We start from the raw sequence: 72089 nt of genomic DNA, 5'->3' as shown, positions 1-72089 counted from the left end.
ATCAGTCACCAAAAGTGGAAAGTACTCATTATGCAGAATGTACCATTTCACAAGTTTTAAAATGTATAAAAACCTTTCGTAAATAGCAGATCTACAAGTTCACAATGCGTCACATCGAGCTTGTAGAGTGGCTATTTTCAAATGGACAAAATGTATATTGGGCTGAAGGGGGTAATGTATGTTTTGTGATAATAATAATAATAATAAAAATCTACAAAGTAACTAGTAACTAAAGTTTTCAAATAATTGTAGTGGAGTAAAAGTAAAAGTACAGCAAATTGAAAATACTCCAGTAAAGTACAAAAAAATACCTCTAAATTGTACTTAACTACAGTACTTGAGTAAATGTACTTAGTTACTTTACACCACTGAAGGTAAGGCTACCGGGTAGACTACCCACTGCCTGTGGAAGCATGTATTGTTAGTTTAACTGAGAGTGTACGAATGGAGCCATGTGGACACTACACTCAGAGTTGCAAATGGACACTGAGGATGTTACCAAGTATTATCCCAAAACACTCTTGTGATCACAGTTCAACGAGGGGAGTAGCAGTGAAGAAGAGTGTGATGAAGATGATGTTGAGGCAGCATTGAAAAAGGAAGTGGCTCAGCTGAAGGCATCCAAAGGGAAACAACAGAGGCGTTTCCAGGCGTTGGACAGTGGTGCAAACAATGTCATCTTCATCAGGACTCAAAATCTGGGTACGTGATGTTATGAATGTGCAAGATGGAGGTGCTTACTTTTGGCTAAAAAAGGATCTGGGTCACAAACCTTACAGTTCAGTAGGTGCCCTCACTGCCCTCATATGACATGAAGCAATTTGCCATGGAAAAGGGCAACAGTTGGCACTTATTGAGTTTATTAGGATCCCCATTATTAGATGGTGCATTTCAACAGCTAATCTTCCACACATAACATAAAAACATGGCATTCAACAAGACATTACAGGACAATGACAAAAAATGGAGTACATTTTCCTTCTAACAGTGACTTTCATATCATCCATCATATGCAACTTATTCTCTGATTCCCCATTTCCTTGGAAAGAGAAAAAATATATATATAAATTAGATTACAAATGCCTACCTTCGATTCTATTAAAGGTAGGGTAAGTGATTTGCTTTGGTTAAAATAAGTATTAAATAGCTCTATATTCTGATAGTACTCATTGCTATAGAGTATTTGTTCAGTAACAGGAGTCTCCTTGTCTCTCCACCTCTTTATTAAACAGAAAATGCATTTTCGTTTCAGTTTCATTTCCAATTGTATCCAACCAGGACAGAGAACTCAATCAGGATACAGATTAAACAAGTGAAATTGGAAGTGATGACACTAAGAAATGAGCAGACAAAATTGGAACTGGAACACTATACAAATGAAGCTTAAAAATGGGTACTTTCTCCTGATTGGCTGAGATTTTGACACCTACCGGAAAATGTATTTTCTGTTTATTAAAGAGCTGGAGAGACGGGGAGACTCCTGTTACTGAACAAACACTCTATAGCAATGATTACTATCAGAATATAGTGCTTTAACCTTTTAACAAAATACTTTTTGTTTTAACCAAAGAATATCACTTACCCTACCTTCAAAGTAAAAACAAACACAAACTAGAAAATGTGCTCCTCGGAGCACAAGTCTCCGCCAGAAGACCTGTGCTATTTTAATCAAATGAAATCACTTACCCTATCTTTAACCATAGTTTTCTGGGAATGTTCTAATTCTTACTTAAAATAGAACATCTTACTATACCATAGCAATTATATTATCATAGCAATAACTAATTAGATACAGTAGGGTAAAATATATATCTTTTAGCTAAACAAAAAGTTTAGGGATTCTTTGTCTCTGTTTAGTGTTCTTTGTCTCTGTTTCTTAGCTTTGGCCTTCTGCGCCTTTGCTTCTTCATCAGGTTTCAGACGATGATTTGCTGCTTCTTCAGTTTGCGTAATGGGAGTTAGTTTCATTGTGTGATCTCAGCTGTGATCTCTGTTTGTACTGGAAAGTACTGTTCCTGTCTAAGCTATTTATATATTTATATTACATATTGTGATGTCACGTGAAACTTGACCAATGTTAGGTGTTCTCAGAGGGACACACACACGCACGGACGGGTGATTTGTACTGGAAGGTACTGTTCCAATCAAGACTGATTGATCCTGTCTTACCTCACTTCAAAAACAAATCACCTTTTGAAGTGACACACCTATTTATAGGATTTTATTTCGTCATGCGTCCCTCTAGCCAATCAAAAGCGTTGGTGTCAGCATATTGTCACGTGGAGCTTGACCAATGTTAGCTTGGCTAGGGGGGACACACACACAGCGGGACAGAACGAAAACATACTCTCCACCTCTAACTGTGAAAGTGTTTGTGTGAGTGTGTGCCATGTTCCTGCATGTTTGAATGCACTTGCCTGTATAAGTGTGTGTGCACCTGTGCTCCTACTGTGTTATTACCATATAACCTCTCTGCAGATTGTACTTCATTATGGAAATCCAGATTGTCACATTTATTTGGTTCGCTCTTGGCCCCCCATACCTGCAAAACATGACATGTTGGCTATATTAAATTGTTGGAGAGAAAAGTGAAGAGACTGCTCTATTTTTCCTTCTAGAACCTGACAAGTTGGTGCATCATATCCTGTCTGACCTACACACCACCAAGAAGAAGAAGTCCCGTGTTATCCTCAGGATGCTTCCAGTAAGAGGCTGAAATGAATGATAACAAACTCAACTTTGTTAATATGACACAACACTGTGCCGTTAAGATTTTTGCTGTTTCAATATTGCCTGATGTGGAAATTGATTGTCGCAGAATATTTCTTGGATGACTAAAGTGGACAACTTTGACATGTTGCTTTCAATGGCATTCAATATCTCACTGTCATTTCTCTTTCATTGACCATCTCCAGGTGAGCGGAACATGCAAGGCCTTCCAGGAAGACATGGAGAAATACCTTGTTACTTTCCTCGAGCCCTGGTTCAAAAGCCCCAGCCACGCCACCTACCAGATTGCCTTCAAGGCCAGAAACAGCAGCCACAACAACAGAGAGGAGATCATCAAATCAATAGCAGGTACACTGCGTAGGGAACACACCTCAGTATCTCCCAAGTGTTTTATGTCCAATGCTTTTTGGAAAAGTACACCACTTCTCAGGGGTCTTGGAAGTGATCAACAATGGTCCTGAAATGCTCTATTTGAGCACAACATCCGATTCTTATATAGAGCTTTCATTTTTATTAATTATATAATTGAAGTTGTGAGAACGGGCTCACAAACTAGAGCCAGAACAGGCTCTTGCCAGTACAGTATCAATGTTTTGATTACTCTAGCGTGCCCAACCCGTTTTAAGCACTTACATTTGTCAATTGGAATAGAAAAAAGAAAAGCGCTGTTTTTTTAAATTGTCTTCACATTGGGGCACTTTAAAATTCATTTTTTAAATGGACTCCTCATGCAGGTCTGGTGGGGAAGCTCAACCCAAAGAATAAGGTTGACCTGACCAACCCAGAGCTCACTATCATTGTGGAGGTCATCAAGACAGTGTGCTGTGTCAGTGTGGCACACGACTACACATTGTATAGGAAGTACAATGTCCAAGAAGTGTTGAAAGAGGAGGTATCCAAACCTGATGTAGCCACCGTGAAAAAGGACGTGGACACGACCGACCAGGATGAGAAAAACGAAGCAGTGGTGCCAGAGCAACTAGAGAAGATGAAGGCAAGTGAAGAAGTCAATGTGCCAAAGACTGACCAAGAAGCAAAGGATGGTAAAGAAGAAGAGGAACAATAGGTCTGTCGGGTCCAACAGAATAGCATAATGTCATAATATCAGTTTGATTTTAACCGCTTAAGCCCTATGTACTTCGTTGTATGTCAAATAGCGAAAATAGCCGATTTACAAGCTTGCAGCGCGCTGTGAGCTTGTAGACCAGCTATTTTTGTCACGTTCAACCGTTTTTGTTGAATGTTCACCTATTATGACATGCCCAGAATAGGGAAGCTAAGTTCATGTGGTTAAACCCTTTGGACTAGATGCTTCATTTAATCATTCAAAAGAAATCCTGAGATGTAATATTTTGGCCTTTGTTAACTCCTAAGGACATGAAATAAACTTAACTAAGTCAGCATTTTCTATTAAACAATACATGCGCCATCATTTTCTTGTGTAGCTATGCTGCCAACTGACAACGTTTTTTAAAATAATTTCTTTTGAGTTTTAGATTTTACTGTTTCATTTTAGGATTGTCAGTTTTATTTCCAATTTTTGATGAGCTTAGGTTGGATGAACTGTTGTATTTGTTGTGATATTCTCCAAATCAAACGGACAAACTGTTTTGTGTTTGTTATTTTGTTTTTTGTAGAAAAGTGTTTTTCATAATTACAGCGTAATTAAAGTTACCCGTGTGTTTTGACCATCTTTGTTGCTCATTTTTGTCTAATGGACAGTACAGCAGAATGTAACCCCTATGAGTCAGGAAAGGGAGAGAGATAGCATTATGTTTATATGTCCAGACAGATGCAAATGCACGTTGTCCAGTGCATAGTAAGTACACATTAAAAATGTGTTAATTTAACCCAGAGAGTGTAAAAATGGACCTTCTCAACATGATGCCCCAACTTAATTGTATATACAAAGAGTGTCATACTACTATGAATGTGGTGCCTAAACCACAGTCAAGATTGAGCCAATGATTGAAATTGATTGAAATTTTTATTAGGCAAAAAGAATGTAAAACACAGTTACATTTATAATACTTTTGTCTAAAAGGTCTGACCAAAAAAGTCCTTGCAGACTTGTTTCCGTTGGGGTCCTTGAATTAATTTCATAGACATATATAGTAGCAACCAAACAGGCCTATGGTTCCCCTGCACAAGATGGGCTTAAGCCTTAGGTCTTATTGTAGAGAAATGACAGACATTTAGACAGACATAATGGAATGCTGGTGCAAAGAAAGGTCTCTCTCAAACCATACACAGGACACATTCTACATAAGTGATTTATTCTTCAGTGCTCATTAGTCTCAATTATCAGGGCTCCACTAAATCATTATCTGCTATGCTCCTATAAAACTCACAAATTAGATTGCCACTCCATCTCATGTGCCCCAATCAATGTGACCTACTGTCAGAATTGTACCTTCAGCATAAGGGGAATGAGATGAGCATTTTAGATAGCCAGGGTATTATTATAGCAGAACCAATTAAGCTATGTGAGTAGCTAACCTCCATAATGACTCCTTTAAATCCATAATAATGATGTAATAGTGGCATGGTAATAATGATATAGCACTGAGCTATGACAATTGACAACCATTTATTGCTTATAGGTGGGGGGAACAAACTGCTGACAAACTGCTTTTTTTCCCTGCTTTTTTTTTCCTGTTCACGGTAATGTGCTTTTGCATGGTTTCCATAAGCCCATAAAATGTACTGAATACATAAAGGATTCTGAACATCCTCAATTCAGGTGATATCATAAAATAAATCCAGTAACAAAGCTGATCTTTCAGATCATGGCTTTTTTCTAATCTATGGCATTTTTCTAGCTAAATCTAATGTTTGGCATAGATTGAAATGACACTACTTATTTATGTTTGTAGAATGGCAAAATTAAGAATATTTGAATAGTTGCTAGCTACCTTTTAAAAGATAAGAAAAATACTCTATTCATTTATGATTTAGTCACCCACTGGACATGTCTAATTGAATCTCTGTGGGTACACCAAAGTCCCTTGCTTCCATCACACACACACACACACACACACACACACACACACACACACACACACACACACACTGTACACTCATTCAGTTCAGGTCTTAAATGTCACAGGCCTGTGAAACAATGACATCCACAGGCACACAGTCCCAGGGGTCAGAATTAGCATCCATTGCTTTAGCTCCATATCTGACCTTTATGAATGGTTAAGTAGTGCTCTCCAGGGTCTCATTTGTCTCCCCTCTTACCAAAATGCTGGCTTCAGCCTGCATCTGAAGAATTCACACTCACTTTAGAATGACAACTAGCCTGGGGTCAGAATACCAAGGCTTTTATTTGAGCCCCAGACCATAACTGGATGCCAGGGGTTGCGTTTCATTCAGATAGGCTTTAGTAATCACAGTAGGATTATCGCTCAGTCTTCTCCCACAAGAATGTGTTATCAGCATCATCACTGCAGGGGAAGGAGTTTATTGTGACCTTCTGTACCTCTAATGCCTATACTGTAGCATCAATTTATATGCCGTTTCTATATGGGCCCAAGAGACTGTTTGCCCAGGAGATAGACCCAGAGAACTGGACTCGGTCTCTGACATACCGTAGAATAAATTGTTAAATGCTATTTCTTATATATATATATATATATATATATATATATACTACATACAGTATGTGACTTGAATACAATAATTTAAGTACACCACCATTTTGAGGGACAATCTCCTCCCACAACTAAAACAAACACCAGTTTGTGCATCACTAAATGATGGTAAGGATTTATACCTACAAGCGCCAAGCCCAGCACAAATGAGCCATTGTGTCACTGACATTTAACTTGAATCCTGTCATTCTATTGATTTGTTTTTGTGAATGGCGTGTGCGTGTGAGCGCCCGTGTGTGAGTGCGCGCGCTTGCGTGCGTGTGTGTGTGCGTGCGTGCGTGCGTGCGTGCGTGTGTGTATATAGGATTCAGTAATAAGAAATGCAAAATGCTTATCAACTCTCTACAGCCTGTCAGCTTGCCACTATTAGCTGCGACCCAGACAAATCCACAGGTAGACATAAATTGCTCATATAGATTGCAAACATTCCTATTTGTTCCTGCAGAATGGGAAGAATCCTCTGACGGATTTGGTTGATTGGGATGGGAAGAGATTTACTGGAACTATGGAGATGTTGTAATTAGTTTTCTTAATATACCTGGTAAAAGGTGGATGTTAGAATGTAAATTATTGTTTATGTTTAGTTTGGAATATGGATTGGAGAAGGCAGGAAAAATAAGGAGAGAATGAGAGGCTTGTTTTAGAAAGCAAAACAATAAAAAAATACATTTTGAAAGATAGATTCATGAGCAGCAAGATGGAAAGGGGCTGCACACAACATTTCCAAAAGCAGTTACTCACAGAAATTCACTCATTCATTGGAATCGCTTGTATAAACCTAGCTGTGCCTGCAGTACGTGGGTACTTTCCATATCAATGGAGATTGTATGGCTTTGGCACAGCGAGAAACATTTTAGCATAATGCGATCAAGAACCTTGACAATTAGGCAGATAGGAGAGGAAATGTGAGGGCCGAAGAGCCAGAAGGATAGTATTTGGGGAAGTTGAACAGAAGAACAGGAAAGAGGTTATAGAGAGAAGAGGTTATAAGATAGGTGGAACTGGGGCACCAGCCGTCTCTTATAAGCTTTAATTAATTTTCTTTCTGTGTCCCTTTAATGAACTAGTGTTTCAGAAGGGGAAGTTGATTAAAGACACTGACACTATTGAGACTATTGAGAAAGTAATAGAAATCTATTGAATGACCTCACTATGGGACACTCCTATTATGATAGCATCCATTTAATTATTCACATAGGAAACATCAGCAGTCTTTGACCTAATATCTAAAATATATACATTTGAACAGCAAGACTGGCATGAGAGGGAACAATTATATGTGTTTGTGACAGTGGAGACCAGTTCCATGCATGTTCATGTATTTGAGGTGCACTGTGGGAGACTTGTTGAAAGTAACAAAATCAGTCATTAATTATACTCTAGTCTTCATTCTATTCCAATATTTCAGAATCCTACTCAATTAGAATTAATATTAGTATATTCCACTAATATTGTTCTGGCGGTAGAGTCAGCTGTCATAGCAGACTGTGAACCTGATTGTGACACTTAGTAATTGTCAGATGTATGAAACACAGACTGGCTACACAAAAGGATATACAACATTAACAGGATTGGGGATGGTAGAGACCAGCTGTCTGAAGTACCAGAGAAGAAAAGTGGAGTGAACATGAGTCAGAGCAAAATAAGAGAGGGATGCGGCAGAAACTTCACTGAAGGAGACAAGATGATTGGATCTTATTTTATCCAGGCAAGTTCACACAGGATACTTTCTTATTTACAGCAATGGCCTATAAATTTGCCTAAACACAGCGGTTAAATGCAACATCAAACACTCCAGGCACAGCAGGGGGCTTCTGGTCTCCAGCTTGGAGATGGGTGGTGTGTGGGTGTGCGTTTGCGTGTATAGTTTTTGTAGCGCTAATAATCCAACCATTTGTACTGAGAACAGTGGATGGGGGGGCACTTTTCATGTCCCATATTTATTCAATTTTCATATGCACACATAGACGGGCACACACTCCTCAACAGAGGTTCCTTTGATGCTTGTCGATACCGCTGCGTGATGATGTCATACGACAGAGAGCAAGGCAGGGAGGGATGATCAAAGGGTAGAGGGAGGGATGAAGAGGAGGGAGGAGAGGATATCCAAGACAACAACGGGACAAAGATGGCGACCGCTTCCACTATGGGACGTCCACCAGTGTCCAGACCGCTGCGTCATCAGGATGAACCCTGTCTGCGCTCCAGCCACGTTTGCCGTACCTGCTTTCTCAGGATGACCATCACCTTGACACACTGGAGCCACCAAGCCACCATCAGCCACCTCTGCCACCGGGCTAGCACGGTAAGACCTCCGTCTACCTCCACCTCTTCTCCGCTGCCGCTAAAACCGTGAACCTCCTACGCCCCCGTTGTCTGTTTTTTATCATTTCGTCCCAAGCATTTATCATGTTTTGCCATTCACACTAATAACACATTTTCTCCCTCTTTTTTCCCTTTCTTTTACTCCATCCTTTCATCATGGTCCTTTTGGCTTTTAAGGCCTCTCTTGGCCATCAAAGGCAGCACATCAATTGCTTTGACTCCCAAGTGTGTGTGTGTGTGTGTGTGTGTGTGTGTGTGTGTGTGTGTGTGTGTGTGTGTGTGTGTGTGTGTGTGTGTGTGTGTGTGTGTGTGTGTGTGTGTGTGAGAGAGCGAGAGAGAAGGGTGATAAAGAGAAAAAGAAAACACATCGTATCAAAGATCAAGACACGCTTTCATGCCTGATTTTGGCCTTGCTTGAGTTTTTCCTTGCATCCTCCATCCACCTTTCTTTTCTCCTTGTTTGAGGCTACAGATCGCCTCAGAACCCATCGACATTTTCTCCCAACCCTCTCTACGGTCCAAATTCCACGTTCACTGAAAATTTTAATCGGGCGGCTTTTGTGGGGAAATGGATGCAAAGACATTTTCTTTTTTCTCTCTCTCTTTGAGAATATTCTCCAGCTTGCTGGCTACAGGGCCAGAGCTCTCTCCTATGATGACAATACGTGAAACAATATTTGAATAAGCAGCAGGAGGGCAGCCAGCTAATCCACTGTGGCTAATCCAGTATTGGTAGAGGCCATATTGCTAGCTGGTGTATTCAACCCCATCACAATACACATCAGCAGGATGCCATGGCAGATATACTGACACTCCTTTGCTACAGGCATGGCTGAGAATGGCCAGCAGATGGATGGATGGATGGATCGACGCATGCATCTATCCATGGATGGATGGATGGATGGATAGACGGGTGGATAGATAGATTAATAGATGGATGGATGGGTTGGTTGTTTGATGGAGACCTCTTACGTTGATGCTGTGGTCTCTCTTTTCCTTAATGTCAAATAATCATAGAATTAGATGGAGTAGGGGACTTCCCTAGAGAAGAACTGACTGGCTATGTTAACGTTTCTTTATGAATGTACAGTATATAAGACCAGAAAACCAAGATATCAACATATGGCGCATGTAATGAAGGGTCCACTGTATGGGATCATTCATTTCTGTTGTTTTTGGTTTGTTTATTTAATTGCAACTGAACCAAAACACCCGTCTCCACTCTCCTGTCAATACTTTAAAAGAGCAGAGGTCTGTTTCTCTTTCAAGAGGTGTATAATGAAGATTTCACTCTCTCTGTGAGCACCTAAATGGGTCATTGTGTTGGAGGAGGCCCCCAAGAGATAAGCCTGTTCCTGACAGGCCTCCGTACAGACGCCTAAATCTGCTCTGGCAGCTGGAACAAAGGACCCCAGAGCTGGACCGACATACAGACAAAAAATGCATCTCACTAGTCTTAACAATCAACTCAACAATTGGAAATCCACTTTTTAACAGGATTTGGCTATTTTGTGTGTTTATCTATATAGTAGCTTTGCTTGAGTAATAATTTATAATATTTCTCAACCATGCCCTTCATATACTGTACAATGATCAATCCTAAACAAGTGATTTGACTCAGGTCAGTGAGTGAGAGCAGCCGTTGATAGACCTTGAACCATGTCACTGAATCAGTGACATAATAGTTCAATGTTATCTGTGATTCTAAGTGTAATACTGTACAAGATTAGTTATATTCCAGTTAGTGTTTTAACCTGTTCTAATTACTTTGTGGATTTACATTAATACATTTGCCTATTAAGACATAACATGCCTACAGGAATAAAATGTAAGTGACATGAATATAATGATAGAAGCAATATTAAAGGCAAAACAAGCTAATGTTGCTGTTTCGAAAATCAATCAAAAATCAAGTTCAGGTAATTTAATTGTTTATTGAATTGTGACGGTTAGTTAATTTTATTTGATTGTTTGTTTTCTTAGAATTTTGTCCCCTCTCACTTTAAAGTAGTGCTTGGCCTTTAAATGTCTTTATAAATGCCTGCATAATCAGTACATGTTCACCAAAACACAAAATAATTAAATACATTATTATTATTATTATTATTATTATTATTATTATTATTATTATTATTATTATGATGTATGGCTGGACAGACAGACAGACAGACAGACAGACAGACAGACAGACAGACAGACAGACAGACAGATAGATACATAGATAGATAGGTAGATAGATGATCTATCTGATAGATAGGTAGGTAGGTAGGTAGGTAGATGGATAGATAGATAATAGCAAACAAGCACGCACATGATCCAGGTGTATTGGTGACTCCCCTGTGTTGTGACCTTTCCTTCCTTCCTTGCCTTATAGACCTATAGGGCACGCACGCACGCACGCACGCGCACACACACACACACACACACACACACACACACACACACACACACACACACACACACACACACACACACACACACACACACATCGCATTGGACTCATTATAGATTCATAAGCACCAACATGCCCCCAACCCTTCCTCACCAAGACATCACAAAAGGTTAAGTTAATCTACCTCCGTATTCTCCTCTCTCTCTCTCGCTCTCTCTCTCTCTCTCTCTCTCTCTCTCTCTCTCTCTCTCTCTCTCTCTCTCTCTCTCTCCTCATTGTCTCTGGAGGGGTGGCACAGCAACAATAGCAAAACTACCATAATGCAGAGGCTGTTGTTTGTTTGTGTGTGTGTGTGTGTGTGTGTGTGTGTGTGTGTGTGTGTGTGTGTGTGTGTGTGTGTGTGTGTGTGTGTGTGTGTGTGTGTGTGTGTGTGTGTGTGTGTGTGTGTGTGTGTGTGTGTGTGTGTGTGTGTGTGTGTTGACCATTGCAGGGGTAAACAAAAGAGATATGAATGCATTTACATAATGAAGTGCTTCCACATATGCCAATCAAACAGATTGTGAATTTCATCATTATTTTCTGAAGCCACAAACATCCCTGTCTGTCATTCTGCCTCCTGAAAAAGTGCTCCCTGTTTCGACTTTCCCTCCGTAGCTACAATACCTAATGTTGGTCTTTCCACTGTCTAGGCGCGGGTTACTATGGCAACATGGTCCATCCTGGAGTGGACACCTACAGTGGCACGTGCCTGGATCTCACCAGAGCCACCGGATCCCCCACTCTCAGCCTGGGACAGCTAGCTTGGAAGGCTTGCTTGAGGTCTGGTTATGTGTCTTGTTCAATTTGCAAGAGCACATTTTAGGAATACAAGAACGCTCGCCCTAAAAACACACTTGCCCCGGGTCAAATCCGGAGACCTCGGAACGGTCGCCACCAGGTATTCCTAAACGTAACCTCAGTAAAACAATGCCTAAACCTGACCTTATTCCTAAAAGCCCCCCCCCCTGCCTTAGCCTGGGGGAGATAATAATTAAGCATACATATACATACGGTACGTACACACATACACATACATACAGGAAGAAATAATAATTTAAGTGTAGACTAATTATTTAATATTGACTGTGCCCTAATTAAACTATTGTATACATAGCCAAGATAAAATATGTAATTAATTCTGTCAAAAGCCAGTGGCTACATGGAGGTCTATGGGAGATTAATCAAATAGCCCAGACAGGCCAATTCAACAACAAACAAACAAGCAAAACAAAAACAACAACAAACACTAAAAACAACACCCCTCCCTCTCTATTTAAGTAAGAACTATACATCCTGGCTGATTTTACCATCATCCCAATAAACTCAGTAGCTTTATTGGCATGAGAAAACATAGTTTACTTTGCAAAGCAAGTGTCAAAACATAATAAAAACGATTTAAGAAAAACAAATGGGGAAAGTATGTTATATTCAGGGTATAAAGCTCTTTGAAACAAATAGCAACATTTTTTCCAGTCACTTTAGGGACAATTATCAGCATGTTTCCCAAAACTATTTAAATAGTAGCCTACACAAAAAAAGCCTCTGATTTAAATAGTGTTTAAAGGTAGCGGCTCTGTTTATATGTGCAGTAGTAGTGGGTCTGTGTCAGAGGTCCACTCGGTACAGATAGTGCAGGAAACTCTGAAGTAGCCTATAAGGCTAAAGTGGGTTAATGCATTTTTTGTAATGATAATCAAAATCTACAAAGTAACTAACTAGTAGGCTAACTATGAGTTTATGAGTTTAGTAGTAGTAAAAGTAGGCTATTGAAAATTGGAAATAGTACTCCAGTAAAGTCAAAATACCTCAAAATTGTAGGCTACTTAAGTACAGTACTTGCGTAAATGTACTTAGTTACTTTCCACCACTGCTGCTGTGTTTACATATACATTGTTGTATTTCTCCTGTTAGGTATGGGAGTTTTTGTCATTGGCCATGTTTTCAAACTCAGTTGGTGACTTGGTGTGTTTGAGTGTGTATGTAATCTCTCTCTCTCTCTCTCTCTCTCTCTCTCTCTCTCTCTCTCTCTCTCTCTTTTTTTCACACGCACACGCACATACAGACACACACAGGTACAGCTTCTAGCTCGATGCCACTGATTGACAGCCTGCAGTTGGCCGTGACAAGCAGAGACGTCAGCTGGCGGCGGTATGCGCTCCGCCGCTCTGCCCTGTCAGTCACTCCGATGGATGGATGGATGGATGGAGGGGTGATCTCAACACCTGTTCAAAGGTAAGAAACCCCGAAAGATGTATTTAAAATAGCTAAATGTGCAGTAGGCTAACTGATTTATTATTGGGATTAGTTTTAGTATTAGACTATTATCATTTATTTATATATATATTTTGTTTTGTTAAAATAAGTCTGATAGTAATCATTATATATAGAGCAGGGGTGTTCAACATTTTTCAGGCCAAGGACCCCCTAGCTGAGAGAGAGATGAAGCAGGGACCCCCCCACTACATATTGTAGCCTATAAAACTGTGTTGCAGATTCAACTTATTCATAGATTTCATAGTTGGATTCATGCTCATGTGTATTTTCAGATAATTAACCGTTTAAACCCTCAATATTTAGTGAACTTGACCGTTAAGGCTCTGTACTTGGTCTGCTCTTTATTTCCCTCTACACCAAATCTCCGAAAATAGCACACCTCGCAGCGGGAGGCTTTGTGAGCTTGTAGATCTGCTATTTTCGGCTAATGTTCTCCATCACACAACGATTTTGGCGGACCCCCTGTAGTAACTCTGAGGATCCCCTAGGGGTCCCGGACCCCCTTTGAAGACCCCTGTTATAGAGTGTTTGTTCAGTAACAAGAGTCTCCCTGTCTCTCCTGCTCTTTAGTCTTTCTTTTACACAAACTGCATTTTCACGTCGGGATAGCAATTGTATCCAATCAGGAGAGAGAAATCATTACAGGATACAGCTGGATAAACAAGTTAAATTGGAAGTGATGACAGAATGAAATGTGCAGACAACATTTTTAACTGGAACTCCAAACACTTGCCTATATAAAGCTGATAATGAGTACGTTCTCCTGATTGGATGAAATTGCTGAAAATCTGAAAATGTATTTTCAGTTTATTAAAGAGCTGGAGAGGGTTAGTTAGCCCGTTAGAGGGTTATTGAGCAAACAAGAAAAAAACGTTTTGTTCTAATCATAAAACATCACTTACGCTACCTTTAATACCCTTGGCCTTGACACAGATGAGCAGAAACTAGACAGGTTTAGCCATTTATTTTGATGTTTTGCGTTTTAGCATTTTGTCTGGTTTCCATCCATCCTCAAGGAAAAGGTTTTTTTTTTCCTTTATTGATTTATTATTTTTGCTAATATGATCTCAAGGTGGAAGGTTACGTATAAACGAATCGAATAATAATAGACTAACACTTTCCTATCAATGCATTCTTCTAATTCCTCTATTGCATTGTGTAATGACATGTTTGTATCGCAGGGGACGCTGTCGCTCTGTTCACAGAACTGTTTCATGCAGAAAGGCCATTCACGTTGAACAAACTCACCAGTGGTGGAAAAAAGTACTCACATTTCTTTACTTAAGTAAAAGTATCAATACTGCAATGTAGAAATACTCTTTTACAAGTTCAAGTCCGGAATTCAAAATGTACTCGAGTAAAAGTACAAAAGTATTGGCATCAAAATGCATCAGTTGAACTACATAAACCCTACTACTGTACGGCTATTTGAAAATAGCTGCTGTTAAAAAAAACAAAAAAAAAACAACACAAATCTTATATGGGGGTCCCTGGCACAAAATATTTTCGGACGGGGGTCCACGGCCAAATACATATTCATTGGGAAAATGGGGATCCTTGACTTTGAGAACCGGGTCCTGCGGCCCCTATGGGTCCTTGGGGTTGGGGGGTTCCAGGCAGGGGATCCCCAGCAAAAGTAGTTAACATAGCTTCACAATTATTTCAACCACTTTATACATTTGTATGTTGGCTATTAAAAAAAAAGTAGATATACGAGCTTGTACGTCTGCTATTTTTGAATCATTTTGAAAAATATCGAAAATGTTTGGAAGATTTTGAACAATTTAGATTTTTTTGAACACAAATCTTCTCTTCTGGGGGGTCCCTGGAACAAACCCTTTTCAGATGGGGGTCCGCGGCCAATATACATATCAATTTGGGGGTCCTTCACACAAAAACGTTTGAGAACCTACCACTGCCATAGTGTATCTCTTCTAACCATGTTAGTTCTACGGCCGTGTCGTACCACACAACGCTCACTTTCCAGTGTTGCCATGTCTGCTTATGCAGACATGGTTTCTAAAGTGTAGTTACTTATTTGGTCTTGCTTCCTAATGTTGTTTAAACCAGTGGTTCTCAAACATTTTCAAGTCAAGGACCCCCATTTGAAAATATGTTATGCCAGGGACCCCCCCATACAACATTGTTGTTGTTAAAATGCTTCTAAAATATTCATAATTTTTCAAAATGTCTTCAAGTAAAAAAAAATAGCAGCTCTACACAATGAGCTTGTATATCGGCTATTTTCAAATAGTTTTTAAGTGCCACATTCGCTTCTTTTGGGCTTGTTTTCATAGACCTGGTTGCGTGGTTCTCACTCAAACCTGGCAACACTGTCACTTTCGCGCACGGGCACAACGTGCACGCACGTCTTCTGCCCCAGCTCCGTCCGTCTACTCTGTATTATTGCTCTCTCGGAGAGACCCACCACCATGGGGAGTTAGTTAAGGTTCAAGACGACACTGGGGCTGTTTTTTCCTTCGTAATGTTTCCCGTCTGAAAGCCGTCCTTATGCCGCGCTTTGGACCACACAGCTCGCCACGGCGCCAGGATCCCCCATGCAGCGGATTACGGGGAGCAGGCTTTCAGAGACGGTAGGACGCGTTACTTTGATGGAAAAACATGAGACGTTTCAACGTAGCCATAGCTAACAGAACTAGCCAACATAGGCTAGCTTAGCTGCGAGTGTAAAAGATGCCAAGGATTCGTCGGTGAGGTCACAACTAAGCGCCATCTAGCGGAAGACTTGCTTTCGGACTATACCGCCGCAAAAGCGCGCTAGTCGTGTAGACTGAAACGACGCGATTTAACCGTAGAGTTATAATGTATCTGTTATTGTTTGTATCCCACTTCTGACACCAAGGTAGCGTTAGCGACATAATATGTTTATACTATATATAAACGACGCGATTTAACCAACCACATTAACGCCGGCGTTTTCCGGCAACCTTTAAAAAAAAGAAAAAAGTACTTTAAAAAAAATAGCAAAAACAGCCGATCTTCAAACTCATCGCGACGCCTCGTGAGTTTGAAGATCGTGTGTTTTCGCTATTTGTCGCGCAGTAAGTGGTTAAACTGGTGGAGTGCGACCTATGAGTTCGACGTGCATAATCTTCCTAAGTCTTCTGGCACGATGTCATTTAAGGTTCTGTTGAATACATTTTAGAAATATATTTAAAGAAAATTGAGTGATAAAACAATAATAATACAAATGTACTCGAGTACTGTACTTAAGTACAATAGTTTTGAGATCATTTTACATTAGTTGAGTATTACCAATGGCAATGTTCAATACTTTAACTTCTACTCCACTACATCTCTGAGGAAAATATTGTACTTTTGCTTCACTAAAATTATTTGAAAACTTTAGTAACCATTTGAAAATAGTAGATCTACAAGCTCACAATGCGTCACATGTAGATCTGCTATTTTCAAAAGATGTTTTTGACATTTTATACATTTGAAAACTTGAAATGGGACATTCTGCATCATGAGTACTTTCTACTTTTGGTACTTTAAGCACATTTTCATACCAATACTTTTGTACTTTTACTCAAGTACATTTTGAATTCCGGACTTTTACTCGTAACAGTGTAATTCTACATTTCATTCACTTTTACTTAAGTAAAAGAGTACTTTGACTACTTTATCCCACCGCTGACAATGTGTTTGACGTTTCGTTGTACCCGGCTAGGGCCCCATGAGACAACACTAGACTACTACACACGCACGTCAGTTAGTGACGTCACTGACCGGTCCTTGGTATCTTCCTTCTAGGCTAGCTGGCGCTGCGGCCAACCGCAGCCAACAGGGTGAAGAAGGGGAAAAAAACGTGCCCTCGCTTTCTTCTGTTGTTTGATCTCTGTTCCCAGTGATGATGTGTTAAGGTTATAACTAGTGCAGCCATTACCAGAGACTAGTTTTGGGCTTCAGGGTGGATAAAACGTGAAAAGTCGTTAGTGCTACTGAAGTGTAGTGGTTTTGAACTAAATGCTCCTCCACACACAGGCCCGTCTTGTGTGGTTGGTTGTAGAGTTTGTTTCTATACCCATCCCCCCACCGTCTTCTTTGCAGGCCAAGATGAATGAGATTCTCACTTCAAAGCACCGTGGCACTGCTGCTGGTGGCATTGGTCTTGTGCAAGGTTAGCTAGCTAGTTAACGTTAGCTGCTCTGTCTCTACCCCTTGGCTAGCAAGTGATCTCTCTCGTCTCACGTGGAATTTCAGTTTTTGTTTTGCCACCTGCTAACATTAGCCCCCTTCGCTAGCTGTCTGGAAAAGATAAACTAATTCTCTTGCTAGCCATCACTTGCCAATTTACTGCTCACACACACACAGCCCCACTGAGACATAACATTTTGATTTCTTTGTGGCTTGCTAGCTAGCTACCAGCAAGTAACTTAGACTTGCGAGTATAAACAAATAACCGGACAGTTGTGTTAACAAACGTGTAGTTACCAGTATGTTTATGTTATGATTAACATTAACATGACTGCAGTTCTAAAGTTGTTGTGCGTTTGTGTTGGTCAAGACCAAACATTATGGATCATTATATTCACCATAGTTATTATTGGCATATTCTCCATTTGGTTTGGTTTGATGATGGATCTATTAGTCTTTAGCGGAGAGAAGGCAGAGGTGAGGATGGACACATCTGTATTGATTTAGCATAATGTCACTGATCTTTCCCTAGCCTTTGTCACTGATATCTCCCCTATTTGTGTATCAACTATCATTTTCTCTTTTGCTCTTTTCTTAGGGAGAATTGTTTGTCAGCAGAATTTTTGCCAGAGGGGAAGGTCTGACCTCTGCTTCTTGGAATCAGAGACATGAGTGTCGTCAGAGAATTACATGGGATTGGGTACCGGGGCGGGGTTGTGGCCTCTCTGGGTGGCCCCAGCCACTTTACAGAGGATGCTCCACGGCCCCCTGTCCCCGGTGAGGAGGGATCTGATTTGGACCCCCCAGTCCAGTCAGCTTGCACCCGTCCGAACATTCTCTCCCAGACCCTCTACCACCCCCCATCTTCCTCCTCATCTAAAATGGCTGATTTGCCCAGCTACACACCATCTTCATCGTCTGCAACTCCCCGGCGCCCTGACCTGGACTTGGGCTACGAACCTGAAGGTTCGGCCTCGCCAACACCACCGTACCTGAAGTGGGCCGAGTCCCTTCATTCTCTACTGGACGACCAGGAAGGAATACAGCTGTTCCGTAACTTCCTGTTCCAGGAAGGGTGTGCAGACCTTCTTGACTTCTGGTTTGCCTGCTCTGGGTTCCGAAAGACCGGCCAGGAGAAGAGGGCTAAGCTGGCCAAGGCCATTTACAGGAAGTACATTGTAGATGGTAGTGGGATTGTATCCAGACAGATCAAGCCAGCAACCAAGAGCTTCATCAGAGATTGTGTGGTGAGGCCACATCCAGACCCTGCCATGTTCGAACAGGTGAGATATGATAGTTGTGAATGAATAAGAGAATTTGGCTGTGATGCATGTTGTTAGGAAAAGGCCAGCATATCTTCTCATGCATTTGATTCTCTAATGCATTAACATGTTAAAATTTCAGATTGATACAGTTATTGGTAAAGTTAAATAATCTAGCAACAAAGCAGCATGTTGTGACAAAGAAAATGGCAACTGGCACATTTCCTACAATGATTGTATTTTGACCATCTCATGAAATGGTAGGCCAATGTAAAATGCATCCAAGTACAGTTAAGTGAAATGTGCGTGTTCATCCCAGGCCCAGACAGAGATCCAGACCACCATGGAAGAGAACACCTACCCTTTGTTCCTCAAGTCAGATCTATATCTGGAGTACACTCGGACGGGAGGGGAGAGCCCCAAGCCTAACCCCAGTGATCAGAGCCCTTCTTCAGGGACAGTCAAGCCTGTTCCGGGGTACTTACCTACGCTTGCTGAGGATGAAGAGTGGAGGTGAGTTGAATTAGGGACCTGCTGTTGCTGTACCATTAACATAATGTTCCTCGCCTGTTGGAACGTTTTTGGCTAAGCGTCAAATCCTGTGAATCTTTTCTTCAACTTCAAAGGAAGCAGATAATTAACGTTCTGTTTCCTGTGAAGTTAACAAATTGTAATTACAAAAGTAAAAATCTTATGTGCATGTGCAGAGATATGCTAATTAGAATGTCATTTTTATCTTAGATGCGGGGGAGGAGTAGGGGGATTGAGGGAAATGGAGGACGAAGAGGAGTGTGGAGACACACCAGCCAGTAGACTGACTCACAGACTGTTGATGGAGACTGCACCACAGAGAAACTCATCCAACCGGAGACGGTCGGATACCAGGGAGTTCAGGTGTGTGCTCATCATGAAAAATCTGGAATGTCTGTGGAATTTAACCACTGTATGCCTGCGAACGTTACGTAAAATAATACATGGTTTAATTGCGGAAATATTTCTACTTAATTGGGCAGATTACCTTTTTGAAGAAATAGTATTCTGTCAATGCGTTATTGTGAGTACCATTTGATTCGTAACAGAGCCAAAGCGAGACCTAGTATATGGAAAAATGTGCCGTTTCTTATACAGTAGTTAAACTCAGGGTGCTCCATCTATCTCATTAAATAAAAACAAAGAATTATATCCCGTTTCTTCCCCGTCAGGCCATGGAAAGAGCCGCCGGTAAACCCATACTATGTGAACATGGGCTACGCTTGCGCTCCTGCAACCAGTGCTAACGACAGCGAGCAACAGAGTATGTCCAGCGATGCAGACACGCTATCACTGCCCGACAGCAGTGTGTAAGTAAACACACATTTACAGACACATTTAGCAGTGTTATTATAAGGTAATGGGTCCTGATCTACGTAAGGCCTAGGCTGAAATGGGTTGAGGACCACTTTCATTTATTAGTTATCTGTCTGTGGATATAGACAGACTTGATATTAACACTACTGTATATCCTTCTCCTCTTGTGTTTGTGTCTTTGCAGAGATGGTATTCCTCCATATAGATATCGTAAGCAGCATCGTAGAGAGATGCATGAAAGTGCCAAAGCCAATGGACGTGTGCCCCTACCTCATATACCTGTGAGTAATAATATTGATTTAACCCCATGTGTACAACCATAACCGCAGCTAAACTACAATAAAATGTTAAAGCAAATTTACACTTTCCTAGAGGTTTGATTTGTGTAGTTACTAGGGATGCAATGGTTCTCATTAATATTCAAACCTTATAGTTTGCCATTCCCAGTTCTGTACACATTTGTGAATTGCAGCATTTTCAGTTTTGCAATTACATTTTGCATTTACAACTGTACATGCATTTCTTACTGCCAAATTCGCATTGTGTATATCTGTCACCGGAGAAACCTCCTCCCCGCAAGTCAGTCGGTGTTGCTCGTCGAAAACGGCTAATCTGCAAGCGTTTGACGAGCTTGTACATAACAGACCTGCCAACCTGTGCGCATTTTGCACACATGTGACATTTTGATATAAAAAAAGTATGCGAAAAGCTGGTGGTGATGCCTTGTGAGTTTGGTGCACTGCTCAAGTCTATGCGCTGAGCAGAGCACAGATCTTTGCATGTCCTAATAATACTGAATGACAACTAGGGGTGTGCCGATACACTAATTTCACCAAACGATACGATACGATATTTGGCTCACAACTTCGATACGATTTCGATACGATACGATACGCACTTTTTTATTATGAAAATATATGGGGGAGAAAAAATATAAACAAATAATTCTGTTTTTGCATTATTCAGACGCAAACTTGTAGCTTTTCAGCTACAATAGCCGTTTTGAATCCAAATAGGGCAATAGTGTGACACCTGACCCGAAAAAAAACAACATGTTGTCACCCTTTTCACCTCGGGACTGTTTGCATGCCTGATTATTATTATTGTAAAAAAATACGATGCATATCGTCACGAAAACGTATCGCGATATATCGCGGGACGATATATCGGCACACCCCTAATGACAACGTAACCATAGCTGCGGGAAGACCTTTTAGGTTAGAGGTGCGCATACCTCCGCATACTTCCCGCGGTACTGAACGTAACTTCAAACAAACTGCGTCTTTCGCTATCTAGTATATGTCTGTCTCTCTGTCCGTCTCCCTCTGTGTTTATTCGTCAATAGCCTACGGAACAGAAGAGACACTGCATGTTGTTGTGATTTGTTTTAAATTTCCCCCCTTTGACAACCATTTTATTTGTCAATGTTGGTGTAACTAAGATTTGCTGGAAAATCTATATTGTACATGCTTATATTATCAACTACAAAATGTACAAGCAATCAGAACTTTGACTGTGTTTTCCTTACAAATAATATTGAATTTTCGTAATATTATTTCGAAGGAAAATGTGTTGAGCTGCAGATTCTTTCCACCCCATTTTGCTGTCACTCTTCTTTCAGTCTTTGAATTAATCAAATTAGTCAAATCTACCCAGTCTACTTTCACTGTTCATCCAAATGCCCTAAAATTACTTTCTGGCCGCAGTGGTCTTGCTCGTTCAGCTTAGGCTTCTTTGGGAAATCATTCCATTATGTGTTGATGTTGATGATGATGATTTAATAATAGGCAGAGAGAACTTTGCTGTAAAATGGCGTCAACATCTCTTTTATTTAGAATCTTATTTACGGCGAGCGACTATGAGGGTTTCATGGCAGATGTGTGTGTGTGTGTGTGTGTGTGTTTGTTTGTTTGTTTGTATGCAGCGCACGTACCGCATGCCAAAGGACATCCACGTGGAGCCAGAGAGGTTTGCAGCTGAGCTCATCAGCAGATTGGAGACAGTTCTACGAGAGCGAGATGCCCAGGAGAGACTAGAGGAGAGGCTGAAGAGAGTCCGTCTGGTGAGCATAATTAAGCGTGTGTGTGTGCGTGCAATGATGATGATGATTATTTCAAACCTTTGCCTCGATTACAATTAATATTAAAATAAATCAGCTATTTTCACAATTGCTGTACGCCGTCATTAAATTAAGTATAATACAGGGTTATGTGGTTAATCAGACTAATCAATTTAGTCGATTATAAAAAATCTATAAAAAACAAATTTCATGTCGTTATAACCAAATAACTGAGAAGCAAGGTTTTTCTTATGTTTTCGTATAAGACAGTTATTGTTTCTGAATATCGGTTTCGATATATTTTTGGTTAATTGCCTAGCCCTAGCTCGCTCAAAGGTTTACTATCAGTTACTAATGAATGTTTCTTTTCACCTCCAAACAGGAGGAAGAGGGCGATGACGCTGACATCTCTGTGGCAACCTCAATGTCCTCCCACAGCATACCACTCTCCCTCCCGCCATCTTCCTTTCCGCCGCTCTACGGTGCCCGTTATTCGGAAACCACCGCAAACACTGCAACAGCGGCCACCTACGGGGGTCTGGTTGCTATGGAGGATTCCCACGACGATGACCCAGAGTCCATCTTGGATGAGCATGTGCAGCGTGTGATGAAGACGCCGGGCTGCCAGTCGCCAGGGGCGACCAACACCAGTTTGGGAGGTGGACGGCACTCTCCCCCGAAGGCATCTCGTTCTCCTGATGGAGGGAGCGCAACACATCACTATCAACAACCCTCTCACTACCCTCCCCACCGAGGGGGAGTACACGGCCTGCCTGCTGCAGGGGTCAAAGGTAGGCACTGTTTTTGTTTTGGGTATTTCTTTATCAGAATATTATAGTTTGAACATAACACTACTGCAATGCCCATTCTCGGCATGGCTGTAGTTCAGAACATGTGGCAGCTCAGGGCGGATCAGTTCTTCATCCAATCGACCTCACACTCAACACTGCATTTCTTGGGTCCTCAGCAATACACCCGCCAAGTGTGAAGTCAATCGCATAAGTGATTCACAAGATATGCATGGCTGTTCAGAGTGGGCCAATCCTGAAGAACGATCCGATCAACTTCACACCAGACAGTGCACATTATTATATCGCCTAGTGTGAAATCAATCAGAACGGTTCTTAAAAAATGTGAAGGACATACCTATATAAAGAGACTCCTGGAATTTATAGACTGACTAGTGGTATAGACATACAGTGCTCTTTCTAGTAGGCGTATCCACCATTATTCGGAACGCATGCCCATTCTGACTGAGCCGTTCAGGAGAAAAACTCATCCTTTTGACCTCACACACGACTCTAGGGCATGCAAACTTGATACCTTTCTGTGAAATTTGCCGTTCATGCAGATCCATTGAGAAACAGTGAGTCCAGGGTTCAATTCCTGAGCCCGGCGGTACTTTTCTTGGCAGAAAAGCCCCAAAAATATCCCCCAAAAAGTAGGCTCTACAAGCGAGAGCCTACTCAAAATGAAAGAGGGATGCGTGTTAAAATGTGTGTGAATCAACAAAAGACAAAACGTGTCTGAAGAAGAGGTGCAGCCATTGCGTTCGTAAATACGCTCTGAGAGCACTGGAGCGCAGCCGGGGTGCTCTTGGGTCATTCTAAAATTCAGGCTCAGAGCACACACTGGCTGCTCTGAAAAGCCCGAGGGTCTGCATTGGTGACGGTGCCGGAGTAACCTCGCATCACCAGGCTTTTCGCAGTACCTATGCAAAATGCTTAGGTAGCAGCTTGTTTGGTGCTATAGAGTAGGCAGTATTCTTGTTTTTATATTTTTATTGGGTTTTTAACATTTTCCACATACAGCAACTGACATGGACATACTTTTAACAAACATGACAAACATGGTCAAACAAACAGGCAGTATTCTTAATTTATACTCTGTCGTACAATTGAATGGTGTAGCGCCCCAAAAGTAGCCAATCTTGCGGTGCGACATGTTAGCTGTAGCACTAGCAATACCCCCGGCAAGTGTAAATCAGGAGTGACCCGATAGATGAGTGTTTAGGGCACGTACCACATGGACTCAGCAAGTCCCCGCTTCGATTCCCAGGCCAGCCAGACCATTTGCTGCATGTCACTCCTTAGTTAACCGTCTCTCTCCACTGGAAACTCAAATAAGGCAGAAACGCAAACTTTTAAGTGTGAACGGTTTTCGAGATATGACAGACAGAATCATTAGATGAATTTAGATCTACTTTTAAAGTTTGTCAAATATGTTAGTTTTTTAGGATTGAATGGTAGCTAAGGATTCTGCTCAATATTCACTGCTGTAGATGTAATTTGAAAGCCAGAATGTAACACTGTACCAACTTATGTTTTGACAATTTCAGGAGTCAATATTCTTTTAGTTTTTCTCAAAATGTTCACAACTTTTGTGTTGCAATACTTAAGCCCTATTTGATAAAGAGGGGATTGGTATAGCGGAAGTAGATCCAACATGCCCTCATGAACCTGTCATTGTTGTCTGTCACAGGGGCACATCACCACAAGCAGCTGTACCACCACAGAGGGCAGGAAGAGGCGGGGTCACGGCCACAGGCCAACGTTCTCTGGAATGGAGACCCAGCCAATCAGTATGCAGGGAGGGGTCGCAACTATGCAGATGGTGCAGGAGCCAGCACGCTTGAGGGAATGGGCAACAGGTTGGTTGTAATCTCATGTGTACATTTATCAGGTCAGTAAGTGTGCTCTCCTCTATTTAGATTACGGTACCTAAACTTGTGTCTCTGTGTCTTTTGTCTGTATTGCAGTAGTAAAGGTAGCACGCTATCAAGGCGGGGCTGTAAGAAGGCTGAGTTGTCTTGTAAAGGTGATGAGGGCGGACGTGGTGTGGAAGCCCAAGTACCTTTGGAGGACATGGAGAGAAACCAGAAGATTCTGCAGTGGATGATGGAGGGAGAGGCACTCAGACACAAGAAGAGCACACATAGGTCAGTTCCACGTACATAACATCCCTAGAGAGACAATCCCTTCTTGCGCTTCAGTGCTGATTTAGAACACATTAAGTGCAACAGAGCCATATGAATATTTTTTGCGCATTTAAAAGCAATGAATCCGTTAAGAGAACTACATATTATATGACGGCAGAAACTCCATTGTGGACGAAAATCCATTAGGCTGCAGACTGAGTGTGTGTAGGACTACAGTTATTTACAAAATAAATAACAGTAAAGAGAATAGAGAAAAGACCCCGGCCTTGGCCGAATCGTTGTGTACCTGATAATTGCAAGTACCGTTTTATTGGAGCTACAGCCCTGTGCGGACAGTTCTCCTCTACCGCAACATTACTTTAGCCAGCATGAGCCAGATTAAATTCCACTCACCTAATGTTGCAGATGTTTAACTTCCAAAGTGTGTACATTGTTAAAGTCACAACTGCATGTTTTTTTTTCATTCATTCGTAAATATGAACTTTGGGCAAAATCTTGCGTTTAATCAACATGCGTTCTTGTTTACTTCATCATGCAGCAGCAGCTTGTCATGGCAGATTGGTTTCAACAGAAACAGACTTCCTTTGAAAAATGGCAAATTTTTAAATAAGAGCCACTTGTAATGATCAGTCAACACTAGTTTTATTTTTTTGTCTACTTACAGGAAGTAGATAGACAGTTGAACTTCATGACACCAGAGCTGGTAGCTGACGCTATTAATAAATTGTTCTTCCGGCGGCGGTGCGCAAGAGCGCTTCTTTTCGTTTATTATTCTGTTATTATTATTTTGACCAAGCATGCGCACTTGTGCACCAGTTATGTACGCCCCTGAATATGAGCCTTCTACTGTAGTTGACCTTCTGGTTGAATATGAGCCCAAACAATTAGAAGACCAATTAGATGAGGCCCTTGAGTTACTTGTAAAAAAAACTAGTGCTTCATATTTTTGGTAACCGGTTTCTTGTTACCTGTTCAATTTCAGCACATCCTCATTCTTTCTCTCTCTCTCTCCCTCAGTGGTAGCACAAGTGGCTCCAGGAGGACAACTGGCAGTACAGAGTCTCCAAGGCCAACCTCAGTGGAACGTCCAGGAATCGTCCACCCCTGGGTTTCTGCCCAGTTGCGGAACAACCCCTCGTCATTGGTCTCACCCTCCACCCCCTGCTCTTCATCCGCCCAGGTCCAGCCCTCACATCCTTTCATCCAGGACCCAGCCATGCCCCCCAATCCAGCTCCCAACCCCCTCACCCAGCTGGAGGAGGCTAGGCGGAGGCTGGAGGAGGAAAGGAGGAGGAACGCGATATTGCAGGCCAAACAGAGGTAGGATTTTGTGCATATGTGTGTGCATGTAGACATGTACATTGTAGTTTGTATATTCTGACATGTACCTTCCTTCTTTCTCTTAGGCATAAGTCTGGCAAAAGGCAGATGTGTGAGAATGTGACGGTAGCGTACTATTTTTGTGGAGAGCCAATCCCATACCGGACTTCGGTCAAAGGGCGCGTGGTGACATTAGGCCAGTTCAAGGAGCTGCTTACCAAAAAGGGCCTCTACAGGTGAGAATTTAAAACGGAAATAAATCCCTTACAACTGTCCTGGGGATTGAGGGTGGGATAGGGGAATGTGGTATATATATATATATATATATATATATATATATATATATATATATATATATATATATATATATATATATATACACACACATACATACATTTTGTCTGTGCTTTTATTATATCTTTGTGATATCGTATATGAAGAAGATGCTATGTACAGTATACTCGCCCCTGGGCTTTGTCTAAAAAAAAAGAATAAAAAGATTTTGAAAAGAAAATACATTTTTTGAGATATAGATCCAAATAAACATGAGCATCGATTTTTATTTTGTTCCTTTTGAAAGATATGATGTGTACTCTTCAAAATGTCTCGCTGAAGTCTTTGAAGAAGGTATGAGGATACCACTGTATGAATTGTGTTAATTCTGTGTTTGCGTACGTGTAGGTTCTACTTCAAAAAGGTGAGCGATGAGTTCGACTGCGGGGTGGTGTTTGAGGAGGTTCGTGAGGATGACGCCATCTTGCCCATCTTCGAGGAGAAGATCATTGGGAAGGTGGAGAAGGTTGACTGAGAACGGGAAGCGGAAATGGAAATTGGAAAAGGAGATACACCGGCACAAGGAGGATCTCAGAAGAGGAGAAGCCTGACGACTTGGGAATAAAGACTGAGCACAACGAGGAATTGAGCGACAGAAAGTGGACAGATGGAAACTGGAACGTGCAACAGAAGAAGCGATACTAGGAGGCATAATATAGACAAGCAACGCATGGAGAATTGAGGGCAGGGTTGTTTGGTCTCGAGTGATTGAGGCGTTGGTGCATTCACTCAAACCTACATACAGAGCAAACGCCCGGTGGATGGAAGAGGAGGGGAGGAATGGAACACAAGTGTATTTCATCTGTCTTTTTGTCTCTAGTGGGTATATTACAGGAGGACTGTTGAAAAAGCTAGAATCTAACCAGTCTTCCATGTTCACTACGTTGGGTGGACGGGGTGAGGGATGGCTGGCTGGATGGAGAGAGGTTAAACTAGTCTTCCACTTCCAGTGCTCTGGAGGAATCCCTCCTCCGCAGACCATTACTGATGCTGCTACATTACCACGGTGACTAAACGGTGCTTGGGACAGTAAATAATGCAGCTATGTTCCATTCTGGAGTCTTGCTGCCTTCCACACTCTGTTCCTGATCAGCTAGTGTGCAAGAGGAGAGGGATAATTATCCCCCCCCACACCTTTTTTTTTTCTCCTTTTTTTTTTTAACGGAACATTGCCTGCCTCTCCTCTTGTTTACTTCATCGCCTCATAACAGGAACACTCACCCCTGATTCATAGATGTCATGTAGTGATTGTGTCACACCATTGTGTTCAATGACAGCAGTTCTCTACCGTACATAACTTGTTTACCAAAGCTACATATTTTTGATATGATGCTGCGCATACAGAGCAAGTATCCTTACTATGTGTTCTCATTTTATTAGCATTGTGTACAGGGCAGGTACTATTAGGTGTTAACACCCTACACTCGTGTCAGATCTCAATTTGCTGTTGTATATTTGTGTATGTTAAATTTGGAATGTAGTTGTTAGTCCTTTTAGGGCTCCCCCCTTATACCCGTATCCTGTACCCCAATTCTATACTGTTTACATTGGGATGTGCCCTTGCGTTCTACCCGACAATGAATTTAAAAAAACAAGAGTAGCTGTAGCCACAGTTTTCAATTCCATTCTTTGATTATTATGGAAAGGGTGGTGCTCACTATAGACATGCCACCCTGGACCTGGAACATAGTGTCTTATTCACTCCAGATGATCACATTATGTTATTTTGCACCTCTCAACTATACTCATACCCTGTCTACTTAACTCCAAGCTCAATGTAGGTGCCTGCCTGTCTTTCCAGCCAGTGCCATTACTATCTACAAGGCGTGTCTGTGTGTGCGTGTCTGTGTGCGTGACTGTGTGTCTGTCTGTGTGTGTGTGTGTGTGTGTGCGCCTGTGTGTTTATATTCCTGAACCCTGCCAAAGAGCATATTGGGTATGCCTACCTTTTTGTGTCACATCTGTACAATGAATTCCCTCAGTGTCCAATGTAATGTTTCAACTCGAACATTACAGGAATCTTCTGCTGCTCCCTCCCCAAATGTCCAAATTGTAAATGTAGAGTTAAAACACTACAGCAAATCTACACCCAACCTAATTCAATAGAATATAGAATCGAGAATGACCTTGAGGCCAGAACACCAGACCTGACCAAACAACATACATTCACGTCATGCCAGCTAATTAACAGCTGAATGTACGTTGTTGTTGATTATGATGTGGGGTGTTTTCTTGCTTGCATTCTCTTTGACTTTAAAGGATTCATTTCATAAGTTGTCACTATGAGGATCTTCAGTGTTACTTTTAAGGCAAATTTATACTTTGTCGAATGGCCGCATCGCTTGATGAAAATAACTCGACTGCAAAACGTCCCACATTCATTTTCGTCCAGTGAAGTGGTCGTTCAACAAAGTATAAGTTAACCCGTAGTCGATGGCCAGAATAAGTCTGTACAATTTATGTACTGATACTAATGAATGTGCTCTTAAGAGGGCAAAGAGGTCTTCCTGGAATGTCAAATAGAATTTGTCATGGGTGTGGCCTGGTAAGGGAAAAGATACAATGGGGAAAAATGTATTTGTCCTTAATTCAACCCATTATGCCTTCAATATGAAATGGAAATTTTTAAATATGTATTTGTTTATAAAAAAAAAGTTTAATAATCACCAAGCATGTTCTTTATATGGAATGTTTTCCTGATAAGTTGAATTATTGTCTATTTTGTTTAATGTTTAGTTGTGAACAGCTATGGCCCTTTGTTGGTATATTTTTTCTGACTTGGTAGAAAGAATGCCCTGAAATGAATGAATAACAACACTGTAAGAGTTGTTTCTTGTGATTAGCACAAATATTTTTTCAGATGGACAAAACCAATAATTAACGTCTGTTGTGTCATCAAATTGTGTGAAACACAGTGCCTTTAAATCATATACGCAAGTCTAAATTTGTTATTGAACCAGTTCATGCTTTTAATGTTTTTTTTTTTTTTTTTTTACAATATCATGTGCGATCAGTTCTGTTATGGATAGCTATGCTGTAAATATGTACATTATCATTTCATACATGTCTTCAAACCTGCACCTCATGTCCATGGTGTTTCTGTTTTTGAAAGATAAACACCAACCATGTCAATGTGCTGGTTCCACTTGTACATTTCTTTTAAAAAAGGTACTTCGTAATAAAGACAATGAATAAAGCTAACCTTTCTCCTGTTTATTTTAGTCAAATATGTGTATAATATTTCTTAAGCCCTCCATGACAAATGCATGCCTTTGGTCTCTTAAACTGTATATTCCCTCATTCCCATTGATCAGTTAACTATTTTCTAGAGTTGTCAGAGGAAGGACTTTGTCTTTAGTTTCAAGTTCAATTAATTCATAGGTAAATGTGTTACATAATTTCCCTTTGACTATATTGTAGTCAATGTTGCACATAAAACATCATGTGTAGATGAAGAACATACATTCAACTGGCTTTGTTAAGCATGTTGACAGCAGTAGGATAAAATGGAGTGAGTGATTGGCACTGCACAGCAAAAGTATACAATCTTAATTGGAAGAATACCAATCAGGCCATGCAAGGTCATGATGTCACATTGCTGGACAAGATTGTCAGTATTCACAGGGCCTCACAGGCCTGGCCTGAATACTAGAGTTGTGTAGAGCAGTGGTTCTCAAAGTGGGGTCTGGGGACCCCCAGTGGTCCTTGGGGTGGGGGATGGGGGGTCCAGGGAGCCCCCACCAAAAGCTGTTAATATAGCATCAAAATCTGTTTACTTCAACTCAACATAATGTTTAAAATAGCTAACCTACTACATTGAAATGTGTTTTTGCCCTACTTGAATACCACAGACACTTTTAATGGATTTGGTCTATAGCTTTGAACAAATGTTATATTCTTATCTATTCCATAGGCTAATTTATAGCACCGCATTAGGTTCAATATGACGATGGTTGCATTTGGTTCCATCAAATCCAAATCCTGAGGAAAATATCAACTGGTCGGTGTTTTATGGCCACGAGATGTCGCTGTTATATAATATTACCTTTAGGCTAGTTTCTGTGGTTTCTGTTTTTGTCAGACAAGTCTCAGTATCAATACTGCAATTTAGAAATACTCTGTCTCTGTTCAAGTAAAAGTCCGGAATGTACTTGAGTAAATGTACAAAGGTTTTGGTATCAAAATGTACTTATAAGTACCAAAAGTAGAAAGTACTCATTATACAGAATGTCCCATTTCACTTGTTTTCAAATGTATAAACACTTTTGAAAATAGCAGATCTACAAGCTCACAATGCTTGCATCTCGACGCATTGTGAGCTTGTAGATTGGCTATTTTCAAATGGCCGAAATGTATAGGGCTGAAGTGGGTAATGTATGTAATGTTTGGTTTCTGGCTTAGCCTATTTCAGAGCAAACTGTAAACCAAATAAAACAAAAATAAAATGTAATTTAATATAGAAATAAATAACTATAGGGTTTGTTTAGAGTTTGTGGTTTTGTAGGGATTTCTCTATTTATTTTTATTTTTTGAATTTTATTTGCATTGTTTTCCCAAGTGATGTTTGATCACACCTTGCTGTGCCCCACGCAATAAATCCTGGAACTAATGGCCCTGAGACAGGTATTGTTTTTCCAGACAACTGGAGCATAGTCACAATCACACAGTGTCACAGCTCTGTTAACCTGTCAAGTTAATAAAATAGACAATGTGTGCAATGTGTGTCTGTGCTTTGTGTGTCAGTTCAAGTTTGTGATAAATTGTCTACACTGTAGATCAAAGGTTCTCAACCTTTTCAGGCCGCGACCCCCAAAATAATCATATTTCCCCCACCCTGACAAGCACTTGGAATTGTAGGAGTTGAGGGATTCAATTTGTTTGACTCAGTTCCACAGATAAATATTGTGAAAATAGCAGATCTACAAGCTCACAACGCCTTGCAATGCCAGGCGTTGTGAGCTTGTAGATCGGCTATTTTCAAATGTGTTGCCTCTTTCTTATAGCCTATTATTTGAAAATGTGGCCAATATTTAACCAGTTTTTATAGTATAGTTTGTTGATTACTTTTGATGCAGTAATGGTCGTTTTTCATTTAATTTCTCTCTTTTTTTTTTTAGGTATTAAAAAGGTCTTAAAAGACCTTAAATTGTCACATCACTGTCATCTGGAGACCCTCCCAAAATCATGTGGGCCCACTTGGGGGTCCCGACCCACAGGATGATAATCACTGCATAGACAATTTATAGAATCTACAGTGATGTTAGTAGCCTATTGTTACTCCCCCACATTTTCACCTTGTCTGAAAATAGAACAGCCTGGCCAGGCATAGTATGAAATGGAACATATGAAGTTAAGTAGGCACTGCAGCCTAATAGATATGTATGTAAAATAATCATCTTATAATGAGCATAAATAGCGAGGACAAATTATATGAAGATAGATAGGTTGAAAATGGGTGAAGTGGTCCTTTAAAGGAGTAGTAGTAATTCACCCAAAAAATATATATATTTTCTATCAATTACACACCCATGAAGCCTTGAATTCATGGAGATTTATTTTTTATTTTTGTCGCATTCCCGGGCCATCGGTCAGGAGAAAAACGATTGGCTTAGGAATGCGACAAAATCAAAAACATCTCCACAAATTCAAGGCTTCATTGGGTGTGTAATTGCAAAAAAAAAAGAGAAAAAGAAGAAAAACATAAAAAACAAGTCATTTATTGGGTGAAGTACATCACATCATACACCGTTACATCCCCTGGGCGATGGGATATTTTCTTTTCGCAAATGGGATCTGGTGTCTGCTTGTACCTTTTGCAATCTCCAAGCAGCAATGATGACGTAGGACGTAAGGTCAGAGTTGAATCATGACGTGAACACACAACACAGGAACTTTTTGCTTGCAGTAAAAAATGTGAACATGTTTATTTTGTTTTTGTTTTGTCTCTGGTAACCGTTCCGTGGAAAAAAGTCAACGCGCGAACATACGTTCCCCCCCATATGTCATGCAAAACCGCGAAACCATTTTCGGGACAACAATTTGAGTTTTTTGGCGGATTTGTTTACATGCTAATCCTTCCGACTGAAGCTAACGCCGTTAGCCCCTAGCCTAGCCGCCTGAAAGCCATGCCATCATGGACGCGCTGAGCATAGTGGAGAATGAGGTGGCCCTGGAGGGTCTGGACGGGGTGACCGTCCCCTCTCTGTGGGTCCGCCTGGAGGCCAGGACCCCCTCGTTCCCTCTCACACTGGACCCCCGCACCAAGGCGTTCATCTGGACGGCGCTGGTCCACAACTGTGACCTGAGCTTCTATGCGCTTCCAAAGGAGAGGGATGATGTTGTAGTCTTTGACAGGTGAGGAGGTGACACTTCAGATTCTTTTTGGGGGGCTTTTTATGCCTTTTATTTAGAGAGGGATAGGGAAAGTAGGCTGACATGAAATGGGGGTGACACACTCAGCAAAGGTCGTCGGGTTCGGGAGGCGAACCCGCTACACGCTGTCAAGCTGGCATTGCAGCCTAGGGTTCCTGGACCGTCACGCCACGGCCCAGACTAGACTGAAGTCAAAGCATCAATACTGCAATGTAGAAATACTCTGTTACAAGCAAAAATCCGGAATTCAAAATTTACTTGAGTTAAAGTGCAAAAGTAGTGGTATGTACTTGATTGATGTACTTTATTTAGTAAAACAAAGTAGAAAGTACTCATTATGCAGAATGTCCCGTTTGGCACAGCATTGTGAGCTTTAGTGTAGATCGGCTGTTTTCAAATGGCCGAAATATATATGGGGCTGAAGTGGTTAATGTATGTTTTGTAATAATATAATCAAAATCTACAAAGTAACTCAAGTTTTCAAATAATTGTACTGGAGTAAAAAGTACAATCTTTGCCTCTGAGATGTAGTGGAGTAGAAGTAAAAGTACTGAAAACTGGTACTCCAGTAAATTAATACTCCAGTAAATTAAAAAAAATACCTCAATACAGTACTTGAGTAAATGTTCTTAGTTACTTTACACCACTGCACTTAAGATTCTTATTGGAATCACTAGTATAGACAAGTCATATTTAGTATAATTGCAAGTGCAATGCGCTATGCGCAGTGCACTTTGCTGCTGTTAAATAATAATAGTAATGGTATTAACATAATTATGTGCTCTGTAACTGAGTCAAATTACTTAACTTGGCTCACTCTTGCATACAGAATGCACAGAGATTTAACAACTTGATATATTATAGTTCAGGTGTGTTTGTGATGTGTGTGTCTATATCAGTGGTTCTTAAACATGTCAAAGTTCAAGGACCCCTAAATTGTTGTGTATTTGGCCATGGACACCCATTTGAAAAGATTTTGGACCAGAGAACCCCCATGAGAGGAGAATTGTCAACGTTTTTCGACAATCGCAGATCTACAAACTCGCATCATCACATCATCGCTACGTGATGTGAGCTTGTAGATTGTGTTTAAACTGTTTTAAGCGATCCGGTGGCGCAGTGGTAAAGTAGCTGCCCGCCACCTTAGAGTCTGGGGGTTCGAATCCACCGTGGCGCATCCGGCTTTGTCGAGCGTCTATGCGAACACAATTGGTCCGTGTTCGGGGAGAGGGAAGCCGGGCAGGAAGGGTGATATTGGTCACTATGACTGCACATACTTCTACAGTACAGGCTGCGGCGGCACCTGGCTGTCAGCAGGGAGTGTTGGTGCGGGAGGAGTAGGACAAAGGCCCTACGTTCTTTCGGTGTGGGCTCCTCACTGGAAGGTGAGCCAGTAGGACACAACAGCAGTGACAACACACATAAATGTGTGAGCAGAGGAAAAGCTGTAAAAAGCAGCAAAAAAAAGAAATAAACTCTTCCCAATTTGTCTGGGATCCCCGGATCCCACTTTTGAGAACCACACAGGTCTGTATCTCATGTCAGTTTTTGTGTACATCATGCCTGTTTCCACCAGGTTTGCAGACATTGACCCAGAAACAGGGATCGAGACAACAGAGACATTTAATGACATGAAGACGGATATCTACCCAGTCCACGTCATAGTGGAAGACAAGAATGGCGTGCAAGGCTCCTGTGCTTTCTATAAAGAGAGGGAAGATGTCTCTAACATTGTCCGCTCCAATGCCAACGCTCCATTACTCTGCTTAGAAGAGGCTTTCAAAAGGTGGGTAGGAAGGGTGAGAGAGGGACTGGAAGAGTGGTATGTAAATACAGAATATATCATTACAACAGTAAAGTTGTCGGTCTTCATTTTAATATGAAAATATAAAAATGGACGCAAATAGACCCTTACAGATAAGGGCCCAGGCCTTTCACAATTAATACATAATGTGCCTAATAATAGCAAATTATTTTGTACAATCGTCATAATTGTTTTATGTTCAAAATCTTTCCAAAAATTGCGGAAATAGCAGATCTACAAGCTTACAACATGTCACGAGTAGATCAGCTATTTCCGCTATTTAAAAATAATAATAATTGAAAGTATTAAATTATTAAATGTGTCAGTAATGTCTTTGCATATGTCTTATCTGCCCTGTGCAATTTGAAAAACCATACAGAAATTCAAATTGTATTCACAATCCAATGTTGAATGCCAAAACACAATTTAAAACCTTATTCGCAATTATTTGTGTGACAATCAATCGTCAACTTAAATGTGTAATGGACCCTTCGCTAAGCCCCACCCACTCCACTCTGTGACTGGTGGTGCAAGTTAGTCACACCCAGGCCTGGCAAACTTTGCTTCTCACCCATTGACTTGCATGTTAAATGATGGCTTTTCCCCTTAAAAATAATCGATCATTTCAGCAGCAAGAGCTTCAAAATATCTTCTAAATCTAGTCAACAAGGCCTGCAGTAGGCTATGCACTGGAAAAATGTGCATGACATTATCTCAATAAACTAAAAACACGGGAAATGTTAGAGGGAGTAATAGCCATGGATACACGACGGTGTATCTCGACCGTCATGGATGAACTTCAACCTGGTGTTTGCACTTTCTCGGCTCGTACATCTACAGAAACGTTCATATTTCAAATATAAAGTGCTTATCGCATGGCCACGGATGTTACATTTATGTACGGGCTCTCAAAAGTACCCGTATCATCTGTATTGTTCAATAAAAAGCATTTTAATTTGATCGATGGTCATTTTCTCCATGCTTTCAACTAAGCGACCCTATTGGTTGGTAGGTGTATTGCACTCTGATACATTATAACTCTATGAGAAAATGGCCACGATCGGATTAAAATGCTTTTTATTGAACAATACAGAATATACGGGTACTTTTGATAGTCCCGTGCATAATTTTAACATCCGTGGCCATAGGGTAAGCAATTTATATTTGAAATCTGAACGTGTATATAGATGTACGAACCGTAAATGGAGAAAGTGCAAACACCAGGTTGAAGTTGATCCATGACTGTAACAGGAGTTTTCATGTACCGCAGGGTAAGACTACAGTAGCAGTTAATAAATAGGCGAACAAACAAATGAATGAATATACTTTAACGTGCGGAATCCGAAACAGGCGGTGCTGTGATTCTGTATTTTGTTAAGATTACGGTGATTACTATTATTGACACCACCTGGGCAAATGAGTCGTGGTGTAACTTTCCTGACGTTAAGCTGTGTATGTGTTCAACAACACAGCCGTTTAAGCGCAGATTTCAGCTTGGGAAAAGAACCCTCCAACGGTTTTGGGTACGTGGAATCTGTTGCTGGTTCATAGTCACCATTGCGTTATCGTGGTATTCCTGTTCTTGCTATTATGTTGCAAATGATTGTGTGTGTTCGGGCGAAATAACATTGACAGCTATGGCAGGTGACGAAAGCTTGCCAGACTTATGCCAGGCTAACAACGGTTGCTAAGCTGACATTGGACAATCGCTTTTGGGGTGGGGTTTAGCGAAGGGTCCATTGTGACAGCCCTATTTATTACACGCTCTTCCAGAGCTCATATGTCACTGGTGTTGTGCTCACTTTCCACTTTCTCAACTCCATGCAGATTTGGCCGGAAGCTTGTTGTCGTGGCGTCGCAGGAAGTGAGATTCCGTGCGCTGATCGGTCCTGAGGGTGACCCCGATCTGACACTCAGTGACCAGACCTACTGTATACTGGAGCGACTGGGCCGAGCACGCTGGCAAGGAGAGGTACAACGGGACCTGCACAACGTCTCATTCAAGTATGTCACTCACACACACACACACACACACACACACACACACACACACACACACACACACACACACACACACACACACACACACACACAGTATGTTTTATTGCAAGCTTCATGTCTAGTTTAACCCATTCAATCCGGGAACACATCTACAAATGTCTTCTAAATCCTAACAGTTTTCTGAAAACCATATATTGCTATAATAAAAATATTTGCAAAAATATTTGCACTCGGTGCCGCACTATGAGCTTGTATATCTGCTATTTTTGAATAGCCAAAGTATAAAATAAATGGTTACACAGGTGCGTTCCCGGTTTTAATGGGTTAATAATCATGTATTTAGTTCAACTTGATGTCTCTCTCTCTGTGCATGGGATACCTTGTTAGAAGAAAAACATGTTTCTTATGTTCATGTGACATAGATGACTGTCCTTTCCACACATAGGATACTGTGTACCTTTTTATTAAAATGACATATTGAGGACCCACGATTAATACAAAGCTTATTGTACACCTTAAGATAGAATGTAAACTTACGATAGAATGTAAACCCCTATGTTAGTGTATAAATCCCTATACAGATGTTAGTATACAGTATCTATAAACCCCTATACAGATGTTAGTTCAGCATGACAATAAACTGAACACGGAGAAGGACTTCTTGACTCCTGTATGTGTGTGATTTATACTTTTTCACACACACAAACACACTTACGTTACAAGCTGTTAACCAATTAATCCCTATTTTATAATTTTTTGTATGAAGGTGGTGGAGCTTGTAGATCTACTATTTTTGCAATGTTTTGGAAAGAAATGTAAAACTTTTGCCTCTAATGACATGTTCAAAATAGGGTAGTCACGCTTGGTTGAAAGTGGCTAATGAGTTGTACTGTGATTGGATAGGTTGGATCCTGGAAAGTTGCATTATTTAAGGAAGTCTCTCGTCGAGAATGGTCTCATCACCATGCAATCTTACGTGAGTCGTATGCACAACTGCCAGCAGCTGCACTCCATACTGCTGCTGCTCAAGCGCTTCCATGTAAACAGGTCTGTAACACACACACACACGCACACCGATTTGCCATTGTGATATAAAAGTGACTTTTACCACCCGAATGTTTCTCTGAACTCTTCGTCTTTCTCCAGGAGGACTAAATATGACATTTTGATGGAGAGCCTGTCTAACGCCCTTGAGGCGACAACTGGTCAGCTGCTTACCATGGTCGCTGCAAGAGAACAACTTGTGAGTCAGCCTGTGTTATCTGTTCGTTACTGTGTCATTTTGTCTCTGTGCGTTAATTAATCAGGCGTATTCACACGGCAGCCATTGAACACACTCTGGGGTGGGAAACCCCACCCCTACAGTAAGAGCAAAATGGCTTCCATGTGAATATGGCCTAAGAGGTTATGTTTTCTTTTTATGTAGAGAGTGACCGACAAGACATTCAAGCGTGTGTATCAGTATATGCAATCGTCCAGGATGGTCAAGATAATCAGCGTTGCCGTGGAGGATTTGGATCCTAGCGAAGGCCCTTGCAACACCAAAAGAGGTATGCACCATTAAAACATACTGTATATGTGCATGAATATAAATACATACCTAAAGATGCACCAGCCCGTAAATCCAATTTTATACTCTGCTAGGGTTGAGATGTCATCCTCTTCATCGTCCTTTTCTCTTCATCGTCATGCTCTCAAAGTCTTTCGTTGTTCTTCATTTTAAGCGTTGCAATTTTCATCATTTTCATTATCAATCATCATTAAAATCATCATCCTTTTTTTCTCAAAATTCCAACTTACTATATATATATTATAAATTTGATGACCTCTTTTGTATCTAGGCTCCATCCTTTTTCCCCCCTCTTTCTCATTTCTCATTCTACGCTACAAACAAAAATAGCAGTTATACAAGGTCACAACACGTTGCAATACGACGGCATACAGCATTGTGAACTTCTATTCTTTGCTGAAAATTTGCCCCATTATATGGAAGCTAGGGTTCATGTGGTTAAGAATGAACTTGTGATGACTTGTGAGGGCTCAATTGTATTGTTAAATAAATGTTTTGTAATAATAATCTAAGTGTGCAAAGTAACTTGTAACTAAAGCTGTCATATAATTTTAGTGGAGTAAAAAGTACAATGTTTGCTTCTGAGATGTAGTGGAGTCAGTATAAAGTATTGAAAAATGGAAATACTCAGGTAAAGTAAAAGTCCCTCAAAATTGTACTTAAGTACAGTACTTGAGTAAATGTACTTAGTTACTTTCCACCGCTGCTTATTGGCGCCATTATATCTTGTGTGACTGACTAAACATGCAGTGTATAATGAAAAAAACTCTCCCTCTGTGATTCATTTGCATTTTTCAGGTACTAAAATAACAACACGCTGTCTGCAACTAATAAAGCCATTCGTTAGGAAGGATCTGCCTGTGGATGATGATGATGACGACGATGAAGATGGAGCAGCAGCTCTTTCCAAAGGGCGAGTCATGGAGCGGGATCTCCTATTGCAGGGCTATCACCTTGGTGAGTTTGGTCCATCCATCTGTCACGGACAACAATGTAGACATGCAATGTTTTAGCTAACTCCAACATGTTCATTTTAAAGTGGTTCACATTTTTCCGATTTATTTATTTAGGAAAGGTTTGGCAGAATTCCGTTTTAGTCTAGATATGTTGCTCCAGAGTAATGGGTCTTAACCACCATTAGACTTTGTGAAAATGCATTTAATTTGTTGTTATACGTCTCACTTTTTCATGACTTGCGTATCAATTCCCACTCCCCACTTATTGCTTGATACAGTGTTGTCTGTTGGTACAAGAGGTATTACGATGGCTACCATATCAAAAAGGCTGCACGTTGGCAAACTGGAGTCTCGTATGATCTGCCGAACACTGGAGAGATCCGGCATGATTAAGGTAAGAACAGCAGTTTTTTGTGGCAAAGTTGATGAAAGGATGACTTTGATCAGGTTTGTTGCTGGTTTATAGATACAGTAAAATTATTCAACATTTTTTTCTCGCCTCCTAGAGCAGTGGTTCTCAAACTTTTTCATGTCAAGGACCCCCAAATTGATATATATTTGTCCGCGGACCCCCCAGCTGAAAATGTTTTGAGCCAGGGACCCCCAGAAGAGAAGATTTGTGTTGCAAATGCAAAATGTCCAAAAGAATTTCAAGACTTTTCAAAAATGTTAAAAAATAGCAGATCTACAAGCTTGCAGTGCGGCATGAAGTGACGCGTTATGAGCTTGTATATATGCTATTTTTGAATAGCCAACTTATAAATGGATAAAGTGGTTCACTACTTTTGCTTGGGACCCCCTGGAACCACCCCAAGGACCCCTGGGGGTCCCCGGACCCCCTTTGAGAACCAATGTCCTAGAGGACCAGAGGTCCGGGGCTAGACTTGGGGACCACACTTTGGCCCTCATTTATCAACGGAGCGTATAAACCGGCGTATATTTTTCCATAAATGCGGCCGTACACCAACGTCGAAGTCATATTTATCAACGAATCCTACACAGCCAATCCTAGCGTACATTGGGTCGGAGCCTTGATAAATGTCACGGCTGAAACCGAGCGTCATTTAAATAACACGCCCTTAAATATTCTCGAAACGCCCTGATTTTACGACATGGCGAACCAGAATACGACCAAATAAAGCATGACAAGCCAATAAGAAAGAGTTTTGCCGCCTCGCCTCGCTGCCTGTCAAGTCACACACACACACACACACACACACACACACACACACACACACACACACGCACACACATGCACCTACTTGAAGCCCAACTGCGTACGGTACAATCTTTGTCAATGAAGTAGGCTAGTAGCTTATATGAATGACAGATTATGATACCACATCGCCATGAATGGATCCAAATACGTTTGTATATTAATGTATTTAACCCATACCGAGCAGTGCGCGTTCGAGTTACTAAAATAAAGCAGTCAAGGCTATTCCCATTTCCCAGTGTGACTCGGACCGTCGGGCGGGCGAGTCCCATGCCCGCCACATTAATGAGAGATAGCCCGGAGAGAACATTAATGGATGAAGGCTGGTGTGTGTTGGACCGTGGGTTAAATGTCTGATCTCCCGGTGGCCATGAAAATATAACAGCAGCGCCGCTGCGCCGGTCTAAACTCCCAAAAATGCGCTCGCAGAAGCGCTCGTATATTTTGAAAATAGCAGATCTACAAGCTCACAACGCCTCGCGATGCGACCTGTTGTGAGCTTGTAGATCTGCTATTTTCAAATAGCCAATGCAGCCAGATCTGCAAGCTTAACCGAATGACTGTTAAAGCAGTTTGTTTAAATTAGTTTATAAAATGTTATATTTTCACAGGGATTATTTATTAGTGTAGATATACATTTTGGAGTGGATTATGTGTCCAGAAGATGCCTGTCAGACAGTCAGACAATGCTGCTCCGCAGGTCTACAATGGAATAAACGGGCGCAGCCAACGTCAACAACTGGTCTCGACCAGACGTGAGATCTCAGCGTACGTTAGGCTGAAGGCAACGTCAGGATCTATTGATAAATGCCGAAAGTTGCGGTGATCTCGCCGTACGCCCATTATTTGGTCTGCGCCGCGTTGATAAATGAGGTCCTTTATGTCTGTGGCGAGAACCCAAACAAATCATGGTTAAGGATAAAATAAAATAAAAGTATATTGCAGGCCAAGTAAACAAGAGTTTGCAGGGGAAGGTAATTGAAACCAAGACAAGCTGAGACTTGTCAATAATCTTAATACTGTAACGGCCCTGTACAAGAGCCGTTGCCGCAGCTTGATGCGAGCCCGGGTTGAGGAGAGGGAGAGCGGGGTTTGATCCCAGCTCGTTGCACAAATTGATACATTATGATTGTATTAATGTGAATTCACCCTGCTATTGGGGGGCGATATCCCTTGTTAGATAACATCAGCAATTCTCAGAAAATGCCCATGTGTCTTTATGCTATGACTAATTTACATTTTACCATATAAATGTGATTGCATAAGATTGGTAGTACAAATTTTCAATGGAACAACATGACGCATGCAGTGAGCTTAACTATGAGTTCCTCTCAACAGGGCTTCATGGAAGATATCGGCAGGCAGAGGGTCACCAAATTCATCAGCCACAAGTGTGTCATACTGTTATTCTTTCTTTTAACAAATTCCTCTTTTATTCCGTCTATTGCTTTATCCTTTTTGCCATTATTTTCCACGTCATATAAAAAAATCCATTATTATCATATTGTCACGTTGCTCTGATGACAATCTCTTGACAGGTGTGTGAATGTGAGTGACCACTTGCAGCAGTTCGCAAAGGAGCGGGAACGCAACAAGTTGCTCTGTTCATCTGCAACCCCCAAAGTCCCTAAAATCAAGCTTCGAATCCCCAAGACACCATCTTCAACTTCCAGGTCAAAATCTAAAGGAAGCCCCAAAACCCCACCGGCCCAGAAGGAACAGCAAACAGACAGAGAAGAGCAGGACAATGAGATGGGGACAACACAAATAAAACCCCAAAACAAGCGAGGAAGGCGACCAGGAAAAAAGACCAGTAAAGAAAGGAAGAAATGTAAAGCGAAAGCACTCCTAGAAGAGAACACAATTGACTCCCCTGTCACAGAATCTATACCTGTTAAATGTGAGTGACCATAACCTCTACACCACCTACACTATTTACAAGACCGAAGTTGTAAAAGTCAAACTCTGAAGAACCCTACAACACTGATTTATTTATAAAGAGCTTTATAAGGGATAAACAACAATACTCGATTAATAAAATAACGTGGATAAAAAAGTCAATAACATCTAAGAAAAGGCCTTGATATAAAAATGTGTTTTCAGAAGTGATTTAAAAGATGACACTGACTTTGCTAGCTAAGACTAAAATACAAAATTATATTTAGCAGGTAAAGTATGTAAATTATTCCCAGGTAGTATTTGTCTTTCTTTCCAACATTCACTTGAATAGTCTCATTCACACACACACGGACAGCTGTGCTAAATTATTCTTTCGGTCCTCTTAACATTAGAACGATAGGATTCTGGTAAAAAAATGTTTTGCAAAGCCCTCCTGCCCCCTCTTCATTTATTTTTCTGTTTCTCTGCTTCTTCAGGTGCAACAACACCCCATGATGAAGGCATGAAGAGTGAGGAGGCGGCACCAGAGACATTGCTCAGTCCAGGTGAGAAATGGGAGCTAGTGGGTCTCACCGTGGGTCTTTTATACACCTGGATGACAGTTGGCCAGCAACAGTGGGGCTTTTGAGTGATGGGTTAATCAGTTTGGTGTGTGTGTATTCTTGGCTGCAGTCGGGCATCGTAGAAGTGGTCAGCATTTATGAATTATCCAAATTCTCCCAGATTATCTTAGATTTGTATTGGTATGCTTCTTGTCATGAGCACACTTCTCTATATTCTAGCCTACATTTGCCATACGGTACAACCGAGGTAATTTAAAAGTGCTACTCTCAGTAGAGTGAAAACCTCTGCCAACAGTATAATTGTCAAGATTATGCAATTTTCAACCTGTATGAGTGACAAAGGAGTAATTGTCATTTGGACCTTGTCTTTGCTTGTGACCTTGACCTTTGACCTTCTTGAGCTAAACATTTAGCATCTCTTTGGGGCAGCCTGCTGAACATTACAGCCACGTTTCATGAAAATCCAGTCCTTTTTATTGAAGTTATTGGTAACAGACAAACAGACTTGGGTGTAAATATAACACCTGTGACTGTCCAACTCCTGTTTTCTGTTGCATGAAGCAGATTGATGTACAAGTTTACCCCCTGGACATGATGTTAGTATATCGCAGAGACTTGCCCCCAATCCTACCTTTGATGCTGAGTGCCAAGCAGGGAGGCATTGCGTACCATTTTTATAGTCTTTGGTATGACTCGGCTGGGGATTGAACCCCAACCTCCCAGTCTCAGGGCGGATACTGTAACCACAAAGCTACTAAACTGGCAACTAAGTATTGCCCTATTGAATGATCTATTGTGTAATCACTTTGTTCATTAATTTAGTCTGGCATTCATTGTTTACAGAGCAGCTTCATTTTGTGTTTGGTTATGGCATCATTGAGAGAGTTCTCGTTCCTTCAATTCTTGTATTGTGGAACACTCCAGCTCCACATCCACAAATCCACACTGGCCAAGATCAAAGACTTGATCTTAAAACTTGTAATAATGAATGCATTTCCTCTTAGGTCAAGCTCCAGTTGAGGAAAAAGCGGTATCCATCATAAGCCCAGCCGTCTCCCTGCCCCAGAGTGAATCTCAGAATGAAGCCAGCAGTGCAGCGGGTGACACCATTACAATAATCGAGCACATTCCAAAACAGGTCAGCTGTGTTAGAGACTTCATAATGTACAGTAATAAAAAATACAAAAATAAGAAAAAACGAATATTATGTTAACCCTCTCTCTGACTGCCGTAGGTCCAGCGTATTTGGCGATCCAAAAAGACTCCAGCAAGTAAGGCAGCACCACCGCATGAGACATACCGTCTCCTGAAGAGGAAGAACATGATCGTGGAGTCTGTCCGCAGCCTCAAGATCATAGAGGGACTTTTCATGTCAGTCACTCATATTTGTTAATCATTTTGATCAGTTAAGCAAACACGGTGTCACAGTGTTGTACTGAATGTGCAATACAGTAACAGACAGAGTGATTGCAGATGTAAGCAATGTCATCTTTACACAGGCTTCAGAAGATGATCAATGATGAAGAGAAGCTGGATGGCGTGAATACTAAAGTTTGTAAGAAGAGTATTCTACGTCTAATACGCAGTCTGTCCAGAGAGGGCATGGTGAAGATGTTTACTACCACAGTTATACAGGATGGAATAAGCAAGAAGGTACACACACACACATGTACGCATGCACGCACCAGAGATTAACAGTCGGGTGATATCTTTAGATAGGTTTTTCAAGAGGCATTGCTGGCAGCATTTTTAAGCATTCTGACACATTTTTCAAGAACCACAGAATATTTATCTCCAGTATGATCGATCACCTGATGATTGCTAATCACAGAGGAAATTACTGTGCTTCCGGGGGGAAAAAAAATGTCATCGTGACCTCCCGTTCTCTTGTTATACCCAGTTGAAAATAGCATGTTTTGCCAAAAATACATTGGCGAAAAATGTGAATTCGTTATGTGTTTTGATTATGTATCTCACACCATCCTCAATGACATCATATAATATGCTAATCAATCAGTTATTTTACTTTAAATCCACCATGGCATGAACATTGTTTGCTGTTTGAAGTTGGTTTCTCCCAGAAATACAAATATTGGCAAAATAGAAATGAATATTTGTGTAGGCCTAAAGAGCACACATTTCGTAATGTAATTAAGTAGCTCAAATTGATAGCTAATTGTTTACTATCAGAAGACTCTTGAACAACATTAACTGAAAACTCACTCCCAAGTACATCAATAAATAATCTACCAATAAAACATTTAATTTAAAGTTCATGACACAAATTTGTCATAGGTTGATCATTAGCACATACAGTACATAGGCTAGTGTTTATGTCGAGCCTTCCTTACTCATTGACTCACTGACACACAGATCACAAAGATGCTTAAAGTGTAGTTAATCAGTGTACACGCTGCAGCAGATGTACAGCAAAAGGTGAGCCTTTTAATTGATTTTTTCACCTTTTCCTCTGCCCTGGTCTTCTACCCGACACAGGTTGATTTTGTGGTTCATCCCTCCATTCAGCCCAGTGATGATATAATGAAGAGTGCCATAGAACAAATTCGTTTTCGGATCTCAGGCTCCTACACCGTTGCACGGTGAGCACAGCCATTTCCTGTAGAACTTAGTTAGTTGATTATCCACTGATGATGTGTGGGTCAGCTCTGTTGTCTCCTGACTTAACCACATGAACCCTAGTGTTCCTTTTCCCTAATGTGAAATAGGAGAAAATAGGAAAACATTTCTCAAAAGCCGATCTACAAGCTTCGTGCTGCAATGCGTTGTGAGCTTGTAGATACTGAGCTATTTACAAAGATTTTGGTATTGATTGAAAAAAGGAAGGGACCAGGTAGAGACCCCTGGGGACCCCAGTCAACAAAGTACATAGGGTTTAAGTGGTTAACTCTCATTTGGAGGAGGGGGGGGACTCTTGTGAAGTGTAGTTGCATGTCGATTTGTGTCAGATTTTTTGACATTTAGTTTGATGGATAGGCTAGTGCTACAAAATTGTCATTAGATGTAGTCTTTACATACTAATCATTTTTCTGCTTTTGTCCTTCCTCTCTGTGCTCCCCTCAGTCAGCAGCGGGCTCAAGAGAAAGCCAGAGAACGACAAAAAAAGAACGACAATGTGAAACAGAAAGTGAAGGACGATGAATCTTTTGACTTCAAACCCATTGCAGGTTCTGTGTGTTCGTATACATTACACTAAACAATATAATTTAATTATTTACATTTGCACTTAAAATTTGTTTACTTACTTTATTAATGAAAATGATTTGTTTATTCTCCGTTTCTCTGTTCTCCACAGTCAAAGGAATGAGCAAGGCTTGGGGATATCAACCCAAGATGCATCGTCTGCGTGTAATCCATAACTTCCTTTGGTACCTCATGCACGGGCACCCGCAACGACAGAGTGCCACGGGCACCCAAGCTTCCAGCCAGTCTCCCGCAGATACAAATGCCTCTAACGGCGATGCCACACACACAGTCTCGCGTGAAAACCCAGAGCCCTCAAATCCACCATCCTCAGGCAATGATCTCAACGTCAACAACACGCATAATTCACCAGATGCAGATGGACAAAGGACAACCTCTGAAGACCTCGCCTCCAGTACCGGGGACCGGTTGAATGCAGGGTCACCTCAGCCGGATGGAACGTCTGCTCAGCCAGACGGAACACCGCCTCGGCAGGATGGAAGGTCGCCTCGGCAGGAGGGAGCGGCATCAGATGACCCAGATGATGAATTCAAGGACACGTCCAACATCCGTCATTTCCACCCAAATCTGAAAGGTGAGTGCGCTTTGAATTGAAATAAATATTTCACAAGTCCCCAGGACTTTTTTGTGTTATCCTTTTAGCCTTAATGTCTGACTGTACCCAGGATCTGTTAAACATTTTTTTTTACTAATAAAGTATTCAATCAATCAATCAATGTTGTGGTCCTGTCAAATTAGATGCACTTTTAATTCACTTGGGTGTATTCATTCTGTTACTCATTTGGGCACTGTCTTCATTTAACCGTCTAGTTTGTTTCTGAGATATTGCTGATTATCAAAATTGGTTTAATCTTGACCCTGATGAGTGAACACTTATTCTTGCCTAACATCCTTCCTTCTTTGTCCTCCCTTCGCCGCTGTGCACCACCACCCCCATGTGTTACTGTAGTTTATGTGGATGAAATCTCTTGGAAGAGATTCATTCCCCTGATTCCCGTACACAAGGAGTATGGTAGCGGCTGGTCCCTGGTTGGAGATATGCTCCTCTGCATGCCTCTCTCCATCTTTGTACAGGTCACACAGTTGAACTATATGGTAAGCACAAAGTTTCAAACTTTATTTTAAGTGCAGTCCTTGTTTGGAATGTTGGGATTTTTTTCATTAGCTAGCGGTCGATAATCTCTTATTGATGAATTTGATGCATGTTCCTGTCCATGCACATAGGTAGAGGGGCTGACACCATACCTGAAGGACCCTGTGAAGCAACACTATCTTGTCAGATTCTTACCAGCTGCTTTGAAATTACAGATTCTTTACAAACGGTAACGTTCTCATTGTGTCTCTCACTCTGCCACTCGCTCTTATACATAATTATACACACACACACACACACACACGCACCACTTAATAAAAGGACGTGTTTCTGTGTTTCATATTAGGAGGTACGTCTTCTCTTTCCATGAGCACTTGCAGAGACTGAGCTACATGGGTCTGCTCCACTTTGGTCATATGGAGAAGTTCCAGGAAAAAGACCAGGTACATATATAACTTGTTTTGTCTTACTTTTCACTGCATCATAAACATTAGATAAACACAATAGACCCCAAAGACACCTTTCCACACCTCCACCACTAGACCTTTTTTTTTGTGGCAATTTATGCTTTATTCAGATACGACAGTGAACAGACAGAAAAGAAAAGACCTTAATTGATCCTGTGAGGGAAATTCAGTTGCCAAAGGCAGCACAGCAGCTTAAGATACAGAAAAATCCTGTAGATACAGCAAGGTAAAAAAGATAACATGCAGTGCCTCTGGTCAGATTCAAATCGGGGTCAGCTATGAGGCGGTCGATAGCCTTGTGTGGAGGTTAGGTGGAATGCACTCCTGTGCCCCACCACTACACTTAACTCATTCACTGCCACTGACGTAAAAAACGTAATTTTTCCCGTTTACCAATCCTGCCACTGACGTAAAAAACGTAATTTTAATGTTTTCTTTTTTTTTTTTTTTTCAAATTTGACCCAAAGACCAAGGAGATATGATTGTTTAAAGATCTAGTCTCCCATCCACTTCCTTGTTAACTTAAAACTTAAAAATTCTGTATCTCGGCTCCTGAGTACTTTTTTCTTTCGATAAAATCTCTGGCAGTGGGCAAACGCGGCCAGCAATAATTGTGGCAGTGAATGAGTTAAAGAAAAATCACACCCAGTGTGAAATGAGCGGTGTTATTTAAAAACAACAGTGGTCATCAGAGTGATGGAAGCTCACTTAAAAAAAAAGAATTTTTTTTGAAGTGCGTGGTGCTATTTATAGGTTATTAATTTCATCATGCGTCTCGCTAGCCAATCACAGTACTGCGCAAAGGGTGTGAATAGAGTCAGCCAATCACAGTACAGCGAAAGACACATTTTCACAACAGTCTTTTCACGACGGTCCCAAACCCACTTATAGGAGCGGCTACACCGCTCAAAAATCAGTTAGTAGGTCGGAATGGCGGGAGTGTCTAATGCACTAGACTATACCCCTGGGAGATGGATTGCTGACGCCTACAGGCAGCTCCCAGTACTTGTCGAGCTTGAAGTAGGTCGGATAGGTGCTTGTCCAGAACCACTGATCTGACCGATATGCTCATATATAGGCATATAAGGAGATCAGGTTGCCCGACCGTCAATTTGACCATATATGCCATATATAATTGGGCATATACTGATGACATCAGGGATCTCCATATATAGACAGATACAGAGATCTCCATATATGGGCATGAAAGGGACACAGGCAGACAGACAGATGTAGAGATCGGGTCCTAACTTAAGTCGTTCCCGACGGAAATTTAGAGAGCAGTTATGCAGTTAAACATGCATTTCACATCTTCTGCAACAGCTCTGCTAATTTAAGCATAAATCAGGCTTCACACAAGCTTCTTCAATCACCTATTCCCCCCCCCCGTTACAGGTGTTTGTTTACTTGAAGAACAATTCCACGATTGTTGACACAACCAGCTCTGAGCCTCACTACTGGCTGGTCAAAGAGCCGGCGGACAAACCATTTGAAAGGCGACACTACGCGTTCAACACGATCGACGATGTGGAAAACTACTGGTTTGACCTTCTGTGTGTCTCCCTCAATACACCGCTGGGTAAATACTGGAGATAGATGATGCACAACAACATTGATTTATAGTGCTGGCACACACTTGACTGTAGGCGATCTACAAGCGATGAGTCGCATTGTGAGCTTTTGACCTGTTGTTTTAAAAAATAACAGGTACATTTTTTTTTGTAATTTTTTGAATATTTTTCATGTCATTATTTATTATTTAACCCATTTTGACCGGGAACCCCTATACGTAACTATACCTTTCAATCCAGGAACTCCCTTTGGGGTAGTTGTTGCTATGTACAGTATATAGCAACATAATGTTTTTGTGATTTTTGAATAAATATTTTTATTTAATGTTTTCAGAAAACTTAGGTCAGGATTTAGAAGGCGTTTTTAGAATGGGCCTCAGGTCTAAATGGGCTAACATGCTGAAGTGAAAGGTGTTTGTGTTCTCAGGAGTGATCCGTCCCAAGAGAAGCGTTGGAGGACTTCCTTTGATGGCAGAACGTGGCAGGTTCCCGAAACTGGCATACTTGCTCATGTACGTACAGATTTGCTGATGATATGGGGATAGACAAAATGTGAACTAACCCTAAACCCTTGAACAGAGCTTACAATGTTCTTTCCAAGGTTAATGCAGAAAACAAAACATTAAAACAAGGCAACATGTGGTTCTACACAAATTGTATGCTACAACAAATGTGAACTGTCAGAACCTCAATAAAAAAACAGATAGTAAAGAAAACAAGGTAGTAAAACAATATAATATCATGGAATCTAAATTAAAAAGATGTATATTTTTAAACGAGACGTACTGTACATGTGTGTCTGTATCCATGCAGAGGCAGTCGTGAGGTGTGTGATGACGGTTCGATTCCAGGGGATAATAGTGGTGCTGGAGGGTTGGATTCCGGCTTCTTTTCGCACCTTAAACGCAACTGGGTGTGGACAAACAGTCTACTGAAGGCTCAAGAGGTACACACACGCACACGCACACACTTTTGATCTTGATCACTTGACTACAGAGATAATGTTTACTGATTTGCGTGATGTTTGGACACAATTTGTAGGGGTAATATAAAGAAAGAAACTTTGTTTTTGTACCACGTAACCCCCAAAGTGTTACATTCTTTTACAGTTCTCCTGTTTCAGTATAGTTCAATAACATGTCAGCTTTTACTTATTAATGTTGTGGAACATATATAGTGCAAGTTTATTTATAATGACAGTACATGGACAGGGGAATATTAAATTATAATCATTTATAATTTAAATGTAATTTAAATATGGCTGTTTCTGACCAACAGTAACTTTCGTTGCTGATGGTAATCAAGAAGAAGGTAAAACATCCGCACACTGGTTTAAAGCTCCCTATTAATGGTGCAACGTTTCGACCTTATTAGGTCTTCATCAGGCAAATGTTTTTCTGACAGACAAAGGATGAACATAAGGCTACCATGGAAACAAGACTTCCTATTACAGTACAGTTCCAGTTTAATTACTAAGTTGTAAGATCTCATGCCAGATTCAGACCAGCAGCAGTATACCACTTCCTTCCGCATTCTGAGAAAGTGGCGAGGTTCAATGCATTGTGTTGGTGAGGAGTGACCAGCAACTTCCCTGTTGTGGCAGGAGGCAGAGCCAGCAAAAAGTGGTCTGGCCCATGTGACAAATTTGCGGCAGAGGTTCTGCTCTGGCGTCCAGGGAGTGTGTGCACAGTTTCGCTGCGATCAAGCCAACGCTGCTTTTTGGGCATCCCACGTCTGTGGGTATGTCCTAGGCTACCAAATATAAAAACAAATAGTCTGCACCTATAGCCCAGCTCTGAGATGGTATGTAGAAGTGGTTGGTATTCAAAAAGTTTCCTCTTGGCTAGGGTCAAAAGTGCAGGCTATCTCTAATACAGACACTTCCCTTGACTCTTCATCAACACAACAACATCTGGTGTATTATCTGTCAAAGATGTAAAGATGTCTGGGTTATCACAGAGATTAAACAACACGCATGCTCTCTCACACACACACACACACACACACACACACACACACACACACACACACACACACACACACACACACACACACACACACACACACACACACACACACACACACACACACAGTTGTGTGTAAGGACATGTTTTTTCATCTGTTAATATATGTTTGTGTGTTTGTGTTCAGAATGCCAGTGCTGGTGAGTTGAACAGTAACAAGATCAGACTGAAGAGCATTCTGAACAAGAATAGTCTCAGGCTTTCTTTTGCTGGTGAGTCGTATGAACTCGTCTCTTATTTGAATTCTTGCATTTCCCCATTGTCCTGTTGTTAACCCATTCAATCCGGGTGTGTCATTTTAGATTTTTTGCTATAACCATTATTTTTATACTTTGGCAATTTTTGAAAAATCTTGAACATTTGTGCAAAACTTTGAATACGTATATGTTTTTGACTCAAATCTTTAACTCAAATCTTTGCTTTGCATTTGACAGGGGGGTCCACCGCTCCTCGTTGTGTGACTCCCAAATCTAACTGGATCACAACGGAACATGTTGAGGTAGGAATTAAATCTGTGACAATTCCACATGACACTCATTCTGACTGACTGACTGACTTATTGATTGATTGAGTGATTGATTGATTACATTCAATGAATCCCCCAGGCAATAAATACACGTAGATACAATAAAGACTAAACACATTGGATCAAAGTCGACTGTAACATTACATACTTAGGTGTAACATTACTTTCTGCGGAAGCCAAAGTAATCAAAAAAAAAGAAGCAAATAAACTTGGACTTCTGTATAGGTAGAAACACAAGAAATATAGGTGTCGGCTTTGATCCAGTGCAACCTCGACTATGCCTGTTCTGCCTCACACAGTTGGGTTGCAGTGAGATTCAGGGATAGGTTGCGACTGAACAAAATAACGTCATTAGATCATATATGTTAAATGCTCCTCCTAGGACACATATTGTTATACACAAACAAACTAGAAGTAAAACATCATGCTGATTAGGTGCCCATAATGGCTCTTGCGTCTGCCCAAGCACTTAAATACAGTATATATTGCATGTGTGTAGTAGGTAATTGTGCAGTTGCGGGCAAAAAAAAAATGCACTGGTGTGATCATGTATTCATATCCCCACCAGGTGGCTGAGGAGCCTGCCAGCAGGAACCAGCAGGTGGCTGGAGGCAGGAGACGGAAGAGGAAAAGACCCAGGAAGGAAGTTGTCAAACCCCCACGCAAGAAGAGAAAAGGTAGGATGGTTTGCAGTTAGTTAGATCAGCGCTTTGCTCACAGACACTCGGACGTGATACCTGGAGAAGATGGCTGTCGAACCGGGAACATTCTGTTTCCCAGATGGTCGCTCTTCTTCCTAAAGGTGGCTGCGAGCTACCATTTTAGGTGATTACCCTTTCACCTTTTTAGGTGGAAACGTTTTCACCTAAAAAGGTGATTATGATACTAGGCGCTCATAGTCCAGTGATGTCGGTCAGTAAAAACAGAGAAATGTGCTGAGGTGAGCGGTGAGTCACTTATCACTGCGGCTCAGTGACGTCATGTTGTAGTTTTGAAACCACCGCGGTGAGAGGGTGATCACCGAAAATGGTTGCATGCACCCCCCTTAAGTCACTGCTACCCTATATACTGCAGTGATTCTCAACCTTTTTTAATTTCAAGATTGCACTACAAATGTGCTCGCTACCATTTGTACACTCTCAGAGTTACAGACTGATAAGGGTCCATTTGGTTCCTAAACAATAAATAATTTAACTGGGGAGTGGGGAACCCTTGGAACTCCCTCAATCCTTGGACGCCACAATTAGAACAATTGCCATAATAGGTACTAATGCAGTGAATGAGAATCGACTGTTATTGAATATTTTGGTTGACACATATGAAAAATGAATTTGCTAAGTGACTGTGTAATGTGTGTATACATCCTGTGTGAGTGGGTGTGTCTGTTCCTGACAGAGGCCACAATGTGGGGAAGAAATGTCTTGAAAATCTAAAGAACACGTCATGTTTTCAGATAAAAGATTTCAGCAGTCGGTGCGGCCGTGAAACAAAGCATAAATTAGGGTTAAGAGTAGATCGGTTGTGGTTAGAGTAAGGGCCTATGGAATGATTCCAAGTGTATGTGTATGCAATGTCCCCAAAAGGTAACTCAATCCAACATGCGTGTCCAAATTACTGTCAGTAAATACTGCTGCTAATGTTAGGAGGGGGACTCTTTCTCAGTACGTGTACATTTACTTGGCAGTAAATACAGTTAAAGCTGCACTCTGTAACTTTCATGTCCTACCTGAGATTTGAACCTGGGGCTCCGGCACAAGTGCTAACACTTTTACCACTGAGCTAATGGAACAAATACAATCGCTGCAGTTGTGTTAGTCATGTTGTAGTGTAGCTTCATCTTTACTTAATTTAATTGCAGAGCCTAAGACGCGCAGCCCCGCCCATGATGAGACAGACCATCGGGCTTTGAAGAAAATGACTCGACGGCGTGTCATATGGACCATACAGGAGGACTCCCTGATGATGCTCTGTAGTGTGGCATCACATCTGCTCAACGGCATGGTACACACACACACACACACACACACACACACTATCGTCCGTCATTTGTTTTGTCTCACTCTGTCACACAAATGTTTACTGATGAAAACTTTTTTTAAATTTATTTTTGGTCAACTTGTCATTGAATAATAATCTTCCACTGTATTCAATTAGCTATCTTTCAGTCCATTTAGACTTGCCTAGCCTCAGACATGCATTATTTTGTCATGCAGTTATACAGTATAAAGTTGATGTTGGTGTGTTTTAGATGAAAAGACCGTTTGTTCCCTACTGTGTGGTGAGGGACTTGCTGCACACAGAGTTTGAGTCGGCTCAAGATAAAACATCTGTGGCCGTCGGACGACGCACGCGAGCCATCCTCAAGAATTCTCAGACACTGCTGAACTACAGGTTGGTAACACGCGTGGCTATTTCATGACATTTCTGAGCACAGCGTATTTAGCTCCGGTCTACTTTTAATTCTCTATAACCCAAACCGTAGCCTTTTGTCCCATTGTCTAGACCAGGGGCTGTGTCAAACTCATTTTAGGCTGTGGGCTGAATTGATCAAAATACGACTTCATGCGGGCGAGGTTACTTTTCATCTGTGAAAATATTAAAGAGCTTGTGACTTAATAATAATTACATTGGATCCATTGAAACAAAGGTTCTTTTTTCTATTTCCTGAAAAGTAGCGCTTCTGGACATACAAGTTTTCCAACCGACATCAACGACATAATATGTACAAATAAGAATTTGTATATAATTTGCCTTGATTATTATTAATATTTCTGTATTAGCCGCACGGTGGCTCATTGGTTGGTTAGTGCTGTTGTCCAACAATAAAAGGTGTGGGATTTATTCTGTTATTTATTCTTGACAGGGGCCTTTTTGTGCTTGCATGTTGTCCCAGTGTTCATGTGGGTTTACCTCCCAACACCACAAGACAATCCATGTTAGTAAAGCTATGTCCTCCAGCCAGTGCTTTTAACCTTAACGTTTGGTTGCAGGATCTGTTTAGCTGAGGTGTACCAGGACAAGCCTCTGCTCCAACTTCTGCAAGGAAAGAAACCCACTAACCCAGATGACCCTCAGGTGAGTGTGGGCACATTATTCTTTTGCTAGAGAGTATGCCCAATGCCCATATGTATTTATGTGTTCTTAACCCATTAAGACCTGAGGCGGATTCTACAAATGTCTCTTCTAGATCCTAACAGTTTTCTGACACGCTGACCCCCATCTCAAAGTATTTAGTACCAGGGACCCCCAGAAGCAAAGATTTGAGTTACAAATGTTCGCTTTAAAAGTTTATATTCAAAGATTTGCCAAAATGTTCACGATTTTTCAAAAAATAGCAGATCTACAAGCTCATAGTGCGGCACTCTGTGCCGCACTATATAAAATAATGGTTAAAGTGGTTGCTTTCCCAGCGCTGATATTTTTGTCATGTATTTTGTGTCACTGTATTTTCAGGATTGCGCTGCAGTGTTCTCCGAGTTCACCAGGCTTCTGAGGCAGAGGTTCAGCTCGGACATGAACTCCTGCAACTTTTCCGTCCCCGATACCAGAGAGGAGCTTTTCTCACGGTAACAATAGGACTGTCAACATCATGACATTTTACTTGACGATTAATTGTCATACAACAATTTGCGATTAATGATTTAGTTGTGCTTTTTTGGCATTGAACTTTGGAACATACAAATACAATTTTTATGTATGTTTATCCTTTAGGCTTTGTGAACAAAAAATTGCACAGGGCAGATGTGACAAATAAGTGAATTCTATAAAGAAATTATTGAGACATTTAATACTTTAACACTTTCAAAAGATTTAAAAAACGGCGACAATAGCCGGTCTAGAAGCTCACAACATGGCGCATTGTGAGCTTGTAGATCACAATGCTGCTTTTGTGCGACGCTCTTATATGACAAAGTAGGGCATTCACTTATAAAAAAAGGTTTCTGCCCGACAGCAACGATATCCTCCACGTATGGATGTACAGTGTGAAACGTAGTGTTCTGTTCGTTCCAGGTTTAAGGTTTTTACCATAGATGAAGGAAAAGGGATCTGCTCTGAAGACTCCATCACTTGGTAGGCATTTGATTTTGTCATTTCACATTTTCATTGCACACATTTGGAGATATTTATGTATTTGTGTGTGTGTGTGTGTGTGTGTGTGTGTGTGTTGCAGCATAGACGACATTCATGCCATCGTGTTGAATAACCTGATGCAGAGCACTCTGGTGTTGTCTAACTCTCAGATGAAGATATCCAGGTCTTTCCAGGTACAGACAATAACCCACATCACAATACTCTGTGTTCCTGCAAGCCTGCAGAAAACACACACACACACACACACACACACACACACCTGCTGTCATACTTTGTCTGTCTGCAGTGCTGGACAGTAACGAAGTACATTTCTTGAATACTGAAAGTTTGTGGGTATCGGTACTTTACTTGATTATTTGTAAAGACAAATATTGTAAATGGTAAATTTATGTAGCGCTTTTATCCAAAGTGCTTTACATAGATTGTGCATTACATTCACCCATTCATACACCGATGGTGGAGGAAACCATGCAAGGCACCAACCTGCTCATCGGGAGCAATTAGGGGTTCAGCGTCTTGATCAAGGACACTTTGACACTAACTCTGGGGGAGCCCGGGATCGAACTGGGAACCTCACGGTTCACTATCCGGCCGCTCTACCGGCCCCTCTACCCCTGAGCCACTGCCGCCCCTCTGTACTTTTCACTCAACTTACAATTCTAGGAAAGGGAAAAGTGCAATATGATTATGAAATCAAATACAGTGAAAATCTGATAATTTCACCTTTATTTATATTTTTTAAAAATCTGCAAAATCTTTGAAGTTTTGAATAAAAAGTGTTTTTAAAAGCATATACTTTTGAACAAATATGCATTTTTAAAAGCAAGCACTCCAGTACTCAAGTACAAATTTTGACAGAGCAACTTCACTTGTAGTTAAGTAATATTTGACCAGGAGTATCTGTACTTTGACTCAAGTGCTGCGGTTGAGTACTCTGTCCACCACTGTCTCTGTCTGTCTGTCTGTCTGTTTGTCTACCTCCTAGACCTTCCACATCTACAGTAAATACAGTCAGGAGGTGTTGTGCCAAGTGTTCGTCCAGTGCAGGAAGAAGGGTCTGGTTAACCGCCGTCGCATCAGTAAGAATTATGTACCCAAGAAGACCAGAGCCCTGCCCATCCTGCCCATGTCCTTCCAGATGTCTCAGATATACTTCAGGTAAAAACAACACTTTTAGTCTTTTAGCCCACTGGTGGGCCTTGAAGATATTGCAAGTGGGCCTCCAAATAATTCCAGATTGCTACTTTTGAGATTTTTCCGCTCCTTCCCTCTTTTATTGTTATTGTTATGTTGATGTTGATGACCTTACCACACTTAGGACGTGCAGTAAAGTGATTACCAGACGGCCTCTCTCTCCACCCACTAAGCTACAGCCGCCACAGTAGCCTATTCCCATAGAATATGAAATACGCACCCCAGTCTTGAGGCATTTTTGATCTTTTCTTTTGCACTCCTTATTTACAGGTATTTTTTGTGGCGTGTCCCTGTCACGTTGTGCACAGATGCCTTCCAGTTCATAAGGACTGTGAATGACACCGGGGCAGGAGACAGGCCTCTCATTGCATTCTACAATGAAACCCAATGGAGGGAAGGCTTGGAAAACAGAGGAACAGAGTCGGGGGAAGGCAGTCTGAAAGAGAAAAACGAAACGGAAGGGAAGAATTGCAGGGAGAAAGAAAACAAGTACGACGAAGAGAAAGACGTCAGACCAATGCCTGAGCCGCCAGAGGGTCAAATGGAAGCAAATGATGGAACCATGACAGAGAGCAACGAAGGGGATGGACAACAAATCCAGATTGAGGAGAACCGAGACGAGACGGAGAGAACGAGCAAAACAAAAGAGCAGAGTCAGCAGCTCAGCCTAGAGGACTCCGTGACAGTTAACCCATCCACTGCAGAGCATGCAGGAGGCCCTGCGAACCTGGAGGAGCAGACTGGATCCGTACCACCATCGAGCCCTGCGGCCCCAGAGGAACCCTGGCAGGCTGGATCCATACCACCATCGAGCCCTGCAGCCCCCGAGGAACCCCAGCAGACTGGATCCGTACCACCATCGAGCCCTGCGGCCCCAGAAGAAGCCCTGCAGACTGGATCCGTACCACCATCGAGCCCTGCAGCCCAAGAGGAACCCTGGCAGGCTGGATCCATACCACCATCGAGCCCTGCAGCCCCCGAGGAACCCCAGCAGACTGGATCCGTACCACCATCGAGCACTGCGGCCCCAGAAGAAGCCCTGCAGACTGGATCCGTACCACCATCGAGCCCTGCGATCCCAGAGGAACCCCAGCAGACTGGATCCGTACCACCGTCGAGCCCTGCGGCCCCGGAGGAACCCCAGGACTTCTCCAGCATGGTTCCGTTCTCTCTAGACTCCCCAGGGGGAGCTTGCGCAGCGTGCCTCAGCCTTATGACTCTGGGACTAGTGTCTGTGCACGTGTCCATACCCAAGCAGGTGGTGGTGGTGGACAGCAACTTGGTGGACAACGAAGTTACCAAGAGGTGAGATTTACAATTCACACTTTCCTGAACACACATCCACTGTGAGCTGACTCACGGGGCACAAATAAACAATAAGTTAATCACTAATCTATACCAAATACTACTATTTACTTTTCTTAATTTAATTATCTAAGCACGTCACGCACACAGATGAACTGATGAATTGTGTCTTTTCTAGTATGGCAACACTGGATGAAGACGATGATGATAACAATGAAGCGGAAGAGTGTGACGCGAAGAAAAAGATGGAGCTGAAGAGTCATCAGGCCTCACACACCAACTACCTGATAATGCAAGGATTTTGCAGTCCAGGCATAGGTAGTGTTTATTTTATTTTTTGTATGCCTTTATTTAGTACAGCAGGTAGACAGGAAACGGGGAGAGAGAGAGAGATAGGGAGTGACACGCTGCAAAGGCCGCCTGGATCGGGACTCGTACCCGCGACACACTGTCAGGCTACATTGGAGCCCATATCACAATGTGGAGTGCTTGCTTTTTTAGGTGCCCGGACCGGGCCATAGGTAGTGTTTGTGTTTCATTGTTTTTGTGTCAAATCTACTTATTTCTTTCTTTGGGGGGGGGGGGGGCTTTTTATGCCTTTATTCGATAGGACAGTAGGCTGACAGGAAATGGGGAGAGAGATGGGGAGTGACATGCAGCAAAGGCCGTCAGGACCGGGACTCGAACCTGCAACACACTGTCAGGCTACACTGAGCCTAGGTGCCTGGACCGCTACACCAGCGGTCCAGGCCATATCTACTTATTTCTAATAAATGGATGTTGTCTGATGAGATGAAACCACATTGCACTTTACTTAAAGTGCAAACAAAAAAATTAGCTGAACATTCTTGAGTATATGAATTTCACTGAAAATAGTACATTATGATGCATTGGTAGCTGACCGGACAGTGTGTAAGTAAGTAGGTTGGACAGGTATCGACAGTATCAGCCGAGAAGGCAGGAGTTTATCACTGTTACAATGCGCTAGACACCTGGAAGATGGATTGCTGAGGTGCAGCGCCACACCAACCATCAGCTCCCTGTACTTACCGCACAACTTATCACACCCAAGCCGTGCTACTCATACGCTGAGTTGGCGGCGCCCAGGATCGAACCCATGACCTTGTGGTTTAAAGGTGACAGCTCTACCGACTGAGCCACCTGGACAGTGTGTAGACCTCATAATTTCACAAGAACTGTGTTGCATGTTGCAGAAACTACCTAAAAGAAATTAAGATATTCTTCTGCAGAACAAATACTTAATCTGATTAATTCTGCCATTATATTATTTACTTATATATAAGTAAATAATATATATATTATATATATTATATGATTTGGAGGCAGCCTTGAGTATAAGACAATTAGCACTTGATCTATGCTAAGAAACCTGTAAATTCCTTATGTCAGTTGCAGGGAAAAACAAACTTTAAAGTAAAGAAGTTGTTGACATTTCTGACTATTACATTTTTCACCAACTGCCTAAGAAAAAATATTATTATTGCTGCTGCTGTTATTATTATTTTCATCATTTAGTGATGTATAGAAATTAAGAAACTATGGTGCATGGCATGCCAGTAGCTGACCGGATAGTGTGTCAACTTCGTCTACCGGATAACCGCAAGGTCCCTGGTTCGATTCCAGGTGGGGACGTGTGTTGCTTGTCCATCCTCCTCTCTCTGCCTTCAATTTCCTGTCTCTGTACTATCCTATCTAAAATAAACCAACAACATGCCTAAAAAGTATTAAACAATTGAATTTAAATCCTCTTAAATTCTCCCTGGTAGCTCGTACTCGTTTTGTACTGTTTGACCCTAACCATAGTTTGAGTACTGAACCTTTTATTTCTGTCTATCTGTCTACACACACATATACGTATATAGATAGATAGATATTATTTCAAATTTTTTATTATAGGGGGTAGAGAGATGACAAGCCAAATTTAAACTCAGGTCCTTGTAACTTACAAGCAGCATAATGGTCCGTGCACGACGATGCACCCCCTAATACCTTTCATTGTTGTTTCCCCTTGTAGCTAAAATACGTAACCTCAGCGTCACTGACAGCATCGTGGTGGAGTCCTGTTTTCTAAGAGTGCAGATGCGCAGCACTCCTGCTCACCAGATATTTAACCTGGAGCGTAAGTATAGACACGGATTTAAGACTTTATATGCAAGTATAAAAAGTTGTATCCTCTGAGAAATAAAGTTACCTCTCGTTCCTTTCAGACTCACCACCTTTGGACTTATCGAAATGTGGCCCATCTCTGCTGCCTTCCATACTCACTCACTCACTCCAACCCACCTCTTTGAGTTCTCCATCCACTGTGAAGGAGTGTGAAGTGCGTTTGATTCAGCAATATGGCTATACCCCTCAGGACCTGGAAGCCTGTGCTGAGATACAGGGGAGCTTAGATGGGGCGGGTGTGATTGGCTTGAGTAAACATGACTTGTACCAGGCACACAAGCACCTGGCAGAAACACAACCTGGTCACACCAGGAACATACAGCAGTACATGCAGGTAAAAACTGCCAACAGAAGTTGCCTTGTCCTACAATGTTTTTTTATTTCTCTGTGTGTCCTGATTGCATTTTTGGTCATTTGATTGGTCTAGGAACTGCAGGAACAAGGTCAGGTGGTGCAAGTTGGTGGTTTTGGGCCACGCTGGGTGCTGATGGGCCATGCCAGCCCATGGATTCTGACATCAAAATCCAGGCCCCGGTCCCAGTCCCGCAGAACCCAGGAAGGAAAGCGCCCCTGGAGAAGCCAGCACAACATCCCCTTCCTTCGCAAGAGATGCCACGCAGGCTATGACAAGCAAGAGGAGCCACCAGGGAAGAGACTGGCTGTGGAGACGGATAAAGAGGGGGCAGATGGGCTCTCGGACAGGGCGAGGGGTGCGGAACAAAATGGCAGAGAAGAGTCGGAGGAGCAGGAGAGACGGGAGGAAGGCAAGAAAAGCACAGACATTGCATCGTTGAGCCAAGAAGAGAAGGACGGGAGTCAGTCGCTGCCTGAGGCTGAGATGGAGCCGGTAGAGGTGCCAGAGAACATGAGAGTAATGGAGAGTAATGGAATCCAGGAAACTGAGGTCACACAGGAGCAGGGGGATGGAAGGATTGGGACCAAGGAGGCTGCAGGTTCACAATCACCACCACCTTCAACGGCACCAGCCGATAACGACGATGAGTAAGTAGCGGAGAGTCACCTTCAATTAAGCTATAGATCGCCAACTCATTATTGTAGCTGTTTACAGATTAGATTTTGATCTTTGCTGTTGCTGTGATCAAACAGAGATGATGTGAGTTTCATCAGTCGACCATGGCGTTTGGTGGACAGCAGTCTGAACCGGCCGGTGTGCAAAGGCATGCTGGAGGCCATTATGTTCCACATCATGTCGCGGCCTGGACTCACACAACAGTCACTGGTGGAACACTATCAGAATGTACTGCAGCCAACTGCCATATGTGAACTCATACAGGTATTATGCTCTCTCTAGTCTGTCTGTCTGTCTTTTTCTTTCTTTCTGTCTTTCTTATTCTCTTTCTTTCTTTCCTTCCTTCTTTCCTTTCTCACACACGTAAAAGCGCTTGATATAATTTGTTGCGTACCGAAAATAGAAGATGTGCAATCTCTAGCTTGTAGATCTTCTATTTTCGGTGTGTGACACTAGCATGCGAGTATAAATCTGACTTGAATGTTATTAATCATTTATTCGTTTTTGACAAAGTCAGAACCCCGTTCTTCTCATTCACCCCCTCTCTCCTCCACAGGCACTAATAGAGTTGGGTTGTGTGACGAAGAGAGTCCTGGTCAAACGTCCAAAAACGTCCCTCTTCTCCCGCCCTGCACATCAGACTGTGGGCACAGCAGGCTTGAGGACAGAGGAGGCAGATGCTGTGTTTTATGAGCCCACCATCAGCTGCTGTGTGCGGCTCGCTCAGGTGTTTCCCAATGAACCTCACTGGAATTACTTCTCCCAGTCATAACAAATAGCGGAGCGTGTCCTGACCGTTCCTCATTATTACGTTGGTCACACACACGCATAGTTTTAAATTCTATTTTGAAGGCTTGCTAACCTGGATGTCTGCAACTATAGAGAAGTATTCTGGGCACATTCAGCTGTGACACCGAGACCTGCCAGGTTCAGCAAGGTTTTTATTCAGATCTTTGACAGTTGCAATAAGGTAATCTTCTGGTTTTACAGAATAAAGATGTTTTTTTTCTTTTTTCTGTTTTTTAACTGGAGTACATTTCTTTCCTTTCATTGTAAACATATTTATTTTGTATTTTAATATTGTTTTGGCTGTGGCTGTTCTTTTTTACAGGTATTTGCTTGGAATTGTAAATAAATGTCCCAGATATTTCTTCATGCCGTGTGCTTTTGTTGTTGTAAGTGCATCAATGCCACCATTATGCTGTGTGAATAATTACATGTTATAGGTCAATGGTTCTCAACATTGGATCCGGGGTCCTTGAGGGGCTTCCAATGCGTCCCCAGCTGAATGATTGATAGTTTTATTGCATCGTCCGAGACAATGCACCCGTAACTGCTCCTGATGAGCACGTTGTTGAGTAGTGGCCTCCACCGTCGGGTGTGTGAATGTGTACTTCATTATATGACTAACGGTGTGTGAATGTGAAATACAATTTAAAGCACTTTTAGTGGTCGAAAATACTAGAAAAGTATTACATAAATGCTGTCAATTTGCCATTTTAAATTAATTAAAATTAACAATGTGAGATATTGGGGCACCGATGGCAGAGTGGTTAAGGCGTGTCATCCGTATAAAGGCTCTGATGCATCATGACAACAAGTCCTGGGTTCGATTCCCGTGCCCGACAGACCTTTGCTGCGTGTCAGTCCCCGATTATCTCCCTGTTTCCTTTCAATCAAAATAAAGGTAGAATAGCCCATGAAATATCTACAAAAACAATATGGCATGTCAGGACGTTCGATATGCAACACCATCGTATGACGGAGCATACATTAGGCATCTAGTAGGCAGTGGATACTTCAGCCATTACATTACATTACAGTCATTTTAGCAGACGCTTTTATCCAAAGCGACTTACAAGTGCATTCAACATAGGTAGGGAACGAAAACTACTAATCACCAGAAGTCTTAAGTGCATTTTCTGCAAAAACAAGTAACCAAGAGTATACCTAGCGCTAAGGTAAAAGTGCAATATATCAGCTACATATTTCCTTAAACAGATAAAATCAGATGAGCAGGAGCTAAAACAAATAAGTGTATCGACTAAACAAGATCCAATTAAACAATACAACAATAAAACAAGCGTCCGTACAACTAGTTAACAAGTAGGCCAGGCAAAGAGGAAGGGTAGTGTTTCCTGAAGAGGTGGGTTTTCAGCCTGCGGCGAAAGATGGGCAGTGACTCTGCTGTCCTGACATCAGTGGGAAGTTCATTCCACCACTGTGGGGCCAGAACAGAAAAAAGTCGTGACCGTGTGGATCGGCCAGAAGGACCCTTGAGTGACGAAGCAATCAGTCGCCCCGAGGTGGCAGACAGAAGTGGTCGGGCAGGGGTGTAGGCATCGACCATAGCCCGGAGGTAAGAAGGAGCTGTTCCTTTCACTGCCCTATAGGCTAGCACCAGGGTTTTAAACTGGATGCGAACCGCTACGGGGAGCCAGTGTAGAGAACGGAGAAGGATAGTTGTGTGGGAGAACTTGGGGCGGTTGAACACCAGACGAGCCGCAGCTTTCTGAACAAGCTCCAGAGGTCTGATGGCAGATGCCGGAGCACCAGCAAGGAGGGAGTTGCAGTAGTCCAGGCGGGAGATGACAAGAGCCTGGATGAGCACCTGGGCTGCCTTCTCCGTGAGGAGGGGGCTTTTGATTGATTGATTGAATATTTTATTAGGCAAAAAATGTAAAACAGCACAGTTACATTTAAAATACTTTGTCTAACAGGTCCGTTCATAAAAGTCCTTGCGGACTTGTTTCCAATGAGGGCCTTGGTATTTAATTCATAGGCATATATAGTGGCACCACAGTTCAAATATCATTACAAAATAAACAGCCAAAAACAATATATAACACTATATGTTATATATTGGCGAATTTTCCTGATGTTGTAGAGGAGGAATCTGCAGGACCGTGTCACTGATGCGATGTTTGCCGAGAACGACAGTTGATCGTCCAGGGTCACACCCAGATTCTTCGCAGTCCGAGTTGACGTCACCACAGCATTATCAATGGTGATGGCCATGTCTCGGAGCGGACAGCCCTTCCCCGGGAGGAACATCAGCTCGGTCTTGTCCAGGTTGAGCTTCAGGTGGTGTGTCGACATCCACTCCGAGATGTCAGCCAGACAAGCAGCAATGCGTGCCTCCACTTGTGTGTCAGAGGGGGGGAATGAGAGGATCAGCTGGGTGTCATCGGCATAGCAGTGGTAGGAAAAGCCATGGGAGTGGATGACAGCACCAAGAGATGTAGTGTAGAGAGAGAAAAGAAGAGGACCCAGAACCGAGCCCTAGGGAACCCCAGTAGTGAGCCTGTGTGGTTCTGACACAGACCCTCTCAGCATCACCTGGTAGGAGCGACCCGTCAGGTAGGATGCAAACAGTGAGACACTCATCCCCTCAAGGGTGGAGAGGAGGATCTGATCATGGTTCACTGTGTCGAACGCTGCAGACAGGTCCAAGAGTATCAGGACGGAGGAGAGAGAGTTCGCTCTAGCGGCATGGAGCGACTCCGTCACTGCCAGGAGGGCAGTCTCGGTCGAGTGACCCACTTTGAACCCAGACTGGTGGGAGTCCAGGAGGTTGTTCTGGTGGAGGTACGAGGACAGTTGTTTGAAGACAGCACGTTCGAGAGTTTTAGATAGGAAGGATAGAAGGGAAACCGGTCTGTAGTTCTTGATCTCAGAGGGGTCAAGTGACGGTTTCTTCAGGAGGGGGGTGACTCTGGCAGTCTTGAAAGCAGAGGGAAAGCCATCAGATGGTATTAACCCATTAAAACCAGGAAAGCGTCTGTATCATTTTAGATTTAAGCTATATATATAGCAACATTTAGAATTTAGGATTTAGAACGGTGGTTCTCAAAAATATCAGATCTACAAGCTCACAGCGCGTCATTTAGTGCTGTGCTGCAAGATTGTACATCTGAACTTTTTTAACAATTTTGAAAAATCCTGAAAGTGTTTGAAAAATGTTGAATAACATTTTAACACAAATCTTCTCTTCTGGGGGGTCCCTGGCACAAAACATTTTCAGATGGGGGTCCACGGCCAAATAAATATATATTTTTTAAAGATATTTTTGGGGGCTTTTCTGCAAAGGGGTAAAAAACGTCAATACATTATATAAATCTAGTATTGATATACTAGATGTGTACAGTAGCAGCAATAAATAATGGCTCCACACACCTAACATTAAAACATATCTATAGAATTTACATACAGGACAATTAAAGTTAAAGTTAAAGTTTCTAATTGTTTTGGTTTCACTTAAAAGCGGCACTATGTAACTTTTTTTTAATGAATACATTTGTATGGTATGTTAATACAATATAACTTATACAATTCGGATGGTTGTATTTTGTCTCCCTGCTCTTCTATTGAGGCATTTAGATCGTGTCAAAGGTCATGTCTCAGTTAGACACGGGATCTGACATGAATCTTAACCTGAAGGTCAAGATTAAATTTATCCCCTGAGCAAGCAGGCAGGCTCTGGGTAGAAGAGGAAAGTTACATTGTGCAGCTTTTAGTGAACGATAATAAACTTGCAGGGAGGGGCGAGGCATACCAGTTCACTGAGAGACCCAAGGAGAAAATGAAAGTTGTCAGCAGCTGGGAAACCCCCCATGTTTCAGGAAGCCACAAATGACCATTCTGTCCACATCTATTTACTACTATAATTAGTGAGAAGTGAGCGAGCCCTGTTTGCGTAGGAACTGCTTAGAACAATGGTTTCCAAACTGGGGGTCGGGATAACCATGGGGGTCCCCAAATGATTTTGGGGGGGTCCCCAGATGATTAGCTTAATGTGCAACATGTTTTCTCACAGTTACAAACCAACATACAGTATAAGTGTATATGGGTATCTGCACATTTATTAAGTGACAATTTAAGGACATTTAAGACTGTTTAATACCTCTAAAATATGGCAGAAGCTGATCATTTAGGCCTTTGGCCTATTTCTGTAGTATTTGGGCTGTATCACACAACCGTGTCTGTCGCTTGCCAACTGACCAGTTGTTAGCTTGAAAATAGGTTCTTGTACGTGGTATGATGCCTTTAGAATGTGCTGATGTTTTGCACACAACACCAGGCATGGGAGTGGAAATAGCTGGAATATTTCCTGTCTGATAAGGAGCCCTTGACACTTTATCAGAGAGAGCAAGTTAGAAAGAGAATCCGAGAGTGGGGGGGTTATGCTGAGGAAAGAATGATGTTTGTCAAATAACTTAAATAAGTAAGGAATTATAGGTGTAAACAGATTCATTAATCAGGTTGAGCATACACAGAATTTGTCCTCAACATTTAACCGGGAACCTTCCAATGTCTAGTACTAGCTAGACTACATGCATTAGATTTAATAAATGTAAAATACATTTGTGGCAGAAGGCAACAGTAAAGGCTAGGATCATCATCCCTGTTGCAACGGATGTGGAACTGTTCCATTACCAGACTTATGGGAGGCGGGGGATTCCTGAACATCAAGTGATAAACATCATCAGGAAGTTAGTCATGGGCTAGAGGAAGCCCCTGCTTGTGTGTGTGCGTGCGCGCGTGGTAGCTATACGTCAGTAGCTAGCTTTAATTTAATTTAATTTAACAAAATAACATAACTAGATGTGAAAACAGAACAAACAAAAACATTTTAGTTAACTCAAATAGAAATACAAGCGAGGCTTTATACAAATCTGAACTAACTAACTGAAAATGCAGCCTTACAAATTAAAAGCTGAAGCCCACTTTGGTGGATATAGGAATTCCATCTACCAGTTTTCTTTGCATGTTTTAATGATTTGTTTTGAATGGTATTTACTATTTTTTATCTGACCTCTCTCTCTCTCTCTCTCTCTCTCTCTCTCTCTCTCTCTCTAAACTGAAATTGAATGTGTGACTCAGGAATGATTACAACACACAGTCACAAGGAATTATAGCCTTACAACATTTATCTACGTGTGTGCCTTTTCCGGGAAGTACCTGCCCTTCCTCAGCCCATAGAGTTATAATATATCACGTAAGCCCCGCCTCTCTGAGTCTGAACCTTATTTTTAACTCTATGGTCTGAACCATAGATATGGTCTGAACCATAGATATGGTCTGAACCATAGATATGGTCTGAACGCAGAGAGAAGTAAAGTCCTTTCACTTTCATAGTTTCGTCACCGGCAGCGTTGCCATGTCTGCTTATTATAAGCGACTTGTTTTTCTGTCAAGTCGCTTATAAATATTGATAGATGCGCGGGTTCAAATCAATCAAATACAAATGAGATTTCCGGAGGGGGGTTTACCAGGCTAAAGGACCCCCACATTAATATGTAAAGCCTATCTCCACGGAACCCCATCTGAAAATAATCTGTGCTAGTAGGGACCCCCGTTAGCCTGGCCTACCAGATTTGTGTTGTTAAAAATGTCCACTTTTTTTTTTCAAGAATTGTTTTGAAAATAGCTGATCGATGCCGATTTTTGAATAGCCGATGCTAAAGTTAAGTAGTGCTCATGTGGCTTCTTTTGAGCTTGTTTTCGGTTGCTTGTTTCTCTCGCAAAATCTGGCAACAGTGGTCATCACTTTAGTTTGGACGCAAAGCGGTGCAGTTCACTGTTCACTTCACTCACGTCTCACGCCTTGTAGTTAACTGGTTTGAGAACCGTTATTCATTGGCTCGAGTTAGAAATGGAAATTATGTTAATTTGTCACCATGTACATTTAGTGGTTTTATTAATGCTGATGATCAGCCATGGATCTTCTGCTGGTAAGTGTGCCTGGCAAATGAATCTCTTTCCAACTTTACTCAGTGGTGTAAAGTACATGTACTACTACTGTACTTTGACGTTGAGGAATCTTTACTTTATTGTAGTATTTTTTACTGAGTATTTAAAAAAAATCTGTACTTTTACTTCTACTCCCCTATACATTTCAGAGGCAAATGTTGTACTTTTTTTTTACACCACTACAATAATTTGAAAACTTTAGTTAATAGTTACTTTTATTTATATTATTATTACAAAACATGCGTTAACCACTTTATCCCTATACGTATACGTCGGCTATTTGAAAATATTTTTATACATTTTGAAGACTTGTGAAATGGGACATTTTGCATAATGAGTACTTTTACTTTTGGTTCTTTAAGTTTAAGTACATTTTGATGCCAATACTTTTGAACTTTTACTCAAGTACATTTTGAATACCAGACTTTTACTTGTAACAGAGTATTTCTGCATTGCAGTACTGATACTTTTACTTAAGTAAAACATTTGAGTACTTTTTCCACCACTGACTTTACTAAACTACAAGACTACATCGGCCTTAGGCCGACTTTACTTTAGTGTCACTGCTCCTTGAAATTCCAGTGTTTCATGTTATTTTAATTCGGACTAATTACTGTAATTGACATGCACTGCATGTTACATTGTAGGCTACAAGAGATTTAAAGTATACTGGCTTTAAAGATTTTAGAAATATCATGTTTAGGCTTAATCACAGCAGGCTATTCACAAGTCATACAATCTGCTAAACAGAAATGAAACTTGTAATTATAACAATAATAATGGAAAAGACTACGAGCATGAAAACCTTTCTGTTTATTATACTATTATGTTCAGTGTGCCACCACACTCACTCACTCACTCAGACAGACAGACAGACAGACAGACAGACAGACAGACAGACAGACAGACAGAGGTGTGGTTGTTGAGTTCCCCGCACTGTGTTCATACATGTACCGTTCTGTCAAACTGCCATCTTGAGGTTTTTAAGGTGTACCTGTGACTTCAGTTTTACGGATATTGACATGCAAATTAGGTCACGCTGAAGTTCAGTGGCACACTACAAGACAGGTTAACAAAACTAGAGCTACCCAGAAGGCAAATGATTGCGTGCAACAGAACATACAGTAGGCTAATTGGTGTCTGTCCAGCAGTGACAATGATGTCCTTTTCTTGCTTTTGTGGAATTAACAAGAGAAACTTTGAGCATCTGACATTTATTTATTTGTGTTTTCAGAACTTATTCAATGGCGTATTATACTGTGCATCTACCCATTTTGATTGATGAATCTTTTTCCCCCCTCATCTCTCTCTCTCTGTCACACACACACACACACACACACACACACACACACACACACACACACACACACACACACACACACTCACTCACTCACTCACTCACTCACTCACTCACTCACTCACTCAGTCATATCCTGGATCCAGACGAATCTGCCATTGCAAAAAAGAAAATGCCCGTGGCCCTCTCAATAGAGGTTTTATTTCTCTCCCTCCGAAGTTGTGAGGTACCAATCAGAGCCCAGTATGCAAATATGGGGCGGGTTTATCACCAGAGGCATTTTTTTAATTTGCTCGTCGGAAATGCAGGTTCCACACAGAGATTCCAGACTAATATCTACGCAGTGATATTAGTCTGGCCAGGCTAAGTCAGTCAGTCAGTTCTCTCTCTCTCTCGCTCTCTCTCTCTCTCCTTATTTAACCCACTGTTCTCTATATTGTGTCTATTCCTCACAGCTCCAAACTGCAGTGATACTGATAATCCAGTGATTGTCCCATCCAGGCTTGTAGTGAGGTTTAATGACCCAGCCTCTGCCATCTGCATGCCAAGTAAGAGTTGCAGTAACTGTACAGTCAAGTGGGAATCTAATATAGGTAGTGAGACACCAAGTTACAATTCAACTGCCTGGAAAGTGGACAATATGACGTCATGGTCTCTATCATGCGACAGGTGTAAGCCCTTATGCTCTCAGATCGACACAGACGATCAATGTCAAAGTGAGCTGGACATAATTGTATACAGTAAGTGATCTCATTATTTTAACTGTGCTATCTTATAATATCTTGATGGTTGCAGCATCTTAGTGCATTTGCGCTATTTAAATTGTGTCAACTTTGATGAAAAAAAATGCAGTTGAAGGAATATTAGTGTCTAGTGTCAAATATAAGTCACTTGCTGTTTGTAAAGCCTACAACTTGCCCTCCATGTTTTTATACATCTGTGTGTGTGTGTGTGTGTGTGTGTGTGTGTGTGTGTGTGTGTGTGTGTTTCTCCCCAGAGCCTCCAGACAGTGTGTCCATCAGTTATGTGAACCACACTGGACCAGAGCTTGAGGCTCAGCAGTACACCCTGCAGTGTCATGTCCAGGATGTAGCTCCTGTTCAGAACCTCACTGTGACATTCTACAGAGGACAGAAAGCACTGGGTCCTCCACAGTCCAGTGACAAAGATAAGCAGACACCAGTGAATGAGAACTTCTCTCTGAACGTCACCTCCAGCATAGAAGATGATGGGGCCGTGTACTGGTGTGAAGCCAAGCTGGACCTTGGACCAGACGGGCCTCAGCCTCCTCCTGTGGTGAAATCAAACAGCCTCACAGCCACCGTCTACTGTGAGTCTGAACTTTTAGATGTAAATTATTTAGATCATTGGTTCTCAAAGTGGGGTCTGGGAACCCCCAGGGGTCCTTGGGGGGGGGGGGGGGCAAAATGTGTTAATTTAGCGCCACAATCATTTCAACAGCTTTAATCATATTTTATACTTTGGCTATTCAAAAATAGCAGATATACAAGCTCATAGCGTGTCACTTCGTGCCGCGCTATGAGCTTGTAGATCTGCTATTTTTGAGATGGGCGTCCGCATCCAAATACTTATCATTTTGGGGGTCCTTGACATGAAAAAGGTTTGAGAACCACTGATTTAGATTAGCATTTAACTCATTTTGACCAAATCAGTCCAAATCAAATAGAGATGTCCTGTATAGTGGGTGGCCCACAACGGTACACCCATTCTGGCACTGTGTTGCAATGATATCAGTTTAATTAGCCTTCCCCATTCGTAATTTAACTCATCGCCTATGCCATTGTGATTTGTCCAACTTTAGTAACTTGTTATTGATGACTAAATATTTGACAGGGAGGCCATGGTGTTTTTAGACATTGCCCTATTCTGGGCATGTAGGAGAACATTCAGTGAGCTTATAGATCTGCTATTTTTGGTGAAGAGATTTGGTGTGGGGACCAAGTACAGACCGCTGGGGGACCATGGTCAACAAAGTTCAAGTGGTTAAATTAATAGGTTACTTGCTGCTCTCTTGTGGTCACAATTGGTTATTGCAGCTTTAAAGAATGTTACACAGATTGGAGAGCCTAATCAGAAACGATGAAATCTAG

The 72089-nt window shown here is 41.6% G+C and overlaps 3 protein-coding genes and 1 pseudogene across 4 annotated transcripts in view; all 4 read left to right on the top strand.

The window, feature by feature from the left end:
- LOC308099216 (THUMP domain-containing protein 1-like) overlaps positions 1 to 4423 on the top strand; it is a 5579-nt gene extending 1156 nt beyond the window's left edge. The window contains exons 2-5 of the mRNA XM_080447873.1: positions 534 to 702; positions 2619 to 2704; positions 2916 to 3078; positions 3465 to 4423. Of these exons, the coding sequence (XP_080303999.1) occupies positions 534 to 702; positions 2619 to 2704; positions 2916 to 3078; positions 3465 to 3796 (750 nt within the window). The 3' untranslated portion in view covers positions 3797 to 4423. The remainder of the gene's footprint in view (positions 1 to 533; positions 703 to 2618; positions 2705 to 2915; positions 3079 to 3464) is intronic.
- Positions 4424 to 15815: 11392 nt separating this feature from the next.
- LOC308099125 (axin-1-like) lies at positions 15816 to 30037 on the top strand (annotated as a pseudogene). The gene is made up of 13 exons (XR_013935057.1): positions 15816 to 16010; positions 18176 to 18860; positions 19159 to 19352; positions 19581 to 19733; positions 20042 to 20179; positions 20371 to 20467; positions 22111 to 22248; positions 22628 to 23036; positions 24727 to 24895; positions 25004 to 25183; positions 26201 to 26503; positions 26590 to 26739; positions 27185 to 30037. The product of XR_013935057.1 is annotated as an axin-1-like (transcript).
- Positions 30038 to 32712: 2675 nt separating this feature from the next.
- On the top strand, positions 32713 to 63081 carry gtf3c1 (general transcription factor IIIC subunit 1). The gene is made up of 40 exons (XM_080447661.1): positions 32713 to 33190; positions 34785 to 34994; positions 36840 to 37016; positions 37917 to 38060; positions 38160 to 38256; positions 38440 to 38563; positions 39382 to 39540; positions 39818 to 39933; positions 42094 to 42146; positions 42294 to 42655; positions 43131 to 43199; positions 44222 to 44355; positions 44452 to 44588; positions 44717 to 44870; positions 45714 to 45817; positions 46299 to 46402; positions 46531 to 47013; positions 47389 to 47534; positions 47664 to 47761; positions 47879 to 47975; positions 49395 to 49578; positions 49998 to 50082; positions 50384 to 50516; positions 51722 to 51806; positions 52029 to 52093; positions 52689 to 52797; positions 53979 to 54121; positions 54369 to 54511; positions 55111 to 55195; positions 55574 to 55686; positions 56132 to 56191; positions 56292 to 56385; positions 57198 to 57370; positions 57677 to 58711; positions 58890 to 59029; positions 60747 to 60851; positions 60940 to 61232; positions 61326 to 61900; positions 62006 to 62192; positions 62485 to 63081. The coding sequence occupies exons 1-40, from the start codon at positions 32970 to 32972 to the stop codon at positions 62698 to 62700; spliced, it is 7212 nt and encodes a 2403-aa protein (XP_080303787.1). The 5' UTR covers positions 32713 to 32969; the 3' UTR covers positions 62701 to 63081.
- Positions 63082 to 68502: 5421 nt separating this feature from the next.
- Positions 68503 to 72089, top strand: part of LOC308099211 (vascular cell adhesion protein 1-like) — a 5847-nt gene continuing 2260 nt past the window's right edge. Inside the window, exons 1-3 of the mRNA XM_080447858.1 lie at positions 68503 to 68662; positions 70434 to 70718; positions 70976 to 71308. Coding sequence (XP_080303984.1) covers positions 68584 to 68662; positions 70434 to 70718; positions 70976 to 71308 — 697 coding nt within the window. The 5' untranslated portion in view covers positions 68503 to 68583. The remainder of the gene's footprint in view (positions 68663 to 70433; positions 70719 to 70975; positions 71309 to 72089) is intronic.

The sequence above is a fragment of the Gymnoscopelus braueri genome (assembly GCF_963280865.1).
Source record: "Gymnoscopelus braueri genome assembly, chromosome: 2".
NCBI lineage: Eukaryota > Metazoa > Chordata > Actinopteri > Myctophiformes > Myctophidae > Gymnoscopelus > Gymnoscopelus braueri.
This window is presented reverse-complemented; position numbering and strand designations above follow the sequence as displayed.

Coding starts and splice junctions, on each gene's coding strand:
- gtf3c1 (XM_080447661.1), top strand. CDS start 32,970: ATGGACGCGCTGAGCATAGTGGAGAATGAGGTGGCCCTGGAGGGTCTG. Junction 44,356..44,451: donor TCGAGCACATTCCAAAACAG/GTCAGCTGTGTT, acceptor TGACTGCCGTAG/GTCCAGCGTATTTGGCGATC. Junction 44,589..44,716: donor ATCATAGAGGGACTTTTCAT/GTCAGTCACTCA, acceptor ATCTTTACACAG/GCTTCAGAAGATGATCAATG.